The following is a 72,089-nucleotide window of genomic DNA, read 5'->3' as shown; positions in this document are numbered from 1 at the left end:
TATAATAACCAGATATAATATCAACTTGCTAAGATTTAGTAATGGATAGTTTTTGATAAAAAAAATGGTATTTAGACATTTTTGAGTATTTGACTATTTCTTTGAGCATGTGCAATCCTCTTTGTCCCACACACACCGAGTTATTATAGAGAAGAAGCCCTTAGAGATGACTCCAAGATACTAGCAAGAGGTTTCACAATAGCTGTAAATGTTGGTGTAATTTTAATAAAAGAAGGAACATAGCAAGCTAATTAATTAAGTTCACCCATATGGTTGAAGCTCCCACTTATCCCTATTAGGTTTAAGTTGATTTTGAATTTGACCCATTGCATTTCTCATTCGAATTTGATAATGGGTATGTAAGATAATTTTATTGTACAAGTCAGTGTAATACTTGGAGAGGGGGGAGGGGGGCAAAGGGGCCAAATTCGATTTGAGGATTCCCACATTGCCCCTTTTTTAATGATAAATGTCCATGTTAGTCATGCATTTCTTATATTTTTGTGGAGGTTATTAATAAACCTTAACTACGTTTTTAATCACCTAAATACTAATAATATATATTAATTAGGAAATAGAACCCATATGCATTAGCAACGCAAAACTAAACAATAATTTAGTTAGGGCAACTTCCAAACCACTAGAATAATCCATAGCCGTAATATATAGTGGATAGTTTTACATTGAACTTGTAGTATTTATGTTTTACTATATATGATATTGAAAGCTCGGACTTGTATGAATTCACAAGAGTTTGTTTAGATCCAAAAAAAAAAAAAAATTACAACTCGGTTGATTTTACTCTAACTAATATAAATGCGGAACAAGAGTAAATGAAGCGCAATAAACCAATAACTACTTTAGTGCATAAACATGAATACACAAGAGCTTGTTTAGATCCCAAAAAAAAAAAAAAAAATTACGACTCAGTTGATTTTACTTTAACTTATCTAAGTGCGGAACAAGAGTAAATGAAGCGCAATAAACAGATAACTACTCTAATGCATAAACATAAATAACAAACAATAAAAGTAAAGCACAAGAGTAGGAGAAGAGAGATGCAACTACTAGATAACACCAAGACATGTTATCGAAGAGGAAACCGAAGAACTCAGCGAAAAACCTCTTCGCCGTCCTTCAAGCGGTAATTGATCCACTAGACAATAAGTTGGGATACACGAATAGCAAGAGACCCTACAAGCTTAATCTGCCCAATGTACCTAAGCCCTCCAAACTCCTACTCCAACAAGGCTTCTTGGAACTGTGTCTTGTCTAACTTTCTGGATCTCACAATACGCCCGATTGCATCCGCCAAGCCTCGTCGGCTTCTTTTGGAAAATCCCCAAAACTTCCCAAGCTCCAAAACAGTCTCTACACTTTGAAAAGGTGTAGGTTGTATTTGGGTACAAATTTCCTCTCAAGGTATGATAATGGGAGAGGGAAGGAGAAGGGGCTAGAATGACTTCTCACTAAGGATGAGTAGCTCTCTCTCTCTAAAAGATGGGTGTGTGTTATTGAAAACCTATCTAGGGTTTTTCTCTCTGAATAACCTCTCTTACTTTTGTGGGTAATGAGAGTATATATAGTATGGGTGAAAGGTAAGAAAGTCACTCTTAAAAATCCTCCAAGTAGAGAGTTTCATGGGTATCTCGCGAAAATGCCTTACCCATGAGACACTCTCGAAATCCTCCAGGCTGGCATGACTCTTCAGCTTCCAGCATGTGCTTCTCACATGGCTCTTTCGTGGGTTAGCTTCTCACGAGCTTCTCACGAAATCCACTTGTTCTTCAATTCATGCTCGATTCTTCACCAACTTAATACTAAACCCAATACAATAAAATCCCACAAAATACAAGAAACAAATTAAAGTAAATACAACACTTTTTATCATAAAATAAAACCAACATAAAATATAGCTGTAAATTACAACAGTACAAATATGATAGATTCAGATGATAACGCAAACTTAAAATAAGTGGAGTTACAACTTACAAGGAGATAACATCGAAGAAGAAAGTTTTGCTTGGTAAACCTATTAAATATATTGAACTTTACAGTGCAAATTTTGGTGTGCGTGCGTGATATCTATATTTATTGGTGGAACTTTATACATCCACAATAGATCTCCTTTGCAAGCAGCTTTTTATTAAAATGACACGGTCTCTCTCTCTCTCTTAGTCATGTGTGTGGGCGACGTGTTTTCTACTATGCACAAAAATTATATGTGACATGACTAATTTGCTCTCTGAATGTGTTTCCCACACAAAATTAAAAAAATGTTGCATCATATAAAGGCTAATAGGAATAGGAGCTCCTAATAAATTTTGGAATATTTTGCTGATGATAACACAAAAGGAACATATGCAGATGCCCACGAGTTAGTGCAACTTGCAATAACCCCTTAAAATGATGAGTCAACTAATAAAATCTAGTAGAGTCAGCCTCAAGACTCCAAAAAAAAGAGTTTTCCCTTTGAGCTAGCTTTCGTTGCATTTCCTTTTCTTTGAAACTTGAAAGTTAACGTTGATCACAATATTGGCCTAATGGATTGGAAAATATATAAAGTCTTGGAATCTTAGAAACGATTTGATTAGGGAATCAACAAAGTATTTATGCCATTATACCATAATTTCCTTTACACCGTAGCCCACGCCAAGGAATGAGAAATGACCAAGGTTGGATATGTTCGATTCCCCAAGTCAAGTCATCCTAGTTGAGCTTAAAACAATAGTATATTACATAAGGTTGATCATTCTTCGACTTTGTTTCTTGCTAAACTTATGCCTCAAACTGATTTTGCCTCCTAAATTTACCTAATTTTATTTCTCTTCTCACTTTTATTTGATATTAATTGTATTTGTTATTTTTTAATATAGTTTTTTTTTTGTTATATTCTCTATTGAGTAATAGATTTTTGCTGTATAAACACACACACATATATATATATATATATATTGCTTATCAATAAGGGAAGTCAAGGTGAGACAATTGACCAGAGCCGGCTGAATGCTAGAGCAAAAAATGCAGTCGCCTAAGGCCCCAAGCAAAAAAAAAGGCCCCCAAATTTTAACTAATAGGGTTATTTATAATAAATAAATAAAATAATATTTTTTTACCAGATGAAAAACAAATAAAAAAGAGAGAAAAATGCAACGTCCACAATATTTTTCACAACACTTTTACAACTAATATTAAGTAGTAGGTTGTTATTGATGGCAAAAAAATAATTATAGTGATATTTTCAAATAGAAAACAAAAAACAACTTAAAACCTAGAATTTGTTATAAAAAATATTGTGAATATTGCACTTCTAATAATAATAATAATAATAAGAGTTGAGTTAGCAAAATTTTACTAGTTCTCATTTAAGTCTACCACTTATACCTCTTTTTTACTTACCACTATCAATCTGCCACATCAACAAGTATGAAAAATTTTGTCAAACTTTTCTATTTATAAAATTTCTAAAAAAAAGAAAAAATTCTACGTAGTTCATATTAATTAGTAGTAATACAAGATAATTAATTTTCACCTTAGGCCCCCAAATGCATCAAGCCACCCCTGCAATTGACTTAAGAAAAATAAATAAATAATCACAAAAATTAAAGATAGCTACCAAGAGAGGCATCCACATCATCATAAGCGATTACTCTTCAACACCTTTGTCAGTTAGAAAAAAAGTTAACATTAAAATCAAATATTTTTTTAAAAATTTAAATATAATATTTTATATAATCATTTTAAATTTATTTAATAATTTATATTGTCAAATTGTCTTCGTCACTAAAAAATGAAACTCATTGGTTGGGAACACCACCAGTGGGCTTCTACAAGCAATGCAAGGGGTACTAATCAGATGCTTGGGGTGAGTTAATTACCCCAAAATTTGTAGGTATAAAGGTCTTTTTTATTAAATTTTTATTTCCACCAAATGAAAGCAAAAAATAAAATAAAATAAAATGAAACTCAATATTTCTCACTCTTATTGTACTTTGAGGTAGATTTCAAACCCAACGTGTAGGCAATTCCATTAAAGGTTAAGTTGAAACTACCTAATATTTTTCTCATGATTAATTGAAATTAGATATTTTTCCACATTGACTAATGAAGTTTTTGTAGAATGAAAAATAAAAGGTGATACTTTGACCCAAAAAAAAAAAAAAAAAAAATTGAAAAGTAGTTATCATAAATTCATAATATTACAACGTCCCATCAAAATTGGTTGCCAAAGAAGCAATGAATTTAGGAATTTGTTTTATTTTCTTGGCTCAATGAATGAATGAATTTGGGGATTTAGTCAATATAGCTGTTGGCAAATTATAACTGGAGCTATTTGCATAATATTTGTTTATGATTTGCTATAGTAACTAATGATACAGATGCAAACATATAAGCTACCCGTACAACGAAGTTGACCAGCTAGGCTTAGAGAGAGCAAGAGCATAATAGTGCATATGATAAGAAAATAAAATAAAATTAGGGACCCACATGCATTGTAGACTAAAGGTGAGGATCAAACTTTTCTTTTTTTTCTTTATGCTTTATGTGTGGGCCATGCAAAATATCGTTGACCCTAATTTTTTTTTTAATAATAATTGTGCATGTGATCTAAGCTTACGTACTTATACAGTTATATATACCTTCAACATGAGCACGGTCTAATCAGAAATTTTTGTTTGAAAGGCTAACTTTTGATACTAATTTATTTATTTATATAAACTTTCATAAACATGCACAAATACATACATTTATACACATATGTAATTTAATATTCTTTATAATAAATCCTTAAAGTTTTCGTTTTTAATATAAGTTATCAAATTATCTACCAAAGTGAGTAAAAAAATTTCAATTGAACTTATGAAGTATGAATGATCTAAAACTTTAACTGAGATAAAAATGCATTTTACAATAAAAAATAAAGGTGAAAAAAAACATTTTCTATAACTACTAAGTCAATTGATCAATTTTTTTTTTTAAAAGCATCATTGGACTAGCTCAAATATTTGGGGCACTGAATCCATTTTTGTAGACTAATAATTAAAATTTTAAATATTTATATATAGTATTAAAATATTTTTAAAATTTTTGGAGGCCATACCTTCCCACTCATACATGTACGTAGCTCCACCCTGACCATGAGAGTAATCTCTTTGATAATCTCCTTGATAAAATATTTAAAAACATGGAAAGAGATCTAAGTGGAAAGTTCCGATTGGTATTGTTTGTGGGTTTCAGGGTTTCTTAGAAATTTTGACCTCAAATTCGGTCTGCATTCATTTGGGATCAGAGTGTTTAAAGGATAAAATCCGATTAGCTCTCCTCGTATGTGATATATATTAGGGTTTAACGGTTTTTCAATGATTGACATATAACATGAGCTTTCATGTCTATGGATTATATAGAAATACTGACACATGAAATAAAAAAATAAAGTCAAAATATGATACACGTATGAACAAGTAACAAACATGGTTTTCTTAGGTTTTATCAATGGTATGTCGGTGTACGATACATTCTAAATATAAACGGAGACTTTATTTATTTAATAAACATTGTTCATACAACAACAACTAAAGCCGGCCGTCGGATACAGCGTCTATTAGTCCCTAGGCCAAGCATGTCCCTTAATTTAAATCATAAATCTGTTCATAATGATGTTGCTAATTGAAAATGTTTAAATAGAACCGCGTTTTTTTTTTTTTTTTTGTGGAGAAGGAAGTCAACAAAACTGGGTTGTGTGGTTTTTTTTAAGATATGCACATTATATATGAACGTTATTTCACTACATGCCATATCATGTTGTTTAATTAAGCATTCCACTAACAACTTCAAGTATAATGAATTTATCAAGTTCGTTATATAAATTTATTGAAAACAGTTTTTACTTAAGATCTCGTATTTTCAGTGTTTAATAATTATAAATATTATCTTTAATGTTCTTGAATATATAGAGCCAAAATTTGCTTTATTTAAGTTTTTTTTGTTAAGTGATATATCACGGTTTTAATTTTAGTTTGTGCTTTATTTGTTTAGTTAATAAATAAATTTCAGTGAGTATCTTAATGAGCGAAATCAAATTGTTCACAAATAACTCGGTTAATTTTACATCTTTATACCCTGTATCATTTAATAAATTTTAAAGCTTTTGACTTTAATTAAGTCACCTTTTAAATTCAACTTTAAAGCTTTTGATTTTGGTGAATTAACTCTTTAATTTAAAGGGTAGACTTTTGCGAGTCAGCCCTTAATAAATGAGTACATTTTCTGATACGTTTTTTTAATTATTTTTTTAATACATAATACACATGTTTTAAATTATACAAGAAATATAAAAAATAAAAATAAAAATTTGCATACTAAACACCAGAAAACATTCTCAAGCTCATTTTCAAGGTCATTACCAAACACTGGAAAATGATATAGTTTTCCAGAAAATGCTCTTTAAAAAATGAACAACTTTTCAGAAAACATTGATACTAAAACAAACAGAGGGGATGTTTTTTTTAGAGAGTTTCAACCTATAACGTCCACTCCTGAGAGTTTTAACCTATGACGTCCGCTCCTGATGATGCTCTTTATCATTAGACCAAGACACCAATTAGTTTTTGGTGTAGACGATGATTGAACCCCAGATCTTTTATTCAACCATCAGAGACTTTACCAGTTAAGCTAACTGGAACCCACATTTATAACAATGTTAAATATTACATTGTAGTTTAGTCAATTGATTTACTATTTTTTTTTTTTTTTTTTTTTGCCGCTAGAGCAGTGACCAATTCATGTTTTGCAAATGACGCTCCAAAAAATTGATAGCTTTTCACCGAATTTTGAATTGTGCATACGGATGGCAATACGATAGCACAAAATCAGATCAGAGGTGTGTTTTGTCCCTACTTAGGGGTAAAAAAAAAAAAAAAAAAAATTAGCGTGTGACGAGAGCATGGCTGGTCAATGTCAAAGTATGTAGTTGAATATATTTTTTATAATCCTTAATGAGGTGGCTTCAATATTAACGAGGTACGAATGAAATAGAAAGGGTAGGCCAGGGGGACAACCATGCATGATTCATGATAGTTATTAAGAGCTTATTTGGTAATTTTATTTTAATAATGTTGTTTAAGTATTGTGAAAATATATATGAGTGAAAAAGTATTGTGAAAATACGTGTTGTATTGTTTAAACAAAAAAACAGCTATTTAAACAACAAAACTAAATAGGTCCTAAGAGAGGAAAAAAACCGTGTGTTTTCGGTGGTAATAATATAAAAGATTAAACATTCAAGGTGAGGTAGGACGAGCAAAACTCAGCATGCCGCTATTCTGTCAACCAATGAGGGACAAAGCATGATGGGATTAGGTAGGATGAAAAAATTATTACCAAAGTCTTGACAATGTTTGTTTGCGTATCCTTTTTTATCCCCCTAACATAGCAAGTTAGAGAGCAGAGAATTAAATACTACAATATCATAAGATTTTTGACATTTGACTGTATATATATGTCACAAAACATTTGACTGTATGGTCTAAATTAAGGTTCAAAGTTTGAGGAAAGTGATAAGAGTAGTTAACATTCATGATTCATGCCTCTTTAGAGTCACAATATTATCTTCCAATTTTTTTTTTATAAACATAGTATTCCCATCATTTAATGCTGCATGGTCCTCGTTGAAAATCATTCACAAACCTAAGCTTCTACAATATAGGAATGCTCAATACACAAGGAAAGGGATGAAGAGCAAGAAGCAGAGATTGACGGAATGAATTTTCTATATTGATAATTAGCTTGCTCTGTTCCTTATATAACAGATACAAAGGCGGGAAAGAGTAACAGAAAAACTAACTATACAACCTATAATTGCTATACAATTGTCATCTACAGTATTAACAAACTAACCAACTATGTATATTACTAAACTACAGGTCGTTTTGCTCTCAACTACTACATGTAGTTTTATGTACACAGTGTTACAAATTAAACTAAACTAATCACAAACTAAACAATCTTCAACACTCACCCTCAAGATGAACCATATATATTAATTAGGTTCATCTTGGACAAAAGGTAATGAAACTGTTTGTGCCCAAGTGCTTTAGTGAAGAAGTCTGCAACTTGATGTCTTGATGGAACATGGAATGTTTTAATTTTACCATCTTGAATCTTTTCTCGAATAAAATGGCAATCAACTTCAATGTGCTTTGTTCTTTTGTGGTACACTGGGTTGGCTGCAATGTACAAAGCTGCCCTGCTGTCACAGTAGAGGGAAGCTGCTTGGTTGTGGTCTAAACCAAAAGTCTTGAGCAATGCTATGAGCCATACTATCTCACTTATTACTGTGGCCATAGCCCTATACTTAGATTCTGCAGAAGATCTAAACACTACATGCTGTTTTTTACACTTCCAAGAGATCAAGTAATCACCAAGGAAAATACAAAGCCCAGAAACTGATCTTCTGGTGTCTGGACATACTGCCCAATCAATATCACAATATGACTTAAGCCTTAATTCTGATTCTGCATATAAGAATAAGCCTTGTCTTGGATTCCTTTTCAAATACTTAAGAATTCTATAAACAGCTTGCAAATGAGGCACTTTAGGAGCAGCCATGAATTGGCTTAATTTGTGCACTGCATAACAAATGTCAGGCCTTGTGAATGTCAAGTAAAGCAACTTGCCTATTAATATTCTATAAAGAGCAAGATCATGAACATCTTCACCAACAGAACTATTGAATTGGGTAGATTGTTCCATTGGTATCTTTGCAGGTTTGCTTGCCAATAAACCAGTGTCTGATAAAAGCTCTAAGGTATATTTTCTTTGACATAAGGACAGTCCTTTGGTAGTTCTAGCAACTTCAAGGCCTAGAAAATACTTCAAAGTGCCTAGGTCCTTGAGCTTGAACTTATTGTCTAGGAATTGCTTGAAGACATTTACTGCATCTACATCATTACTAGCAATGAGTATATCAACCACATAGATCAAAAGAATGATGATTTAACCTTTATTGACCCTAGTAAAAACATAATAATCTGACTTTGATTGACGAAAACCAAGGTCAACAATGGTGGATGACAATTTGGCAAACCATTGCCTGCTGGCTTGCTTAAGCTCATATAAGGACTTTGTTAACCTACACACCTCCCCCTTGCTGCAAAAACCTGGTGGAGGAAGCATATACACATCTTCATCCAAATCCCCATGGAGAAATGCAGTATTGACATCCAATTGAGTGAGATGCCAACCATAGACAGCAACCAATGCTAACAAAGTTCTAACAGTCACAAACTTCACTACAGGAGGGAAAGTTTCATAAAAATCAACCCCTTCAATCTGTGTGAAGCCTTTGGCAACTAGTCTAGCCTTTTTCCTTTCAATAGAACCATCTGCCTTGAGTTTAACCTTGTATACCCACTTGCATCCAATAGGGACTTTACCAAGAGGTAACTTAGTCATAACCTAGGTATGATTAGCTTAAAGAGCATCAATTTCAGCCTTCATTGCAACTTGCCACAAAGGATCTTTCAAGGCTTGAGCAGAGGAATCTAGTTTTTTAACAACAGATAAGGCAATAGAAAATAGTCTATGTGGAGTGGACAATTTGCTATATGAAAGAGTGGAAGAAAAAGGATAAAGAATACCTGAATTACTAGTAGCATTGGATTCATGTGATTGAGTGAGAGAAGCTGAGGCCAATATATGTGCAGAAAAAATGTTGCAATGGTAGTCATGAAGGTAGGTAGGAGGATTATGAGGTTTAGTAGACCTTCTAAGAGGTGTAGGAGCGGTGGAAGGAAGGGCAAGAGCATCAGTGGCAAGAAGAGGAACATTAGAAATAAAAGTGGGACTTGAATCTACCTGATCAACATTAGAAGCAACCTAATCAGGATGAACCAAATCAAGAAACTCATCAGGTGGAACAACAATGTTATCAGCAAAGAATGAAGGGGAAAACTCTGCAAAAACCAATGGTACATGAACCTGGGAATCATCTGGAACCATTGGCTGAGATGGAAACATAGAATGATTGATGGGAAGAGAGGGAGAAACAGATTTGGTTGTCCAATGTTTAAAAAGAAAAATAGACTCCCTAAAGATAACATCCCTAGAAATGAAACAAGACTTAGTAGATAAATCATACAATTTGTAACCTTTTGAACCAAAGGGATAACCAAGGAAAATGCAAGCTTTGGCTCTAGGATCAAATTTGGATCTATTCCTATGCAATGTGGAAGCAAAGCACAAGCAACCAAATACCCTAAGATGATCATAAGTAGGAGGATGACCCAAAAAATTTTCATGAGTTAAAATGCAATCAAAATGCAATCCCCCCAAAATTTCAATGGTAAGTTTGCTTTAAACCTTAATGCCCTAGCAACATTCAGAAGGTGTTGGTGTTTTCTTTCAACTACTACATTTTGCTGTGGTGTTTCAACACAAGATAGCTGATGTACAACACCTTTAGAAGCATAAAAGGAATTAATAGCAAACTCAGGACCGTTGTCAGTTCTAAGTACCTTGAGAGATGTTTTAAATTGATTGAGGATCATGTTAAAGAAAGATTGTACCAGCAAGGATGAATCAGATCTATGTTTCATTAAATAAACCCAAGTGCACCTGCTATAATCATCCACCAAGGTAAGGAAATAATTAGAACCAGTCAAGGTAGGAGTTGAAAAAGGTCCCCAAATATCAGCATGAACTAAGTCAAAACAAGAAGAAGATGTAGTCATAGAATGAGGAAAAGGCAGTCTTTTTTGTTTAGCTAAAGGACAAACATTGCATTCAAAAGGTTTATTTTCATTACAAGAATTGAAAGCAGGTACAATGTTTTTCATCAAAGCTAGTCTTTGTGAAGAAGACCTAACCTGCAATGCCATAGCCTAAAAACATCTTTTGTAGAAACAGAAGTACAAGAATGGACATTATTGACAAAAAAAATGAGAAGGCAACTTGGACAGGACTTCAGAAACAGACTTAGGCAAAGTAACTTGAGTAGAATTCTGCAAAGTATAGAGACCTCCTTGCTTTTTACCCAACCCAATCATCCTCCAAAGTTGCAAGTCCTGTGTGAAACAATAATGAGAAAGAAAAATGCAGCAACATGAAGGATTGTGAGTCAATTTACTTATGGAAACAAGATTGAAAGAAAAGGATGGATTGCGCAAAGGACATTTTCAAGTATCAAGGAAGGTGACACATGTATAGTTCCTATGTGAGTAACTTTTGCCATGTCCCCATTAGGCAATCTAACTAAAATTTGGACTGAAGCAGTAATGGTCTTAAAGAAAGTGAGTGAATGGACCATGTGATCTGTAGCCCCACTATCAAGAATCCAATCAGTGGGATTGATGTGAGAAGTGTCAACAGTGGAAGAAAACACAGAATACTCTAGAGATGGAAATGACCAAATACTTGAGAGCTCATGACCTTGAAGTCCAATTGAAGGCTGTGTAATGATGTTGGTACCTGAGGAGTGTCCACAACAACTTTTGGTGGAGCTTGAGTATCGAAATGGCACTGAGAATTCAACAACCCTATCAATTGTTGATATTTTGCCTTGGTTAGAGAAACACCTTTGCTTGAACCTTCTTCAACAACAATAGCAGAGTTGGCAAAAGTAGTCTTACCAACCTTATTTTTGAATTTATAGCCAGGTGGGTAGCCATGTAGCTTGTAGCATTTATCTACCACATGCCCCATGGCACCACAGTGAGTACACTAAGGCCTACCAGGCTTGTTCTTGTTGAAATTCTTGGCATTGTTCTTATTCCCCAATGTTGCCAAGATTGCAGCAGTATCAACCTGAATCTTCTTACCGACTCCAACTTTCCTTTGCTTTTCATCTTAAAGCAAAAGGGAGAAAACCTTGCTCAAAGGAGGAATAGGATCCATGAGCAAAATCTGTCCTCTCACTGCAGAATAGGTGTCATTCAGCGCCATTAAAAGGACATTGTGCAGTCTTCCACTTGATGACCACAAGTGCAATTTTTGTAAGTAGTAAACTCATCCCAAATGCTGTTGAATTTGGTATAATAGGCATTAATAATCATATCCTCTTGAGCCAAAGAACTGACTTCTTTTCTTAGCTCAAAGATTCTAGGACCATTACCTTGAAAAATATCTATATTGCAAATCAACCCAAACCTCCCTTGCTATTTTAAAATAGACCACATTAGGCTGTAAATCCTTTAAGATTGAATTGAATAAACATGCTAACACTGTACTATTAGACTTACACCAAGCTACATAGCATGAATGATTAGGTGATTGAGGTTTTGGAATTGAACCATCAATGAACCTAATCTTAGTTTTAGCATCTAATGAGATCAACACTGCCCTACTCCAGGTATTGTAATTCTCTTTAATGAGTCGTTCCACAACAAGGGACACACCAGGATTATCACTACTAGTCAAGAAATAAGGACTAGAAGGATTTTCCCATGGTTGTTGAACAATAGGTACAAAAGTACTAGAAGCAGTATCAGCCATTTGCAACGTAAAAGAAATCCAAACAATGGCCTCAAATCAACCAAGAAATCTTCTTGATCACAAAGAATCAATCTCAGAAAAAGATGAATCCAAGAATCAAAGAAACAGAGTCTACAATTAGTAATTGAAGAACCCTAAATCAAGAATCAAGTAACGAATTTCCAATCAAGTAATTGAAAACCCTAGATCAAGATTCAAAATACAAACAACAGTGCAATTGCAAGAATCAAAAGAACACAGATGAAAATTTGCTTGATTCGCGAGAAAGCACTAAAACTACAAAAGAGAAATTGAACTAAGAAAGTTCAAAGTATACCAGACGAACAAATTGATTCTCTAAGATTAGTTCAAGCTCTGATACCATGTTGAAAATCATTCATAAACCTAACCTTCTACAATGGTGGAATGCTTAGCACACAAGGAAAGGGATGAAGAGCAAGAAGTAGAGATTGAAGGAATGAATTTTCAATATTGATAATTAGCTTGCTCTGTTCCTTATATAACAAATACAGAGGCGGGAAAGAGTAACTGAAAAACTAACTTATGATACAACCTATAGCTACTATACACGCAGGGATGGACCTACCCTATGGCAGGGGGGGGGCATTGTATATAAATGTGATGAAATTTTAAATTTTGGTCCTAATAACCCCCCAATTAAAAAAAAAAAAACTGGTATACATATGTAATTTGAAAAATTAATATTTGCCCTTAAATATATATATTTTTGGATCTTCTCTGAAGTAGCGTCGAGTTCCATTTTGATAAATGTGTTGAAATGTTTAAGAAACACCTATTTTATATGTTATACTTTGTTGACATTTTTATAATACCCCCCCCACGTTCGAATCCTGGTTCCGTTCCTATATACACCTGTCATCTACAGTATTAACAAACTAACCAACTATGTATATTACTAAACTACAGGTCGTTCTGCTCACAACTACTACATTTGGTTTTATGTACACAGTGTTACAAATTAAACTAAACTAATCACAAACTAAACAATCTTCAACAGTCCTTCTAGCTAGGCAGTCTTTGACTAAATTTAAAGGAAAATTAAAGGTGTGTAGCATTGCACTAAACAACACTCTTTCCTTGAGAGCAATGTATTCAACCCCATTGCAAAGTTGCGTTTCCCATTATTTTTTGATCTGTTAGAGATATATTAGCCCATTAGCATAAGCCCATGTCTAATTCTACTTTGTGTGCAAGCCAAGTTTCCTACTTGTACTAGAAGTCTATTAGTTTAGGGTTTAGTCTACTATATATATACATGTTATGGTTCATTGTAACACATGATTTGTACTACACTCTAATATATTATTGATGTAGCCCTTTAGGGTTTCCTCTGTGGATGTAGGCCGTTAGGCTGAACCACGTAATTCTCTTGTGTTATTGTGTTCTATACTTTATGCTTTCGCTTCCGCATCCATAATAGCATATTCAACATGGTGTATCAATGCTAATATTTAACATGGTATCAGAGCTGCCTTCCTATGGCCATGGTTTTCTATCCTTACGGTGTATTAAGAGCAATCTTTGTCTTCCTCGGTGTTTTTTTTTCGCTGCGTTTATCTTCTTTGGTTTTCCACTGCTCCCGTCAAAATTCTCCGGTATAGTCATGTCACCATTAGAAGTCGCATCAACACTGCAAGACCATTGCCTTTCTCAAGCCACCGTCACAGAGCCAAACTTCATTCAAGGGATCTTTTCAACCTAATCAAATCTCAAGATTTCATCAAGTTTCCATCTTGAATTTGAGAGGGTGTGTTAGAGATATATTAGCCCATTAGCATAAGCCCATGTCTAATTCTACTTTGTGTGCAAGCCAAGTTTCCTACTTGTACTAGAAGTCTATTAGTTTAGGGTTTAGTCTACTATATATATACATGTTATGGTTCATTGTAACACAGGATTTGTACTACACTCTAATATATTATTGATGTAGCCCTTTAGGGTTTCCTCCGTGGATGTAGGCCGTTAGGCTGAACCACGTAATTCTCTTGTGTTATTGTGTTCTATACTTTATGCTTTCGCTTCCGCATCCATAATAGCATATTCAACATGGTGTATCAATGCTAATATTTAACATGATCCATTGCACTTATTCAAAGTTGCAAAGTTGTGTTTCTCATTGTCTCTCCTTTTTAAAGAAGAGATGAACTTATACATATAATTTAAGTCGAAGTTTCCATATTCCATAGTATATTTTTCTCAAATCCTGGAAGTCTGGAACAAGTCCATATCCAGCGGAACCTTGTACGCTATAACTATAACAATTATAATTAAAAATTCCACGTTTTGATTAATTTAGACAGTTCGGTGATTAAATAACCTCAAGCCACTGGATTCCAAGCACGTTACAAAGATAAATTGAATGTCGTCCTTGAACAAAGAGTCATCAAAGAAAAAACAATGTGTAATAAACCTCGTAGTCGTAGCTCATGAACCTTTACCTCCATCACTCCATAAGGGGACATTGTAGGGGATATTATTCTTCACATTTTTATTCGTAACATTGAACTAGATTGCATAGCTTTAAGGCCTTTAACTTTGGAGAAAATGGGCTTTTGCTTTTTTTTTTTTTTTTTAAATATCCAGCAAAATGCCCCTGTCTGAAACCATTTATAGAAAGACCCCTGTTTTGAAACTCAATTTTTGGTCAATCAAGCTATAGCGAACTAGAAAAAAAAAAAAAAAAATAGTGGAACTCAAGTTCCATGAACTCGACGAGTTCTTTGAATGGAACTCAAGTTCCATAATTTTTTTTTCTTAAGTCCAATTTCGGTATAACTCGATTATCCAAAAATTGAGATTTATATTTGAAACTTGATTTTCTAAAAATCGAGTTTCAAACAAGGGCATTTTCCTAAATAGTTTTAGACATGAGGCATTTTGCTGGATATTTTAAAACAAAAGGGCAAAAGCCCATTTTCACCCTTTAACTTCTATCCAACTCTATAAGCTAGGGTAGCCATATGAATAGTTACATTGTCACAAAATATTAAAAAGAAAAACCTAAAGATACTATCGATTTTTCTATAAATAGTTTATAAATTGACGTAACAATAAATATCATTAGTACCACATTAACAAAATAAAAATAAATCTAATTCATTAAGTCATCCTCTCATTTAAAGGGTAGTAAAAGAGGAAAGTCTACTTCTAGATTTCTAACACCCTTTCGCAAAAAATGAAATATGCTATAAGCAGAGTTCAAAACTCTAGATTGGAAACAGAATCCACTCTATTTCACTTGAAATGAAAAGAGTCTATTTGAAACATAAGATTTAATTTCCTAAATCTAACAATGTATAGAATGACACACACTATTTAAAATTTTGAATGTCATAGTATTAGATACACATTTAGATTTATAAAATTTAATATGAACCGTGAAATAATTTCATGATTTAAATAGAGGTCATCCTCAAAAGGCGGCGACCTGAAAACCCATACCTAGTTCTATCCTTGCCCTTTCATGCTTGTGTAAGATTTGGCCAACGTATGAGTTCTGTCTTAGGCTCTTAGAGCATTCTCGTCAACTTTCTTATAAAAAATGTCATTTTGACACACCAAAAGCCTACTTTATTATTTTAACACACCACTTTATAATACCTCATTTATCAAATATTCTATTTTTTCCTTCATCACATTAAAATAATATATCCAATACATTAAAATAATCTAAAAAAACTTTTACAAATATATATATATATATATATATATATATATATATATATATATATACACACACACAAAATCCTCCACCACTCACACCCACAGATCAACTGCCACTGCCCACAACCACCGACCACCCCCACAAAATCAACCACTGACCACCAATATCAGCCTTTGCTACCAAAAAAAAAAAAAAACCACAACATCAACCACTACAACCCGATCTGAGACCATCCCAAACCTCACACCCACAACCAGATCAACCCACTACCTTCGACCAAAATCAGCCTACCACTATTAGAAACACTGCCACAACCACCAAAAGAGAAAGAGAGAGAGAGAGAGAGAGAGAGAGAGAGAGAGATTAGCGAGGTGTGGAGAGAGGAGAGATCGGCAGCTCCAGGCAAGATTGGCAGGTGGCGGCTCCAAGCAAGATCAATGGGCAGCGGCTCTAGGCGAGCGTGTACTCATTTTTCCGAATCGGTACCAGTTTCTTTTCCGCAACTTTGACATTCTCCTATCCATGAACATTTCTCGCACTTCGAGTCTGCTGCATACTCATTTGCCTTACTAGTTTCTCTTTCTCTGATTCTTCTTCTTCTTCTTCTTCACTCCTCAAAACCCTAACATTCCGTCCGCGATTCTCTGCAACCGGTTCCTTCTCGGCTGCACGGCAGCGGCTTAAGTTGGCAGAGTAGAGTGAAGACGAGAGAGGAAGAGAGTGAGAGAAAAAAAAAAAATGAAAGTGAGAAAGAAATATGGAGCTTTTGGAGAGATGGAGACCAGAGAGGAGAGAGGGAGAGAGAGCTGTTGCAGACGGAGAGAGAGATGCGTTGGGAGAAAAGAGAAGCACATAAAATAAGCAAAAGAAATTTTGGCATTGCTGTCTGTACCGTCTCATATTTGAGATAGTACAATAGCGATGTGCTAAAATTTTTGGGATTTAAAATACCTGATGAGGATTGATTTTTGGTGTTTGGTGTGCTAAATGCCAAATATTTGGCATTTGACACACCTGATGAGAGTGCTCTTAGTAGCTTAAAAAGTTGCATCTTTCTAATGTCACTAAATGTATTGGTATGCACAATAAATATGATTTCGAAGTCCTATTAAGCCCTTTCTCAATGTTATGTAAAGTATTTTTAGTTACAACTATGTTTATTGCCATGTCATACAATTGTTTTGAAAACACATATACTAACGAAATAAATAAAGGGTCATGCTAACTAGTGTAGGGCAATAAATAACAATCCATTTTAGGAAAGTTTTAACACAATTTTTATGAGAAATAGAAAAAGTTGTCAAAACATTAATTTTTTTTTTTTCTCTATAAAATTTTTCTTTAACAATCTATCTTTATATAGATTGTTAATTATTGTCCTAAAGACATCTATTAACATTTTCTATAAATAAATATAAACCCCACTTGCTAAAAACATTGCAGTAGAGCTCCTATCCTATCCTACATATAGAATTGGCACAATGCATAAGTTTTATAAGTCAAAGAACACTTTTATAAAATACAAACTATAAACATGAGGCCAGACAACTAAACAAGGACCACTTACCACAGTGTTATTCTCCCAATTCCCGCGTCCCTCGTAAATTTATGCCTCTGCATGGTGATGTAGGCTTCAATAGGCGATATCAATTCTCAACAATTGGTAGCGTCGCATGGGGCTCAAATTCCAACCATGTCAGGAATTGCATTTCTTATGCAAAACATGACAAAACTTTACTTACAATTGGACCCAGCATCTTGTCTCAAAATTAATTGCTTCTCATTCATTTAATTTTCTATTAATTTATTCACTATCTTTGGCGTAAAGCTATAAGTTCTCAATCAATTATACATAAGGTTTTTTTTAAAATTTTTTTTTTTAATTTAGGTTTTAGATATTGGTAAATTCCATTTTGTTACAAACCTAGAGGTTTCTTGGGAATGGATAGGAATTGTATGAAAGTGTATGAGAATTGTATGGAAATTGACTTAATTTAAGATAGTCATTTTCTATAAAGAAATAAAGAGATTAAGAGAGAGAAGTGCACTAATGCACTAAGTAATTGGTTTATTCTTCAATAATATTTAATGTTGAATTACAATCATGTATTTATAGGAAATTACATCTAATGTCATTGGCTTACATGGATCAAGATAATTAACTAGTTAATTTAACATGTGCTCTATGAATTAAGTCATATGTTAAATGGCCTACATGTGCTCAAATCCTAATTAACTCATCCTAAACTCAACCAACTAGCTAACTAACTAACTAACTAAAGGAATTACAACAATTATTTCATATTCCTAACACATTCATTCAAAAATAATTGACAAATTCCATAATAATGTAATTTTAATTTTATCTATATTATGTCTGATTACAATTCCAAAATCCAACTCAAAGAAGACAGCTTTGATGATTTCGATTGCCTTTTTATCAATGCTCGATAAATCAAACAAGTGTTTTCGGCAACATTTCAATTATTGCTCGATTGATCAAAAAACTTTTCTCAATAAATCCACAATAACAGCTCAATCAATCAAAAATTATATAACCAATTACTTGACATGTTTTAAGGAGTTGACTATTGCCTTGGTTTTCATGTGCTACATGCAAGCATAAAACATGGTTTATTATAGCATATGGCTTCTTAAGAAGTTTAAAGAACTTTGATGTGCACATCAAACAAAGAAAACCTAAACCGAGTTTTCACCAACTCGTGGGAGAAAATGGGCTTTTGTCCTTTTTTTTTTTTTTATAAAAAAAATCCAGCAAATTGTCTCGTGTGTGAAACTATTTAGAGAAATACCCCTGTTTTAAAACTCGATTTTCTAAAAATCGAGCTCCAATTTAAAACTCGATTTTTGGACAATCAAATTATAGCGAACTGAAAATTTAAAAAAAAAAAAAAAGATTTGTGGAACTCGAGTTCCTTGAAAATATTCAAAAGGAACTCGAGTTCCATGAACTCAAGTTCTTTGAATGGAACTCGAGTTCATGGAACTCAAGTTCTAGAATTTTTTTTTAAAGTTTAATTCCGCTATAACTCGATTGTCCAAAAATCGAGTTTTACATTTGAAATGTGATTTTCTAAAAATCGAGTTTCAAAATAGTGGCATTTCCCTAAATAGTTTGAGAAATTGGGCAAAATGTTGGAAAGTATTTTTGAAAGGGGTAAAACCCCATTTTGGCCCCAACTCGTGAGTTCAGAAGATCAATCTTAATCCAATGTTTCTGTTTAGTGATCAAGATGGCTAAAGCCACAGAGCCTATTCCCAAATTCCCAATACCTTGTTGTGGAGTTGAAACCTTCAAGATGGCCCTTGAAGTTGCTCGGTTGGATTGATTGTGATCACTAACATGGTTTGTGAGAGGTGTTGATAGTACAAGAGTTTAGATTGGTTCTGATAATGCTAATTGTGAGATCATGTCAATAAGTTTATTTACCAAGTAGTGTTTAGAGTTAATGGTTTGTCTCAGATTGTAAAAGTTCAATTCTATTAACAAATATCTTTGCTAAGGTACGGGTACTACTGTAGTGGTTTTTCCTTTGGAGGTTCTCCACCAATTTTTCACTTCATTACCATGTGCTTTATCTGATGACATATGAAATTGTGCTACTTAACCTGTAATCTTGATCACATAATCTACAGCCTAATAAAACAATGGGTCAAAAGCAAGTCTTTTCAGTTTTGGCTCAAATAATAAGGAGATATAAAGTGAAATTATAGTAAGTTTTGGTGCAATTAAAAAATGCTTATTAACAAACAAAAAAAACCAAAATAAAGGGAAAAAAAGTTTATAATTTTAACTCATCTTTATTGTCATTAAGAGTCTTCTAATTCAATAGCATTGCCCGAATCTACGAATAAAGTGAACTATGATTCAAATCCCCTCTCTTGTCGAAATTCTCGGTCACACACACCTGTCACCATTATCTTGGCTGCCAAACTTAGTTTCAATAAATAAAAAAAATGAAGTAGTCAATTCGACGACATAGATGATCAAGAATATTTGGCTGACGCAATGACACTCAATATATAGGTATGGGACTGATTTAACTTTCGTAATTCTTTATTTTATGTAGCAAAGCAACCAAAGATGTGATTCCATCTACAACCAAAGATGAAAAGATACCCTTGATTTTCATCTAGAGTATCCGATAACATTTACATTTATTTATATCTAGGGTTATAAATCCGTAATAGATATTTAGAGGACCCACATTTTGCCTTTGAAGATAATGGATTATCAAGCTTGTCACTTTTCCGTCTTACTTTGAAAAAGGGTTTCAACGTCACACGGCTTTCCTAGTGAAAGTCACTTTCCACCTTTTATTTCACATTGTTACGATTATCAGCCATTCTATTTCTATATATGAAACTGGCTTTTTGTTCTCGTTTTTTCCTTTGATAACATGGCACATGAGTCACGGGTTGATTGATATTAGTCAATTATCGATTGGACTTTAATATATATTTTATCATTAACGTTTAAAATCATCTTCATCTATATATGATTTTTTTATGAAATAAGTTGATTGGACTTTAATATATATATATATATATATATATATATATATATATATATAATATATATCATTAACGTTTAAAATAGTATTGATATTTTGAGGTTAATTAAAATGATTGTCCTTCTCAAAAAAGAAAAATAATTATTGATGGTGCTTAAATGTCACATTGTGATATGTGGGCTAAATTTTTTGTCTCTAGCAAGTACCTATAGTGGTTGTTAGGAATTTTACCTAATTCCTAAAGTCTATGAGATGCGAAAGATAGAGGAAAAAAATGTGCAAAAGAAACAGTCATACACAATCTAAAATTTACGTGATTTGACAATATACTTATGTTTACAAAGTTGTAGTAATTTTACTATTTCAAAAAAAAAAAAAACACAGAGGCAACAATTACAATACATCAATACAACAAATCTTAATCTGAAGTAACAAATAAAAATTCCAAACAAGGAGGTCAAAATAGGCAAAAATATGACCAAATAAATACCCAAAACAACTAAGCTTTTAAAAATTATCTTATTCAAAACACTAAAACTTTTAAGTCGAATTGGATCACAAACCGTATCAAAACACAAAACTATCCCAACGGTGGTGGTTCTGTGTGTAAGTGCTAATAAGTCTGATATTTAATCACGAGTTGAAAATTGAGCATCTTATGAAATTGAATGTGAGCTTTGGTGTGTCGGTATGCAGATTGGAATTTTTATATTCCAAAAATGTCCAAATGCGAGATCAAGGAATATGCTGACAATCTAGTTGGCATCCTTGACGACAAGTTTGACTGTACACACTCTATATATCTATATCCTAACTCCAAAGTGGAAGTAACACAAACCTCATGATCTCCTCTATTAATTGAAGCTATAAGTGAGAATGGGTCAGTGCCAAAGAGTTGGCCACTGACAAGTGGACCGAAGACTAAAGAGGTTAAGATTATTGGTAGCACCCTCTCAAGGAGACAAGACGGCGCACGTAACAAGACCTATTGGGTTGGGAGAGACCAAACCATGGTTGGTTCGGAATTTACGTAGCCTTCACCCCCTTTACGTATACATGAAAGAAGTACGTACGTGGTTTTTTGAAGGATTTCAGTGGCAGCAATAGCCGTGTCAAACTTTGGTCTCTTGGAGAACATCAAAAGCCAAAAGCAAAGCCCCCCACAAGTCTATATATCCATCCCTATCTTGAACTTTCAGCGCTCTAAGTATCAGTTTCTTGATGATGCTTATCATAATCAACGAACCTGGACACGTATATATTATTGCCTACGTAGACTAAATTTTATTTTAGATTCTTTTTTCTTTCCACGACAAGATTCTTTTCCTCCCTGCCAAACATGACAAAGAGATATATTCTTCTACTTTAAAGCCAATCCATGGAACTAATTAGTTGTTGGGAGAAAGTGAAGAAACCCATTATATTTTTAGGTCGGTTAAAGTTTATTTTTTTAAGATATAACTTTTCCCAAAATTCCAAAATTTTCAAAAAAGTTGAAAGATAAACTACATAAAACGGCAAAAAGTTATGCTAGGTGTAATATAAAAGTAATTTACAACTGGTAGTTTTTTTCTGGTGGTATGATGGATTTGATGGTATCAACTCAAACTTTCGGTATATATTTGGTGGTTTATGGTACTTACATTTTTTTTCTATACCTATATGATTGGACAATTTAACTTTACATGCTTTATTTGTGAGGAAAGGAAAAACATGCCACTCTTTTTTAAAATTCCAAAATGAGATACCAAATCAATTGCTAAAAATGCATGCTAGAGCACCTTACTTTCACGACAATGCAGCCTACCCACTGAGTGAGAACCCCCAAATTCTACCTCCCCCAATACTTGCTTATTTTAACCTAATTTGACCATTTAAACTTGGGAGATCTAGCTAGGAATGGTTCCATTCTTATGCGGCAATTAAAGTGGAAGTATTAGGTTTTAAGTTGCTTTGCATGTCTATCTATCTCTTATATCTCCAAAAAAAAAAAAAAAAGTTGTTTTGCATGCAGTTTCCTATTTTAAAATTTTACACAGGACAATTTTGATTCTTTTTTTTCTTTTTTGAGAAATAGGACAATTTTGATTCTGATTATGGTTTGGTACACAAAATTAAGTCCAATAAATTATTTGAATTTTTTTTTTTAAATTTTAACCATTTTTTTAATGTTTCATTCAAACATTGCACATAATTTTTTTTTAGATATTCAATAAATTAATTTAGCTAAATTTGATTTTTACATTAGAAAAAAATTTGAAACAAAAATAGTCTTCTTTTCTAACAATAAAAATATCTTAAGTCTTGTCTGAGATATATTGTGTGTCATTATCATCATTTTTTCTTATTTGTTTAAAAGTCATAATGCAAATGGCACCAACAGAAAGGCTATAATCGAGCCACACAAACTACCTCTATCAGGCAATAGCATGGTCGATAATGGTTGACAATTGGATTTTTTTTTTTTTAAAACAATCAACTCAGCCAATGGAGGGCTTTTGAATCTTATTTTCTAACAATAAAAATATCTTAAATCTTGTATGAGATATATTGTGTGTCATTACTATTTTTGAAGAGAACACATTTTTGCTTATTTGTTTAAAATACACTAACTTCATCACAAGCGCTCCGCACGCAATGATGCTCTTTTTTTATTTTGAGTTTAAGGTAATTTTTCAAATTGAATTTATCTATTGTTAGTAAGGTTACACAAAAAAGAAAATTTAGGATTTGATATGGAGTAAACTGTTGGTTTAGTGCGTGCTAGTTTTTAGGAAAAAAAAATGTATTAAACATGCATGGGATATATTTAAATGAGAGGTATTACATCCACAACATTTTCACAAAAAATCATAGGTGGTTAGTTGTTATTGGTTCACATTTGAACCTAATACTAAGATTACTTTTTTGCCGCAATAATAACAACCAATAACAACCTGCCACTTAAGATTTTTTGTAAAAATGTTGTAAAAATATTGTGGACATATCATTTCTTTATTTAAATAGAGTGTGCTAATTTTTTAAAAAAAAGTTTCTCTAGTAGTTTTTTTTTTATTTTTAAATTTGTTGAATTACAATTTTAATCTTATTTTTATTTTTTAAAAATAAGAATTTTCTAATTAGAATAGGGGTATCTTTGAAATTTTTGAAACCACAACTAACTTTCTGAATCCTCTTAATATATAGAGAAGATAATGCAAATGGCACCAACACAATAGGCCATAATTGAGCCACACAAGCTACCTCTATCAGCCAATGGCATGGTTAATGATGGTTGACAATTGGATTTAAAAACCAAAAAAAATAAAAAATAAAAAATTCTGAATCTTCTTAATATATAGAGAAGATAATGCAAATGACACTAACAGAATAGGCCATAATCGAGCCACACAAGCTACCTCTATCAACCAATGGCATGATCGATGATGGTTGACAATTGGATTTAAAAACCGAAAGAAAAGAAAAAAAAAAAAAAAAAAAAAAACTGATCAGCCAATGGAAGGCTTTTGAAAAACTAAATATATAACATACTATATATAAAAATAAAATCTTATGAAACGAAATCGTTGAAGGAAAAGTTTAAAAATAAAAATGCTACCATTTTGATTCTTTTTTCACACTTAAATCATTTATTGAAACGATGTAATTTTTTTTTTTTAGAATCAAGACAATGCATTTCATTAAGGAAGACTATTGAGGTCAGCCTGAAAAACCGATAAAAGATTTGATGGTACATCTTCTATCTAAACAGTCATATAAAGTAAAAATTCTGCTTTTCTAGCTAAATAATGGGCCAACTTATTACATTATTGGCGTACAAGGGATAAATTAAAAGCTGAAAAATGTGAGCTAAGGAATAGAATGTCCTATGTAAGATGTCCATGCTGTGCCAAGCTTCTATCTCCACTCTTCAAAGCTTTGAAAAGAATATCATTGTCACTTTCAAGTACGATGTTGTCAAGACCAATTCCAGTGCAAACTCCATCACTCTTTGTGTTACCAGTGCCTTAATCTCGATCACAATGGTTGGCAGAAGGGGTTGTTGTGTTAGCGAAGCCATTACAAGATCTTCACTGTTTCGGATTACAACCCCCAGGCCAGCTTTGTAGTCTTCAGCAAAAGTTGCTGCATCATAGTTGATCTTGTATCGCAAGGCTTCTGAAGGAGACCAGGTCACCTGATGTTGGTTCGGTGCAGTGAGGAGGTTGCTGGAGGGGCAAAAGCTTCAAGCTGTCGTTTCCGAGAATGCTCTGTTATTTTGTCGAGGGGCAGAGTCGCTTTGCCTAATCAGAGATTGTTTCGGCGATTCCACGAGTTCCAAATGACAAGAGAGAACAGCTCTGGTTCCTTATTACCTGCAAAAACAAATTCAATAAGGTCAGTGAACGTCCTGCTGCCCTTGAGTGCATCGTGGTTCCACATTGGAATTTGTCTCCACATGGAATCCAATGCAAGGCAAGAGTAAAGGGCATGATTTATGTCTTCCTGGTGCATTCTGCAGATATCACACAAGCTGTCAGTAATGATTTTGCAACGGACCAGGTTTACTTTGGTAAGTAAGGCATTCGTGCAAGCTCGCCAAACCAAGTTCTTAACCTTGTTAGGCACTTCCAAGCCCCATATATTTTTCCACAAAGGTTTCATGGATTCTATGTTCGATGGTCCTGGTTGTTGGTGTGTGTTTACTTCCTGTAAGAATTGGTAACCAGACTTGACCGAGTACTTTCCGTCAGGATTAAAAGGCCAAATCGATGTCATCTAAAGAGGAAAAAACAAACACAATTAAAACATTACTGTTTTCATTAAACTTAAATACCTAATTATTCACTTTTCTCATCACTTCTCACTTTTCACCCCTCAACCTCTCCTCTCAGGCACTAAGCATAGCCCAATGATTTTAGATCTCTTCGCTCTCTAGTATTGGCCATAGCCACCACACATTTCACCCCATATCAACAACCGCCCATTGCACCAATGAAAACCACTGTTAGAAGCTTGGCATTTCGGCTTACAAGGTGCAACGGACTTTAAAATTTGGGGATTTCGATATTGTTGGCTTGGAGCAAAAATCCCCCAAACTCATCCTAACTGACTAATGAACCCCCCTAAACATGGTTTAAACTAAATTTGCCTCCGGTTCTCAGTTTGTAATCGGTTTTTTCCGGTTTTGACCGATTTTAGACATTTTTCAAGACCAGATTAACCTCCAGTTCCCGATTTTACAAGCCGGTCCAGTCCGGTTTTGAAAACCTTGCCCCTAAACACAATACATTTTTAATGTGCATATATAAAATTATAAATTTTTGTCAATAAAAAGTAACAAAGAAAAAGTTTGAAACTACAGAAAACTAAACGCTTATCAAGTATAAAATAAAAAAGAAAAAGAAAGATAAAACTCTAAAAAAAGCAAACACCGAGTCACTGGGCATTATTCGCCTTCCATATATACATCAAACGTGGACCTTTTCCCTTTTTAGTCAGACAAAATTCCAATTCTCCAAAAAATAAAAAAAATAAAAGAATGAAAAGGTAAATAAACATGGAAAATATGTGGAGAAAGTAGAAGTTATTCTTCCTTTAATGCATAATATAATAATTTATATGATAATAATGCCTCCTGTCCTTATCATTTAAAAAGAAAGTATAGCGTTTATCCCTTACAAAAATGAATTATTGGTCACTAACAACTGCCACTTCATTTCAGATGCTACTGAAATTAAATATTGCTTTGTTTAATATTTATTATCTATTTTAAAAGGGTATGGAAAAATAAAAATCCATAAAATAGTACAATAAGAAAGATTAAGGCCATAAGGGTTTTAAAATAAAAAGTCGGTCTGAATTAAAGTTCTTGATTCTCAACTCTGTAGCTGTACCATGTTCTTAGTAGGTAGACATTAATGCCATCAATTTTGACATGCAGAATTCATGAAATAAGAGAAAACAATATTAATAATTTAAAGTTCATAGCAACTGGTCCTCTTAGAGTAATGATTAACAATTTATTTTAAAAATATTTTGACTCTATTTTTATAGGAAATGAAAAAAACTGTTAAAATATTAATTATTTTTTTCCATAAAAATTTTCTTTAAATAAATTATTAACCATTTCCCTCCCTAAGAGCATCCGTCAGCATTTTTCATAATTTAATACAAAATTTTTTAATTATTTAAATTGAATTTTACAAAAGTGTGTCCTAAGAGCATACAATAATATACTATTTTTAGAAAAAAATTTATCAAAAATTAAAAAAATTTTCTTATAAAATATTTTTAAAAATAAATAAATTAATATACGTTGTTAAAGCACATATTAACTTAACTCATTTAAATTTGCTAGCTAAAGTCAGATCCTAGCCTAGCTGCTAGCTAGCTCATCACCTCATTTAAAGTCACATTAATAATGAACCTATTAGAATTTTATTTCGTTTTTCTTTTTGTTTTTAAGGGAGGAAAAAGTGATTTGGAATTCCTGTGGATTAATTAGAATCCATGTGCGATTTGACATGACGAGAGAAAAGGGGAAAAAAAATAAATGAATAAAAGTTTTTCCCTGAATAAAAAAAAGACACGTAGTGCAGGCAGGAAAAAATGCTCTATGGGTAAAAATTTATGAATTTTCTTTAGGGCATGATTTGGAGGTTAGTGCAATATCAGGACAAAAACAATTTGAGTAATATCAAGGATATAGCAAAATGACACAATAATTTTATAATAAATTATAAATTTATATGTCAAATATAAATGTTTATGGAGTGTAGGAGTAAGGGTCGAGATTCAATTTTCTAGGAGAGAGTTTCATACACATATATATTTAGATTAGGTTAAAATAGAAATTCTATCTTGTATAAAAAAATAATAATAATAAATTTATATGCCAACTCACTCATGAGTTCACCACAATATTTAATTTAAATTTTTTTGACATGCATGCTAGTAAGGATTGCATTAGTTATGCTTCAGGGGACTTGATAAAAAAAACTTATGTGTAAAATATTATGTTATTAGTTTAATTTACCTTTAAAAATATTTTTGCACTCTTTGACTTAAATTTGCACTTTGATATAGATAAATCCATTCCAAAACCAACCAACAATATAAATCACAAATCTCTCTCTTATTCATATCTTTTTTTTATCCTGACTATCGCTGTCTTGAGTATTGGGATCTATGACTTTAAGAGTAAAGAGTGTGTTTGAAGTGTATCTTTTTTTATTATAAATTTATATATTATTTGTGTAAGTGGTACTAATATTGATTGTGTACGTTAATAATTTATTTTTGTTATAATGTTATTTGTATGAACGTGTGCTTGTAAGTATAGTATAAATATTATATAATTTTATATAATTTAACAATTATGAAATGTTGAGGGTTTTTTACATGTGTGTGTATTATTATCATGTTATAATAACATTTTAATCTAAATTTAGTGATTAAAAAATAGTAAAATTAATAATTCTTCAAGGATTTGATTGGTTAAGTAGATACATAGTGTATTATTTATATATGTATGAGTATCGCTCTTTGGGGCAATAATTAATAATTTAATACAATGCATGTAGGTTGAGTTTTGTCATTCAGTTTTAAATATTTTTCAAAAAAATAATAAAAATAGATAATGACAATTGCATAAAAATAAAAAATGTTATACAAACTTAACAAAATAAAATGGTTACACTTATCTACATTGACAATAGATAATAAAAACTCATAATGAATTATCATGCAAGGGTTTCAAAATATAAAAACTTGTAGAAGAAAATAGTTAAACATTATATATTTGTGTGTGAAGTTTTTGTGTCAATAACTCGATATATTCAAATTTTCCTTTTATTAAATTTTGTTTAACTTAAGTTTCTTAATGACTCCTTTGAAAAGAAATCCTAAAGTCACCAATGCATGCTAGGAATGTTGTGAATTTGTTGTGTTCATAACATTACTTAAAAAATAAAATAAAATAAACTGTATTTTTTAAAAAACTGAAAAAATAGGTTAAATGTGACACAAGAACAGAAGGATAAGAACTGAAATGACACATTTGAAAGATTATGGACCATTTTAAAACATAAGGCAAAGGTTGAGTACTAAAGTGGAAATTTTTTTTTATGAGAAACAAAGTGGTAATTAAACCTTGAGTATTTATCATACAAAAGTATCTTTTATCAAACTTTGTGGTATGTTGAGTTTATTAGTGAATGGTTTTTTTTTTTTAGATATGATAAAATTTCAATCTATAGCATCTATTTCATGATGATTGCTCTCATTCATCATGTGAATACACCAATTAATTTTTTGTATAGACGATGTTTGAATCATAGTTATTAAACTCAAACTAGCCAGACCTGTTGGACTAAAAACCCAGTGACCTGGCACCAAGACCAATCCAGGTGTTTAAATGGATCGTTTGTGCACAAGACCCGGGCAAACCCAGCAGGTTTGTGAAATTACATCTTTATTGATTTTTTTTTAGTATGTTATAATATGGTAATTTAAAGAGGAGAAAATCTAAAAAGATTAAAAGAAAAATGCACTTCTCTATCTATCTACCTACCTCCAAAACTCTCATCCTATCAAAATACTACTCTATTATTGTGAAACACTAATTTTGAATTATAATGACCTGTTTAAGTTAGGCATATGTTTTTTTTTTTTTTTTAATTTTAATATTTATGTTATGATTTCTCACACTTATTTTTATATTTATTTAATTTTAAAAATTTTATTTGACATTGTGGTTTGATCGATGATCAATTGGTTAAATCGTAACCCAATTTAATAACTGAAGAGGAGAAAAATTACTCTCGTCCAAAAGAAAAGAAAGCCAACTTCGTCTAGCAAGCCAACATCATCCATGTGATGAATGACTACAACATACATTAAGTGAATTCCTCATAAATGACACGAGTAACATTTAATGCATGGGATAGGTAGAAGCGTAACCGATAGACTAACGGGCAGAAGATCATTACTAATGAATTATTTAGATTTTCCATCTCTTGACGGATAAATTAAATGCTATTCAATGCAAGGCGTAATATACGGACATCAACGACAGATGAAGCTATCAAAGACATTCAATGCCTAAGACAGCTAAGGAGTAACGTACGGGGCACCAATGGATGAATAGTTGTTGACAAAATATAAAAGACAACACATTAATACTAACTACTCCATATCTCATGAATGCAAATATTCATTCAGACAATGAAGACAAGGGCTATAAAAACCCAAACAAACCAAAGGCAAAGGGACACACAAATCTTATCCCAAAAACTATTCCCAAGTTGAATTCTTTTGCAATATACTTCAATTGAATCTCATTCTAACTTAATCATCGGAGGGTGTTTGGCAAACATCACACTGGTGTATCCATATTTCTCTATTTCAAATCTTATTGCAGGTTCATCTCTGGACAAATCCAACGCCTTTGTCCATCCATAATGACAATGAGAGAAGAACAGCACCAAAAGCTATAAAGCAAGAGAAGAACAGTACTAACAGGTTCGTCTTTAGACGAAGCCAACGCCTTCGTCCATCTGCATCGACAAGGAGTTCATACTAACGATTTTTTGCATCATCAGTTAGGCGCCATCTGTTGGGACCGTTTACAAAGCCATACAATTTTCCTTTTCTTGACAAAAGAATTCCTATCAATACTAGGTGGATTCCACGGCCTAACAAATTTATAGGATCTCACAGCTGCTGTGTTGACATTGTCCATCTACATAGATGAAGAACTCAACCGAGGGTTTTCAGCATCATCAATAAGGATCTGGTGATTAGTCATCACTTTACTCCTGAGATAAAAGGTCATATGGTCCAAACTTGATCGATAGCATTAGTTAATCTAGAAATTGGAAATCCCCCCACCACAGTAGAGATGCAACTACAAATGCTCTTGGCTGCCATCGAACACCTTACCTAGCAAAATAAAGCCCTAATGCAACATAATCAAGTGCTGGAAGTACGAATCAAACAACTGCGTGAGCAACGACTCGAAGCCAACAACCACCAAGAGCACAACAACCATCACTATTCAAGGAGTGATCGTTGTGAAGAAGATGAGGCTGAGTGCAATGCACCTAGTAGGCGAACCAAAAGAGGAAAGGTACCACCTTGTGAACCAGGAGCCGGCAACATGCGATGAGAGGCTGAAATGAAGGATAGGATGAATCTTATGATGAATGCCATGAAAGGATGAACAACAACGCTTGATGACCTAGTACACTGCATTGACTCTCCCTTCACAGCACAAGTCATATCTTGCCCTCTACTGCCTAAGTTTCGAATGCTGTCCTTGGAGACTTATGATAGGACGAAAGACCCACTTGACCATCTTGAATATTTCAAGACTCTCATGCACCTCCAGGGCATCCCTGACGATATAATGTGTCGAGCCTTTCCTACCACCTTGAAAGGGCCGACATGAGTTTGGTTTAGCAAGATCAAGCCAAACTCTATGTCAACCTTCAAGGAGTTGAGCAATAGCTTTGTCACCCACTTCATCGGGGGTCAAAGGCACAACGCTCAACACATGCACTAATGCAAATCAAGCAATAGGAAGATGAGAGCTTGAGATTGTACGTGGTCCGATTTAACAAGGAAGCTCTATTGATAGACGAAGTAGATGAGATGGTCCTTGTGACAGCTTTCTCCAATAGGCTCAAAGAATGAGAATTCCTCTTCTCTGTGCTGAAGAATGAGCGGAAAATCATGGCTAATATGCTTTTTAAAGCCACCAAGTGCATGAATGCAGAAGATGCACTAATTGCTCATAAGGATGAAAAGGGTAAGAGGAAGAGAAAAAGCACAAAAGACACCCGACCTAACACTAGAGAAAAGACCTCTTAGTACAATGGGAAGAGAGATGACAGGAGGGCAAGGCATCCATTTGGGCAAATCATCAACTTCACTCCTACTAAATACTCCACTGAATCAAGTATTGATGCAGATCAAGGACGACCCCGCACTCAATTGGCTAGAAAAGCTGAAAAGAGACCCAGACAAGCAATCCAATGAGAAATATTGCTACTTCCATCGTGACCATGGACACGATACCTCCAAATGCTATGGGCTTAAAAGTTAAATAGAAGACCTTATTAGAAAATGGAAGTTGCAGCGATTTGTCAGAAATGGACTTGAGATACAACCTTTACAAGGACCAAAGCAATTAGGCAGAGCAGAATACCGGCCTAGAGCACCCTTTGGAAGGATAAGAATGATCACAGGAGGCACTGCAAGATCGATGACAGAGCAGAAAAGCGACTTAAAGCACCTCTTAAAGACCGAAGATTGATGGTAGAACATATGGAGGAACTGGAATATGTTGCATTGGACGATAACGACCCCACAAGAGACACTTAACTACCTGTAGTTCACTTCTTCAACCATGTTTAGATTTACTTTGCTTGCATTTCCTTTGCACTCATTGCTTATAATTGTCATGTTTTGATGCAACTTATAGTTTGATGTTATATACTTATTTGAGACTTAACTTATTTTCTTATGAGCTTACCATTTGAATAAATAAAAAATTTCTCTACTTGTGATGTACTGAGTAGAAGTAACCAAATGACCAAAGTCGCCTACGGGTAGACGGTCTAAACAAAAGTCACCTATGGATGGACGAACGACTAAAGTCGCCTATAGGTGGACGGTTCAAACACAAAGTCGCCTACGAGTGGACAAACGACCAAAGTCGGCTATAGGTAGACGGTCCAAACAAAAGTCACCTACGGGTGGACGAACAACCAAAGTCACCTACGGGTGGACGGTCTAAACACAAAGTCACCTACGGGTGGACAAACGACCAAAGTCACCTACGGGTGGACATTCTAAACACAAAATCGTCTACAGGTGGACGTACGACCAAAGTTGCCTATGGGTGAACGGTCTAAACTCAAAGTTGTCTACGGGTGGAGTACGGGTGGACAGTCTAAACACCATCATTATTCTCTTGCAGATCTTAAACTAATTCATGTCGGACTCTGCCTAGATGAACTTATCGACTAATGAAAGTGACTTCATCACCTTTCGTATTCCAACCATGCCTGTACAAACTGTGGTAGGAATAGGGGGTAATTGAAGAGGAGAAAAATTACCCTCGTCCAAAAGAAGAAAAAGCTAGCTTCGTCCATCAGGCCAGCATCATCCATGAGATAAATGACTACAACATACATTAAGTGAATTCCCTATAAATGACATGAGTAATGGTTAATGGGCCGGACAGGCAGAAGCATAACCAAAGGACCAACTGGCAGAAGAACATTGAAGTCTATTACACCTCTGCATTCATTACTAATGAATTATTAAGATTGTCCATCTCTCGATGAATGAATTAAATGCAATTCAGTGCAAGGCGTAGAGTACGAACATCAACGACAGATGAAGCCATAAAAGACACTCAATACCTAAGACAGCTAAGGAGTAATGTGCAAGCAATAGCAGACGAATAACAATTAACAAATAATAAAAGTCAGCCATTAATACCAACGGCTCCATATCTCATGAATACAGATATTCATTCAGTCAATGAAGACAATGGTTATAAAAACCCACACAAACCAAAGACAAAGGGACACACAATTCTCATCCCAAAAACTATTTCCAAGTTGAATTTTTTTGCAATATACTTCAATTGAATCTCATTCTAACTTAATCATCGAAGGGTGTTTGGCAAACACCAGACTGGTGTATCCATATTTCTCTATTTCATATCTCATTGAAGTTTCTTCTTTGGACGAATCCAACACCTTCGTCTGTCCTTATTGACAAAGAGAGAAGAATAGCACCAAAAGCTATAGAGCCAAAGAAGAACAACACTAACAGGTTTGTCTCTGGACGAAGTCTTCGTCCATCTGTATCGACGAGGAGTTTGTGCTGACGATTTTTTGCCTCATCAATAACTATGGTTTGAACCTCATATCCCTTATTTGGCAACAAGAGACTTTACATTATCATTATTATTATTATTTTTTTTTTTTTTGGGGGAACTCTATTGATTGACCTTACCATTGTTCTTTTTTTATGAAAAAATTTATTAATTGAGCTATCCGATTCTTTTATTTTAATTAGTTAAAGAGCTTCATTAATTATAGAATAAGTCAAAACTTATAATTAAAAAAATGGGAAGAAAAAAAATTATATAAGATATTTGAATGCATAATTGGCACCATGTGCTCTGAACAAATTTTCCTTAAACTAAACCCTTCAAAAAGGAAAAAGAAATGCTTCAAAATCAAAAGTCAATACGTATAAAACTTTTTTTTTTAAAAAGTCAATACGTCCTTCAAAAAGGAAAAAGAAATATGCTTCAAAATCAGAACTCAATACGTATAAAACTTTTTTTTTTAAAAGTCAATACGTTATATATATATTAGTGTTTTTTTTTGGAAGTCAATACGTCTATGTAATTTGTGTAAAGTCAATTGTTTTCTTTTCACGAAGGAATGTAAAAAGTCAATTGTCGGACTTAGCGTAGCCAACCCCCAAAAATAAAAATTCCCAGTGCTAATTAACAATTAAATAAGTGTTGGGCTGATGTATCCTTTCAGGGTAATAGTGAATAAATTATAATAAAATTGTTAGCATTTTTCTTGTTAATAAAATATAATAGAAAAATTTTAACATTATTTTCATAAAAAATATAAAAAGTTGTCAACAATATTAATTTTTTTATCATCCTTCCAATAAAATGTTTTTAAATATAGCTCCTAAACTAATGCACTAAGTGCATTAGTTAACATTTCCCATTAAACAATATAATTACCCATTGTCATTAGTATTTTTTTTACGCTAAAGTATCTCGATTCTTATTCCCTGTCAATTGATTAAAAAGATTATGCGGAATACGGGTTTCTTCATAAAAATAGGAAAGAAAAAGAATATTCTAAAATTTTAAAAGTCAACTCTTGCAATAGGAAAGGAAGACAATAAATGTATGAAAAATTTTCAAACACTTAATTATATATATAAAGGTAAAAACATTAAACATGGGGAAAAGTCTACACACAGCACATAATTTATACGATTGTGCCTTCTTTATGCAAAATAATCACAATAAAATATAAACATATTATAAATTTATAGATACTTTTCACCACCGAATCAACATATTATCACTAAACAAATTTTAAAAACAATGTAATTAAGCGACAATTAGGATCAAGATTTATATAAATATGTCACTCGAATCAATCATAAAGATTGCAAAAGTTTAAAACCTATTGTCGATTGACACATGTGTGATCAAAATCCTCTAAAATCCTAAATCCGTTGCAAAACCAACCAACCAATCAGTTGAAATCGCCACAACCAATTTGGTCGAGCTAAGTGGCTTCTTGCACACCTGTAGTACTAACAAAAATGCCTGGCTTCGACCCAAATAGAATTATTATTTTATTTTATATATATATATAATATATATATATATAGTTTAAGAAAGGCAAATAGAAAAATAATAAATGTCAACTATTAAAAAAATTAGCAAAGAAACAAAAAGTCAGTTGGTGTACTCTGTCAACAAAAAAATTGTGAAAGATACATGTTTGAGTGTTATAAAAATATATGTTAGAAGTGTTACTATTGTTTAAATAATAAAAACTGTTGTGTATTTGTTTCTCAAAAAAATAATGAAAACTATTATAAACTATTATATTTACTATTGGGAGGACTATTATTAATCTACAACTATTGGGATCATTAAAAGTATGTAAATATTATTGTTCAGTTTTTAACATTTTAATTATACATATTTAAGTGTTATAAAAATATGTGTAAGAAGTATTATTATTGTTTAAATAATAAAAAATATTATTTGAACAACAGTGTAAAACAACCCATAAATTTTCAAACCTCAGAAAATTCAAAATTGTATTAGTAAAAAAAAAAATTCATAATTGTACACAGCCCACAAATACGACCGGAATGTGACACATGTGGCCTCACCCACCCAATTTCGATGAAAAAGAAAATGTTCAAAAATCACGCGTGATGCGCCGACGTTGTGCGCAAACATAGATAAATAAAAAATAAAGTCATTGCACGATGACACAACCTACAAGGACCGAAAGAGTTTTGTAATAGAAGCACACACATTTTAACACTCAAAAATTCAACGCTAAATTATTAGTATAATACTAAAAAAAAAAAAAAAAAAAAGGTTACAAGCACACGATAAAGCTAAATCATTAGTCAAATGAATGAAGTAAAAAAAAAAAAAAAAAATTTAAACCATGTTGTTTTGTTGGGGTTTCAAGGAGCAAAACATGGATAAAAAATGAAAGTGACAATGCATGACAACATTTCTCACCTGCTAATCTGCTAATATATATATATATATATATATATGTGGGTTCCTATAACCCTATTTTTCAGGGAGGCTACAGCAAGCCCAACTCATATGGGCCTTTGGTAGGGATAAAGCCCAAACTAAGACATTGGCCAACAAGATCCAAATATCAAAGCAGATGGTTATGGATGGTGGCCCAAGTTTCAAAATTTAAGAGAAATGTTAACGGATGGCCTAAGCCGGCCATAAGAGCATTTGTTAAGAAATCATTTTAGAAAAAATTTTATAGGAAAAGAAAAAAATAATTAATATTTTGATAGCTTTTCTATTTCACATAAAAGTTGTGTCAAATTTTCTCTAAAATCGTTTAGTAACAATTGCCTGAAAGGTGCCCATTAACAAGGCCCAAAATCTAAAGTCACTATTAAAACTTAGAGAAGCTAAGCTAAGTCATGCTATCATATAACCAAATCAAATCCGAAATTACGAGTTTGTAAAAACTTGATAGGCAAAAAATGTATTGATCCCTTTGTCAAATTAATTAATTAATTATCCAAATTAATTAATTAAGTCAATTTAACATGCAATAGGCGTGGTAGCACAAACAAAACACCAACTAAGTTAAATGCAACGGAAAATAAATTTGACACAGATAATTTGTTTACGAATGGGGAAAACCACAGAGGCAAAACTCCATCAAGTGAATTTAAGGTCACCACTCCCAATAATCCATTATTATCAAAACAAGCGGTTACAAGTAAAATAAATCTTAGTACCTAATACCAACCTACAATTGAACCCTTACCCCAATACCCAATTGGACTTGCAATATAGTTGTGATCTCTACTTTCAATGCACAAATCCTAGTACGTGACTAACTAATGATGCACAGATCCCAGTACGTGACTAATACACCAATCTTGAAGAAGATGTTGGCTGCAAAGTTTTTCAGTTCATCAACATGAAGATCAAGAAGCTCCTTGGTTACAAAACCCTTGGCGCAAAGACACAGTAGCTTCTACAGAGAGAAAAATGAATTAGGACAATTTCTGTCTTTGGTCACACTATGCATGTATTAATACAACAAAACCTTTTTGCAATGCTTTGTGATGGCCCTTAAAATAATTCATATATATGTTTAGGGTTATGAGAAAAAAAAACCCTATACAAATACACTTGGATATGCATGTAATCAGATCTGAAAAGTCTGATTTTGTAATTCTCAACAGATACAGCTTCTGTTGAGCTGCTGTCAAGCTTCAACATTAAATCTCGATAGATAGACTTCTGTCAAGACATCTGTCGAGTTTTAATGAATAACACTTCTTCTCTAGTTTCTTGAACAGACTTGCATGACTTTAACACTTGACTTGAACAATATGTTTCTTGAAGTCTTAAACCATCCTAGATCTACCCAATTACAAGTAAAGTGCGTTTTGTCAAAGGATTAGCCAATTACATCAATAATGTCCCTAACAATCTCCTTCTTTGGCAATCTGTGACAAAACCACAACAAACAAATGAATCATGAAAGAAGTCTTAAATCACTAAACTTATAATCACTTGTTGAATTACAAAATAAGTCTAATCCTAACATAAATTCTTGAAAAAATTTGCAAGACGAGAATTCATTGCAAGATAGACTTTCACAACCTGTCTTTTTGAAACACTTAAACAAAACTCATCAAGGCATCATATGTGAAACAAAAATAAAGGATTGCATATATAAAGAAATATGTGTATAAAGAAATAAAAGAAACAACACATAGAGAGATAGGTGAAGAACAACATACATCATCATATATATGGAAAATAAGTACAATGTATGTCAATAAATGAATGGTCACAAGACCAGTATACATGAGGTAAATATAACTAAAAGAAAGAAAAGATACATAAAATCCTCACTACATTCCTAAAAAAATTTTAGACACTACCCCTAACAAAAATTCCCTATACTAACTCTCTCCTTAAGTACAAGACTACTTTCATCCAAAACTACTCTCTCTTTTTGTCACGAATGACAAAGGGCAAGTCACTAAGAAGGCATCATCTTGACATCACTTAAAGAGTTAGCATCCTCATCACCACCAGCACCATCATCACTATCCTCATCAGTTGAAGCCCCTAAAGAAGGAGATGGAGAGGAAATGAAATCACCAAGCTGAGCCTGTCGTTGCGCTATACGACCGACATGGATGTTCACTTGACACAACTCATCAGAAAAAGTGTCAAGGCGAGCATCTATGCGTTGAAGCTGCACCATGGCGGACTCTAGGGTAACACCACTGGTCGAAGAAGAAGGAGCAGAGGTGGAAGGACCAGCAGAAGCTGCAGGATTGGGAGACACCACATATGGCCGCTTCGGTTGAAGCTGAGCCTCACTCCGTCAAATAGTACTAGCGTCAATGGCACCCATAATGGGGAAGAGAGGAGGGGAATCAAGAATCTCGACAGAAAAGTGTCAAAGGATACACGTGTAGCCATATCCTGATAAACATTGATGACCGAAGTGATGAAGTGAGAGAGGAAGTCTATAAAGAGATCCTCTAAGAGGGATAAGAGAAAACAAGCACGAGACTCGGTGATAGAGTTATAGTGAGACAGTGGAATAAGAGTTAATGTCATCACCATGTTAAGGAACCTCGGACCTTTTGCAAAGCCTGAGCTTGGGGTGTTTAGCTTACCACCCCATGTGGAAGGTGTCTCACACAAAAGTGAGACAGAAGCTCGTCTTTGGACACAGTCCTAAGATGCTCACAACCAGGGTAGTCAGGATGCGCTACCCTAGGTATATGTAGTACTTCGGATATAAGATCCGGAGTAACTATGATATGCGTACTTTGAATGAACGTAGCAAACTGAGGCACATAGGTATCGATGTCATGTATATTGGAGTAAAATTCTTGTATAATCACGAAGGGACACCTCAGTGGACTCTCACAGATAGAAGCCCAACCCCAGGTCTGAATGACGGTAGGGAGAGGAGTGTCGAAAAAATTCGACTGAATGACCTGGCATTTCGAATGGACGCCACGTCTCTAAAAGTTCTCCGAGAAGTGCTTTTGGTCCTTCTTATCATGGAACCGAACGTGAAGAGGGGGAAGATCCGACGAAGAAGACCTAGAACCACGAAGGAGGTTCTGAGCTGGAGTGGATTTGCGTTTGGGTGCCATCATACAGTCTATTTCAGAGAAAGAGAGAGAGAAAGGACAAGAAACACATCACAAACAGAACTATAGAAAGGAAAAAAAGAGGTACATATGAATGAAATATGCATGATCATGTGACGTGAAAAAATAAATATATCATGGGCATAGCCCAATCCAAACCCATCAGCACACATTTTACATTTTACATTTTAATCAAACACACATCTATAATGCACGAAACAAAGTTAAAATGCAATGAGAATGCAATGCATGAGCAGATAGCATCAAATTCATAACACCCGACCCAAAAAATTCAAGAAAAGCTCAAAAACCCCCAAAATTTTTGAAAAGCCCCAAAAACCTAGGTCTAAATGCATGAATGCATGAAAAAGAAGAGACTGAGGAAACTTACCAAGTGATCTAAACTTGATATAGGCCGAAAAGATGAAGGGTTGAAGGATTTGAGTGAGGGAGAAATGTTTGGGGCAAAAGAAAAGATTTTCTGTCGAGAGAGAGAAGTGAAAAATGAATTTGATTTACGCCTCAAATATAAAAAGAAAACGCATCTCGATGGATCGAAGTATCTGTCGAGCGCTAAATCTCGCGAGATGTAATCTATCGAGGTGCTGTCGAGAATCCGTCGACAAAAAAAATACCTCGATGGATCGAGAAGCTGTCGAGAATCTATCAAACAAAAATACCTCGATGTAATTTGTAGGTATATGGTTGTTTATTTGGGGTTTGAAGTGTCTCCTCCCATTTGTGGATGTTTGGTAATCTTCGGGTTTTGATTCATCATTCCATATGTTATATCTTGTAGGTGGTAGATGTCCTATCCATTAATTCTTCCCATGTCATCATGAAGTATTCGAGTAGGTCATAGATCAGGTTGGATGGGTCTTCCTTATTCTCTTCTTCGGTCATTAAGCAATTAATCCTTGGTCATTTCCCAAAATTGTGATTGAGCAACGGATTGTTAGTGACGCTAGGCATTGTAGGCAGCGCAATCACTTTGTTGCCTATTAAGTCTTGAATTGCATGACAAAGGGTGAAACAACGGTCAGTGTCATAACCAGGGACTTGGTGGTACGCACATCTTTTATTTACATCAAACCTTGAGGGCAAGGTGTTTGGAATTAGTCTTGCGTCTAAGGGTTTCAGTAACTCTTTTGCTTTTTGCTTATCAAACACTTGGCTCATGGGTATGTACAACTCATGAAATTCTCTTTTAGGCCTAGGCCCTTGTGGTACTTGCACAAGTGCAACGGGTGCAATCAATTGATATGGATCATTTTTATGAATATTAGAAATTTCTGCAGCCTTGGAATTAGATCCTATATTCTTTCTTAACCTTGGTGGGTCATCATTTTTTATGGTTCCATTGTTTAAAGCATCCTTAATTTGGGTTCCAGCGCAATTAGAGCTTTAAAATTGAGAAATTATTGTGCAAACAAATATTTATGATACACAGGTAACAAATTCTTTACAACCATGGCTAATTGTTCTTCTTCACTCAGCCTATTCATCATCTGTGCGGCCTTTGCTCTCCATTTGGTAATGAAAGTAGAGAAGGATTCTTTCGGCTCTTGTTTGGTGATCTCAAGATCTCTTCTTGTGATGTCAACTTTCGTATTGCACTTGTATTGCTTGTGGAACTCTCGATAGATGTCTTCCTAACTTCTTGCTCTTGCATCATCCATGTTGAGGAACCACCTAAAAGCGACTTCGGTCAGTGTACTTTGGAACATTTGAGCAAGTACTTCCTCAGTTGCGCCTAAGGGCTGCATAGCCCTCATGTAGATCTTCATATGGGACTTTGGGCAACCAGTCCCATCAAACTTGTCAAGGGTTGGCATCTTGAACTTGGGTGGCAATCTTGCATTAGGGAACAGTGAGAGAGAATCGTAGTCCATAATCATCTTTCAAGAATCGTCCTCCATCTTTCAAGTTCTTCTAATCATCTCCTCCATTTTATTCATCCTCTCGTTGAAATTTTTCTTGCTTTCTACGGTTGGTGGATCATGATCAATCTTATCTTCCTTTTGACTACTCTTCAAATTCTGGAACTGTTGCATCATACGGTTCACATCTTCCCTCAGTTGAATCTAACTAGCTACCATAGTGTTAAGTAGCTCTTGGGTGTTCATGGATTCCTCCGTATTTGGGTGTTCTCCTTATTCTACCATATTGTGTGGAGCTTCAAACTTTTGGTGGCTTGAACTATCTTGGAGGTCAAAGATGGGGTTGTGATGTTGCAGCAGTGGAGTTTCTTCTATGCTTGACAGCTTCAGTATGGTGATGGGAGTGGTAGGCTTGGAACTGGAGCTAATGGATTGAGTGTAGGATTTAGGTTCTCTTTGCTACCTTTCTTCTGATCTTGACCAAATTCTCTCCTAATGACAGGCTTGGTAGGGTTAATCAAAACTAAGAACCATCCACATCCATCAATCAACCAAAACAAACACACACAGCATGCAATGCAAGTTTAACGGGACCGACCTAAGGATAGGTTCTAAGTCATTACGTTGTAGGGTGGGTTTGTTATTTCATTGTTTCCCATAGCTAGGACGATGCACCTCCTAACTTGTAATGTAATGAACATTGCGTTGGTCCAAACGGCATGGTTTGTCCTTTATAGTCAATAGGAAATGATCCAGTGACTTTGGGCTATGAGTTGATGAGTTTGCCACTAGGTACCCGAATCTAATGAAGACCGATGGTCCATGGTTACTACTACCACAAAATTGTTGAAAAGGGGTGCATACATATTGTTTGGATGACACACATAATGACAGTTAGGGAAATATTTTAACAAACAATACATACAACAAAATATCATACAACATCCCATCAAACATAAATAAACAAACAACAACTATGTCATGCAAGACCATGTAAAATAATGGTACATATTTGGTCACTTAAGTCTAATATGAAACTTATACCTCGACATCCCTAGTGAAGTTTCCACTGTGACAGACCTCAAAAAAAAAAAAAAAGAATTCGGGTACCTTTTAGGGCACCTCTCTTTTTGGGTAAGTGGTGTGGAGTTGCCACTTATTTTTTTATACAAAAAAATAAGAAAAAATAATTAAAAATACAATACATGACTGAATTGCTTCGTTTTATTGATTGAATAATAAAATACATAATTGAAAAAAAAAATTTACATGGCTTTGGGTCCTAGTTACAAACTACCAAATATACATGGCTTTTTGTCCTAGTTACATCCTACCCAAAATAAAAAGTAAAGACAAGGCTGAATCTACTTAGCCAAAGATCTAAATCCAAAGGCTAGGTTACAGAATGGGAAGGTGTTAGGCCCCTATTTCGCCCAGACAAAGTCTGTTCTTCTAGACTTTTGTGACCAATGTACCAATTTATTTATGTCATGAATGATATGTTGAACATGTGAAATAAACTAAACATAAAATCAGAAATTTATTTATGAGTGAAGTCTCTTCTTTTGAAAAGAATTAGATCTGTTTTTATGGGTGAAAAAAATGGATTTTTATTTGAACAATATCAGATCTGTTTTGTAGTATATAAAAAAGGTGGTTCTTGGAGATAAAAATTCAGATTAGTTTTGTGATAATAAAAGAAAATGGTTTTTAATGACAGAAAAATCAAATCTGTTTTTTATATTTAAAAAAAAAAAAAGAATGGAAAAGGTTTTTTAAGAAGAGAGTTTCACTTATAACATAAATTTATGCAATCATGAATTAAAACAAACACAAAGATAGTAGTACATGATCTCTTTCTTTATTTCAACAATTTGCATGTATTAAAAAAATCAAATTTGTATCTTAAGAAAGATACAAATCAGTTTTGATTTGAGAAAAACTTAGATTTGCATCTCATAAAGATGCAGACCTCTTTTTGTTTGAGAAAAATTCAAATTTACATCTAAGAAAGATGCAGATCTGTTTTTATATTAAGAAAAATTCAGATCTACATCTAGAAAAGATGCAGATCTGTTTTTATATTAAGAAAAATTCAGATCTACATCTAGAAAAGATGCGGATCTGTTTTAATTTAATAAAAAGAATTACTTACATGCAAATTATTGACATTCAAGAAAGAGATTATAACAATCACATAAAAAAACAACAACAATCTACAATCCATATTATGACTATTTGAGAAAGAAATGGATATAACATGCATCATCACATCATAAGAAAAAGGGTTAAGAAACAACCTCTTCCATGAGCACTCTTTGTTCTTGAGAGGATGTTTTAGAGTTGAAAGAAATTTTTTCAGTTCTCTTTGAAACCTAAAAACCCCTAATTTAAACAGCAACACTCAGATAATGGATCAGAAAATATGGGTGATTTGAGAGCCTAAAATGTATACCTCTCAGAGCGTAGCAAAAAAGTGCTGAATTATGAGTTTTAGCCACTATTTATAGAGGCCAGAATCTCTAAAAAATAGGTTTGGACGATTAGGATGTGAATCCGGACTCATCCTTTTGTGAAAAGGTCGAAAAGGATGTGCATTATCGTCACTTGAAGGCCGTTGGGCCAAAGCCCAACAAGGTGCAATTTAGCACTTTCAAAGTGACATTCGGCACTCCAAAGTGCCAAATTGGCTCTTGGAGGCCGAACGCGCTTTCGTGTTCAGGTGCCATTTAGACTCCTCTTCTAAGATTTTGGCCGGTCCTTGTACCTAGACGCGTTTTCATCCTCCAAAGAGTAATTATCTTGAACAATTATCTTGTGGATAAATCCCTTAAAATAAATTTTGATAAAGTTCAAACTATCCACAATTTTATTGTTATCCAATCATCCCTTTTATTCCTATGCATGCATCCCTATCTTAAACACTAATTATCAACCAATCACAAAATTATTTAATTAATTTTAATTGTTTGACCAATCAGAATTTATTGAAATTAACCGTGTGTGGTTAACTCTTCCTAGACACAATGCATATGGATCATTCAAACTTGATCATGCGATATCTTCGATCCAATGGTTTGATTTAGAAACCGAACACACTGTTGTGATTGTTAGAATCTCAAGATCATTGTTATAATATGTAATGAATGACATGATGCATGTAATGCAAAGACAAAATGATGTATAATGCAAGAACAAATTGATGCATGTGATGCAATTATGATTTTAGGGTACATGGATGGTCGTTCGAGTCATTCTCCTTGATTAAATCATGGGTGCAAAATTAAGTGTCTATAGAATGCCCCTCATTGATGGAGCTTGAAAAGAAAAAGTCAATGTAAAAAAAAGACACTAATTTCAGCGACCATGATTTAATTGAGGTTGAATTTTCAAAGATTGCCTAGCCCTCAAACCTAAAACCTTGGAACACAAAACTAGCCTTATCTTTTGACAAAAAAATGAAAATACCAGACTTAGCTGGTAATTAATGACTTTAGACATGATTCTTGGCAATTGGGGTGACCAAAGGACTTTTCCATCCTAATCTTGAAAATGGAATTGTCTGGGATAAGGATCAAAGGTCTTCTTCTATTTTAATCTGGAGTGGGATGGCGATCAAAGGTCCTCTTCTACTTTGATCTGGAATGGGATGGAATGTCGATCAAAGGTCCTCCTCTGCTTCGATCTGGAATTAAATGATGATCAAAGGTCTTCTTCTACTTTGATCTGGAATTATTGAAAGTCTTCCTCTACTTCGATCTGGAATGGTAATGTCAATCAAAGGTCCTTGTTTACTTTGATCTGGAATTGTTGAAATTTCGATCAAAGGTCCTCTTCTACTTTGATCTGGAATTATTGAAATGTCGATCAAAGGTCCTCCTCTACTTCGGTCTAAAAATATAATCTCGATCAAAGGTCCTCTTCTACTTTGATATGGAATGGTTGAAATGTCGATCAAAGGTCCTCCTTTACTTCGATCTGGAATGGTAATGTCGATCAAAGGTCATTCTCTACTTCGATCTGGAATTGTATGACGATTAGAGGTCCTCTTCTACTTTGATCTGGATTTTTTGAAATGTCGATCAAAGGTCCTCCTTTACTTCGATCTGGAATTGTTGAAATGCCGATCAAAGGTCCTCATCTGCTTCGATTTGGAAATGTAATGTTAATCAAAGGTCCTCCTCTACTTCAATCTGGAATTGTAATGTTGATCAAAGGTCCTCCTCTACTTCGGTCTAGAATTGAATGACAAACAAAGGTCCTTCTCTACTTCAATCTGGAATGGTAATGTCGATCAAAGGTCCTCATCTACTTCGATCTGAAATTATAATGTTGATCAAAGGTCTTCTTCTGCTTCAATCTGGAATTGTTGAAATGTCGATATCTGGAATTGTTGAAATGTCGATCAAAGGTCCTCCTTTACTTTGATCTGGAATGGTAATGTCGATCAAAGGTCTTCATCTACTTTGATCTTGGATTTGCTTTCTACAAAAAAAGTCAAAATTTAGAGTTAGACTTTAACTGATAGGTGCTTCGTGGTCCCACTGCTTATGAAATGTGTCATTTGCTCATTCTTGATTTGAACTTTATCAAGAAAAGTTTAATTGACAACAGATTTTTATTTTGAGAAACATTTGATTTTTTTGAAACTTGGAAGTTTTGAAATTTTTATTTCAAATTTTGAGACCTTTGGAACCTAGAAATTTTTTTCTTGAAATCCAGAACTTAAAATCTGAAATTTTGAGCCTTAGAATTTTGAAAATTGAGGCTTGGGATTTTGATCATGAAATCTGAGGTTTGAAGATTTTTTTTTTTTGAAAACTAAATATTTGAGTTTAAAATTTGAGCATTGAGAATGGAAAGTTGAAAATTTGGGAATGAAATTTTTGAATTGAAAACTTGGACTTTTAAAGACACTTGAAAACTTCGAAAAAAGATTTTTCTTTTTGGTTGACTCAACTTTGGCTGAGTTTAAGTGTGTGGGGGCCGAAATTTTGGCCCCCCACTTCTCTTTGTCTCCTTTTTGCTTTTTTCTTTTTTTTTCCTCTTTCTCTGCCTCTCTTCCTCCATTGTTGATATTCACTCTCTTCTTCCCCTTGGATTTTCTTCTTCATCTCATCATTTCTTCTCACAAAAAACACTTTTCTAAGCTTCTCAAGATTCCTTCATCCATCTCCATCAATATTTCTCTAGATCCTTGTATTTTGAGCATTTTCATTACACACCCATTTTGGTAAAAACTCATCTTCCAAATCCATTTTTCTTTGCATCAAGATGGCTTCTTCTTCCAAATGACCTTCTTTTCTTACTTTTCATGGTAAGAAATATGATCCAACATTTGATTGGCATGAGAAGGATGGACTTCTTCAAGACCCTAGGACCCATGCTCCATATTCTCATGTAGACACTAAAGTGAGTTTTTCTTTGGTTTCTTTGCTTGAAAAAATGCCATTGCATGTTTTATTAAAAGTTTCATGGTGAGAAATTGTCATTTGGTTGTTTGAAATTTGGGGCATTGCTGGATTGGTTATGTTGGAAAATGTTGGCATTGAAGCATTCTTGAAGTATTATTTTTGTGATAATGGTGCGATTTGGATAGTGTGGGTGGCTTATGGAATTTTGACAATGTAGGTAGAAATTGATGTTGTTGGATGAATTTTGGTTTGGATTTTGGGAGTATTGGCATTGTAAAAAATTGGTGGTACGTTTATGTGAATGTGTTCATGATAGATATGGAAAAAGTTTATTGGCATATGTAAACTTTGTTTTATGAACATGGCAAAATTTTGTGGGTATGGAATTTTTTTTTTTGTGGACATGGAAAAATTTTATGGGCATGTGATGTTGGTTCTTGGAAAATTTGTGTGGTTATGATTTTGGCTATTTGAGAATTTATTTGTGTATGAGCTTGTGGGATTTTTTTTTTTTTTTTTTTTGCATGGCTATGGAAAAATTTGGTAGTTGTGTATGGAAGAATTTTGATTGTGGTGAAATTTTGGTGGGGCATGGGGTTTTTTTGTTGTGGGACATTGACTTTTTTGGGCGCATGAGAATCTTTTGGACATGTAGATTGGTCATGGAAATTAATGAGCTGAATTTGTGTGTTGCAGAGTCGAGGCAGTCTCCAAATGTTGAAAAGTACATAGGCAGCACTGTCTCCTAGCATCAAAATTCATCATCAATGAAGCGGGCTTTGGCACTTTCTTCGAAACCTTGTTGAATCATGAGACTCATGAGTACAAAGATCTTCAGTTACTTCTTGCCTTGGCAAAATGCTTCTGGGATACTACATGTACTTTCCACTTTTCTCGTATTGGGGAGGTAATGTTGACACCTTATGACTTCTCTATTATCACTGGTCTGAGGTTGGGTGGCGAAAGAATTCTTGTCAATGATTCCTTTACTTCAGCCGGACTCAGAAAACTTCTAGGCTTAGTGCCTTCTAGATTGAGGAGTAACAATATCCCCTTGTCTTGGCTATGTGAAAATATTCCTCATTGTGAGACTACGGCAAAAAGGGCTCGTATGTTCATGCTTCTTTTTGTTGGAACTTGCTTGTGTCCAGATTTAGGCAGTACTGTGAATTTGCAATACCTAGAAAGTTTGAGAAGAGTTGGACAAATCTGGAATTATGACTGGGGTGGCATGGCCTATGTTACTTTGATGCACTTCATGACTCAAATCTCTAGGCGGAGTTTTTCAAGCTTAAGTGGGGATCCATTTGTATGGCAGGTGAGGTTTGGAAAAAAAAAAAATTTGGCTATGTGTAAGTTTTGGGAAATTATTTTGGTTTTGTAGTAATGGTGTTGTGGAGTTTTCAGGTCTAGATGTATGAGTATTTTGGGGTTGGTTAGAAATTTGGGAGGTTACTGGTATTTTTTCTAGATTTCTCTGTTGATTGCCCAAACATCGTTTGTCTATACTCTTCAGGCATTCTTTAGAGATTTGGCGCTTGGTGATTGACAATCTAACCATTAATGATGTAAGTTCTTTCTTCCTTCTCCTTTTAGATCTTTGGCACTTGGTTATGATTTAGTCTCTTCTCTTTCTGAGCTCTTTTTTGTGATTTTTCAAATGAACTCAAATCCTTAGGCTAGATGTGAGGGGTATACTGAGTGTGAGCGGGCTCTAGAATTGAATGGCCGCTAAGTATTTTTTAAATGTAGGTATGGAAAGTATTGGTATCTTGGTGATCGGGTGTTGCCCCCATTTGAACATGTCTATCCTCCTACAACAATTCTAGTTCCTCCTTGTCCCTCCATCTAGTTAGCTGACTTTTTGACTAATGAAGAGATTGCACAGGCCCGTGTGGGCTTTGTTGTTCCACGAACAGCAGGATCTTATTCTGAATTTATTAAAACTCGTCTGCAAGGTTGCTTGGCTGACCAAGCGGTACTTCTTTTCCTTTCTAAAATCAAATCTTCATTTTGCAAATTCTTTCCATAATTCTACTTGGTGACAAAATTTGCATGTTGGATTTTCAATCTCCACCTTCTGATGGAGAGGAAGATGAAGAGGAACAACTTCCTTCTCCTTATCATGCTGGTAGTTCTTTTACTTATTTTGCGGAGACTTATCCTCATTTTCTGGCATGGCAATACAATGTGATGAATCTTGATAGAACATATAGTTCCATGCCTTTGAATAGGCTAGAGTACGTGCCGAATGTTCCTTGGCCCGATCCAGCGTGTTCTTGAATTTTAATTTCTTTGTCCTTATTTTCTTCTTAACTTATCGAATGGTTCATGATCTAGCGGATTTATGCTTCAAGTTGATGTGGATCTTGTGGAAGAAAGCATGCAGATGATTGGAGGCTTGCAGTCACTAGCTCACACTCACTTCCCAATATGTGCTCAATGATTCGAGCTGGGTATGCCTTGTTACCCTTTGAATATCTCTTGCTTGAACTGTGTTGGATGGTGAAATTAACACTTGATTCTACTGACTTTTCAAGCACATAGAATGGAAGCCGCTGATGCTACCAGAAGAACTTTGGAGGAAAGCATTAGGAGCCTTGAACTTGAAAATCGTCAATACGATCCTCACTTTTTCTCAAGTAAAGAAGGAAATATTGAAGGCGGCTCCTCTAGAGGTGGATCAAGGAGATCCTCACGCAAGCAGACTCAAACTCCTAATGATGTATGAATTGTATATTTGTTTTTCCTGCAAAACGAAAGGAAGTGTTCCTTAGACAATCTTATATTAATTTCCAGGTTTAGTGCTTTGTCCTTTGAATCATGTGGAGACTTTAACTAAGACAGGTTTAGAATTCACCTGATGAGATCTTGTAGTACCAATTAAAACTTATCTTGCTTAGGTCTACTAGAATCTGCACTTACTTAAATGTGGTGGAGCCGAATGCCCCTGTTTTAAAAGGAATGCATGATTTTTTGGAAATTTTGATGATGATGATGGTCTCTCTTTTCTTTTTCTTTTTTGAAAATACATGAGGCATGGGCGAATGGCCCTAGTTTGAAACATAAATTCATGAGTCTTAAAAAAAACTTGATTTGATCAATTTTGAAAACAATGATGTAGGTGATGATTTTTTGAAAACAAATGTGTTAGATATGTTAGAATGTCCCAGTTTGATTAAAAAAATCTTTTTGAGTGTCACATGGTCTTTAAAACTTACCTGAGAATGTAAAACTGCATGGAATTGCATGAGTGTAGGCCCGAGGGGCTACGCGCCACTTGGCAAATGAGGAGTGTTGTTCGGCACTTTTAGAGTGCTAAATTGCATTGAGCTACATCATGATGCTCACACCATGGTGGGCCAATTCCTCACGCTTTTCCAATGCGCATTTCGCGTTTTCGCGTTTTTTGAAAAACATTTACTTCGTTTGTGATCATGAAACACTCTCCTAGTCAGCTACGAAATCTATTTCAAACCTGATTGGGAATTGATGTGGGTCATATAAATAAATCCTCCAACGACAATTCTCTGCATAAAGGTTAGCAAAACACAATAATCACAAGCAAAAGTCATCTATGGCTAGCAATCAAAAAATTTCTCATCCAATAATTCATGATATCAACAGTTGGGTTCGTAGCTTTGATTTCAGCACCAAAACCAATTTTACAGCCTTCAAACTAGAGGGAATTAAGGCTTTAATGAATGTCAAGATCAAGTGGGAGTTTCTTCGTGCTACTATGAAATTTTGGGATCCTGAAGATCAGGTGTTTTGGTTTAACACTGCTAAACTCTGTTCGACAATTGAAGAATTTTTCGCTATTCTGGGCTATGACCTAAGCGGAAAATATGTTGCAGTTTCTTGTGATCCCAGGCATAAGGAATCTTTGTTTGATGCTATCGGTCTTCCTACTTCCATTACTAATAGTATGATCGAAGGCCATATGGTGAATCTTTGTGCAATTATCTCTCGACTGATTGACAAACGCACTTATGGAGTGGCGACAATGTGCAGAAAACTTCGGTTTGGCCCTATGCTTCGTGGGAGAATTTTTACTTTGCTTAAGGAGACATAGTTTTGTGGATGCTTGAGCCATAAGTGTTGTAGGCCAGATTAAGGTTGGTGACAATCCTACTTCTTTGATCTTAGCAGAAACCCTTCTAGGACTGGATGTTGTATTTCATGGTGGAGAAACTCAAAACTTCTTATGAAGTCCTTTGACTTTGCAGATATGGCTGATGAAGCGACTGGACATGATTGCTAAGCCTACAACTGGTAATTATGGGCCTAGCAGTTTTCTTAGCAGGGCTGTAATCAACACCGAGTGCCAAACTGAGAGTGATTGGGAGAAGTTTCTGGACAAGAAATCTAGTACTTCAATCCAATGGGACTGTTATTGGTGGAAGTGCCCACCCCCTCTACTGTGGTCTCTAGGGTCAAATCACATCTTCCTTATTGGGTTGCGAAGGGCAACTTTCTACAAGGGAGATAGACTCTTGAGGCAATTCAAATATGAGCAAATAATGCCTGGTGGCAAAAGAAGAAGACCTTTCCCTCTTGTGGACACAAATCCTACTACTGTAAAGAACATGCTATTAGGTTTAGAAATGGTTGACTGGGTGGACCAATCTTTTGTTAATGTTCACTTTCACAGGATGACTGCAGAATATTCTAACTGGCTGATAGACAAGATTGTTGACAAGGAAGCTGAGAAGGTTGCTATGAGAGAACAATTTCTCAGAGACAACCAAGAAAGGCTCGATGAAGATAACTATGAATTCAAAAGAAGAGACACGACTGATGAAGCACCTAACATAAAAGAAATTAATGATCGGAAAAAGAAAAGACTGAAGACAAAATGACCTTCTTATTTTTTGGCTTTGAGCATGTTTATTTAGAAGTTGATGTAAAAACTCTTATTTTTTAGGAATTATTTAGGGTTTGCAGGTTAGGGATTCTGTTTTATGGTGTAGTCTTTTAGGGTTTGGTTTTTTATGGTTTGGCTTAGGATTTAGGTTTTTGTGTAATGACATGGTTTAATGGAATGGTCAAACTTTTGGAAAATTTCAGTTAATGGAAAAACGATGGGTTTTGGGAAATTGTGACCGAACCAATGCATGGTTTCCTACGTACCCTCTTGGATAGAAGGATCAGGTCATCACGTAGTTCATTGATTTTTTTTTTATTTGCCTTAATTTTTGCCTAGGCCGCCCTTTCGGATTTTCAACCTAGCAGGCTCTCTCACACCCTTTTTTTTTTTACTCTCCTTTTGTGTATGTCACCCTTTCGGGTTTTCAACCTACCTTTTCTTTTCTTTTTTTTTTTTTGCTATAATTTTTGCCTAGACTGCCTTTTCGGGTTTTCAACCTAACAATCTTTTTTTTTTTTTTTCTTTTTTATGGCTTGGTTTGCAACTACCACTTCAGACATGGTACTTCTTCAATTAATCCGTGTTGGTTGGCTCAGTGAAAGGGTTTGCATCTAAGTCCATCAACCTTACTGCTCCTCTAGAGTATATTTGCTTGATAATGTATGGACCTACCTAGTTCTGGTTGAACTTCCCATTTGCAACTTGAACCGGGGCTCGGATTTCTCTCAACACCAGGTCTCCTAACTTCAAATCTCTGGTTCTTACTTTCTTATCAAAAACTTTCCTAAGTCTCCTTTGGTATCCTTGAATGTGATACAGGGCTTTTAGTCTTTTCTCATCCAGTATGCATAATTGGTCGTATCTGCTTTGCAACCAATCTGCTTCAGGGATTTCACTTTTCAGTACTGTCCTTAGTGACCAGACACCTATTTCAATGGGAAGGACCGCTTCCATCCCATACACCAATGAATAAGGAGTGGCTCCTGTGGAAGATCGAATTGATATTCTATACCCCTAGAGTGCATAGGGTAGTTGTAAGTGCCAGTTCTTGTAATTCTTTGTGCTTTCCTTCAAGATTCGGCCTATATATTTGTTAGTAGCCTTAACTGCTCCATTAGTCTGAGGACAATAAGGTGAAGACTTGTGGTGTTGAATATTGAACTGTCGTAGTAGCTTTTCTGTTTCTCCCTTAAAATGCTGCCCATTGTTAGTTGTAATTTCATGTGGTACACCATATCTACAGATGATGTTGGTCTGAATGAACTAAGCAACTTTCTTTGAATTCAGGACCTTGTATGAGGTAGCTTCTACCCATTTAGTAAAGTAGTCAATGGCTACAAGTATGAATTCATGGCCATTTAATGTTGTTGGGTGGATCTTCCCAATAATGTCTATCCCCTATGTAGAGAAGGGCCATGGTGATGTCATAGTATGTAGTGGTATGGGTGGCATATGTTTTAGATCTCTATGGACTTGGCATTGATAAAATTTTTGGACATGAGCCGTGTAGTCGGCTTCCATGGTGGTCCAGTAGTAGCCTTGTCTCATTATTTTCCTTGACAACATGTGCGCATTCATATGTGGCCCATAACTTGATTCGTGAACCTCTTCAATTATCTGTTGTGCCTCCTTAACGGTTACACAAAGGAGATGAATTCCATCATATAATCTTCTATAGAGTCTTTCACCACAAATAATGTAATTAGTGGATAACCTTCAGATGGTCAGTTAGTCGTTCTTGTCTGCAAATAGTGGATATGTCCCATCCTTGAGGTACTGTAGGATGTCTGAATACCATTCACCTTCTCCATTCTTTTTCTCATCTTCTTCTATTGTCATGCAGTAGGCCGGTTCTTCTTTCTGTTCCAACACTATCGGCCTGGCTTTATCTTCTTTCCCATTCATCATGGATGCCATGGTTGCTAAAGCATCTGCAATTTGGTTCTACATCCTGGGCACGTACTGGTATTGGATCTTGCTGAATTTTGATGCCCATATTTGAAGACATTCATGATAAGGCATAAGCCTTTCTTCTTTTATCTTCAATTTATTTTGAATCTAAGAGATTATTAGAGCTGAATCTTCGTATACCTCCAACTCCTTCACTCCTAGGCCCAAGGCTACTTGTAGTCCCATAATGCAAGCTTCATATTCTATGGTTTTATTGGTGGCAGGGAAGTTAAGTCTGCCAGAAAATGGAACGTGTGTCCCTTTTGATGAAATTAGAACTCCAATTCCACTTCCGTTCTGATTTGTTACTCCATCAAAATACATCTTCCATGATTCTACCTCAATCCCCATGATATCTTTATCTAAAAAGTCTCCTTGGATCTCTTCAATTTCTTCTGGTGAACAATGGGCTAACTGATTGGCAATTGCTCTCTCTTTCACAAATTTCAAAGTCACATACTTAATATCAAATTCTGACAAAAGTAAGACCCATTTGGCAGTCTTTGCATCTTACATGGGTTTTTCGATTAAGTACTTCAAAGGATCATTCTTGCAATCAACAGAATCTTGTAAGCAAGCATATAATGTTTGAGTTTGCGGGTTGCCTAAACAAACTGTATAAATGTCTTCTCTAAGGGTGAGTACTTTTATTCATAAGGCAACATCTTCTTGCTAATGTAGTAGATTGCATTCTCCTTCCTAGTCTCTTTGAGGTATTGAGCAAGTAGAGCTCCAATTGCTGTATCTGTAGAGATGAGATACAACAACAATGGTTTTTCAGGTGCTAGTGGGACAAGTATTGGGGTTTTCATTAGATAACTGTTGATCTTCTCAAAGGCTTCTTGACGTTGTTCATTCCACACTATAGGAACTTTCTTCTTAAGTAGTCGGAAGATTGGTTCACGTGTTATGGTGAGCTAGGCTATTAACCTGTTGATGTACTGTATCCTCCCTAGAAATCCTCGGATCTCCTTTTTCAGTTCTTGGAGGCTTCATCATTACTATTGCCTTAATCTTGTCAGGATCAACTTCTATTCCCCTCTGGCTTACCATAAACCCTAACAAATTTCCAGATGTAATTCCGAAAGTGCATTTCTTGGGATTCAATAGTAACTTGTAGAACCGGATCCTTTCAAAGAATTTCCTCAAAGCTGGTCTGTGCCCTTCACAATCTTTGGACTTCACTATCATGTCATCAACATAAACTTTTACTTCCTTGTGGATCAAATCATGCAACAAAGTGGTGGTTGTACGTTGGTAAGTAGCACCAGCATTTTTAAGGCCAAATGGCATAACCTTTTAGAAGTATGTCCCCCATGGTGTAATGAAGGAGGTTTTCTCCATGTCTTCTGGAGCCATCTTGATCTAGTTGTATCTTGAAAATCCGTCCATAAACGATAGCAGGGCATGGCCCGCGATGTCGTCAACTAGGACGTCAATGTGAGGCAAAGGGAAGTCATCTTTTGGGCTGGCCTTGTTTAGATCTCAAAAATCTACACACATTCTGACCTTCCTATCTTTCTTTGGTACTAGAACTACATTAGCTAACCATTTGGGATAGTTGACTACTCTTAGGAATCCAGCAATATACTGTTTCTCCACTTCTTCCTTGATCTTGAAAGTCCACTCTAGCTTCATTCTTCTCAACTTCTGCTTGACCGATTTCATGGTTGGATCTGTTGGAATGCAGTGTTGTACTATATCTGTATCAATCCCAGGCATGTCTTCATATGACCAAGCAAAGACCTCCTTGAACTCTGTCAGTAGTGCCACTAATGTATCTTTATCTGAAGTGGTTAGGGTATTACCCACTTGGATTATTTTGGGCTCGTCTTCAATTCCTAGGTTAATGGGTTGGGTTTCTTCTTTTATAGGTTCTAGGTATTCATGTTTTAATTCCTTATTATTAAGAGTTTCTTTACCAATTTCAGAAATAAAAACATTCAAAGCTAGCAAATAAGCAGAATCAGAAATCATATTAAAAGGAAGAAAGTTCTCAACAGACTCAAGAGACTTGATAGACTCAACTAAAGCAGACTCAACTAGAAAACTATCACAAACAGCCTTAACAGGAAGAGAAATACTATTAGAAATAGACTCAATAGGGATAGAAACAATGTTCTTGGCAGGGTTGACGAGCTTAGTGATCTTGATCCTCTTGGCAAAGGTGACTGACTTGACTATCTTGATCTTCCTCACGAAGTCCTTCATGGGGTGGGCGGCTCCCTCCCATGCCCAATTTTTCAACTCGGCCATGGCTTCCACAATGGCAGGTGGCTCCCAGTAAGCTGGTTTTTCCCTCAGCATCAGTACTACGGGATCTATATCCATATAATCTATAGCTTCTTATTCAATCTCCATGTCTATAGGCTTGTCGGTCACCAAAGCATCCAGGTGCCCTATGCTATCCATCCATTCATCAAACAGGTCGTGCTTGCCTCTATTGCCTAAGTTAGTGGGTTAAGGGAAATGTTCTGGCTCGCCTTCTTCTTCCCTCTCATCAGTACATATAGCACCCTCAAGTGTCATGATTCTAAGACTATGGACCATCAGCTTATGGTCTAGTGCGGCCAATTTGGCATCTATGTCATCCTCCTCTTCAGTAATGGGTGAACTTGGTTCTGAATCATAATACAACCCCAATTCTGGAACTTCTCTTCATGCTTGTCATATCTAGGGCCAGACCTTGAGCTAACATCAATGATATCACTCTAATCTGAAAGGTGCTTGTAGAGATATTCTTCGTGGTACATTCGATTGCTTTGTGCATTCTCTTCTCTTGCATTCTCTAACACATTCACCAATCTATATTGATCACTATTGGCATCGCTCCACTTGTTAGCCTTGGCGTCATCTTCAATGTCTTGATCATAATTGTTGGTGAGCTGAGAATTGATTCAACTTCAAACTCGTCCAAAAGAGTTGTCCAGGTCTAGTAGATAAAAATGAATGTTCTTAATAGGACAGTCATCTAGGGCATAAGGGTCGTCCATGAGTCAGGTGCCTAGACAACCCGTCCTTAATAAGATGATCGCCTAGGGGCATAAGGGTCGTCCATGAGTCAGGTGCCTGGACGACCCCCGACACTTGGAAAATTTCATGGAGGTTTATCCACAAGATCCAGTAAATTGAACCACATGTCATTATTTCAAGGCATAAATTAACTTCCAATGATAGTTATAGAAAAAAATAAAATATTCTAACTCCTATAGTGGTTGTGGAAGTTAACCTTGAACCCTCTAACCTCCTCAAACATAGGGGAAGTTACAATACAGGTAACCGCTTCAAGAACACACTATATAAACACTTATTCACATCAAACGAAGGTAAGTTTTTTGCAACTCCTGAAAAGTTAGAACTCTAGAATTTGAGAGAAAAACTAACTTTGGCATCAGAGGGTTCTTGGCCGGTCCCCGGTCATCCTTTGATCATGTGTTCTTCTTTTCAGGCATTCCAAACAATCACTAGCCCTTTGAAGCCCGAAACATCTAGCCTACTGATTTTCTTTGCATCATCAATAATAGTCCACATCACTATCATATTCCTCATAGAATAGGTCTGCATCTTCATCTTCTCTATCACTAGAGGGTTCACCCCAATCATCACCACTATATGGGCTATCACAACTTCTATTTCTGTTGTCATCAATATCGATGTTAATGTCATTATCATCACTAGTATTTAACCCGCGCATTGCACAAGATCATTTTACATATTAATGAACTTTGCATCTAATAATTTAATAATTTAGTATATTTAAGTACATAGAGTGCAATACCTAAAACTATATACATTAAATTATTATGAATATGGGGACATACAGGTTCAGGTATATGGGTAAATGGTGACAGAGGAGCATTACCATGCTATGTTAATATTATCAAAGAATAGTTGCAAGGCTGCCATAGCAATAGAAATTTCACAAACTATAAACAAAAAATTAATTAAAATATATTAAGATGATACCATTAAAAAGCTGTAATGCATCTCAAATCCACAATTCAAAAAAAGTTGCAATGATACACAATCATAATCCTTCATTAAAATTCATTGCAATATGTACAAAGTAAATGACACACAATAACTTAACAATATATTTAGTTTAATCTTCTTAGAAAAAAAAAGAGTAATCTAGTACGTCGGTTTGTTTATCTTGCTTGTAAGAGTATGTTATTTATGAAATACACTGAGATCATTAGACTTCAATTTTTTTTCTTCTTTTATGCAATTTTTTTAGTACCCTTTGACGTTCTTGCAGCATTTGGAGTGGCACACTTTTATCGTTAGTTTCTTCAACTTTTGTAGTTACAGCAGCAATTAATTGAGGCCTTTCAACAAATGTTTGTCCTATTTCTATTTTTTTTGATTGGCGATTGACTTGCCCTTCCTTGATTTCCTTACAATTTCCTCTATTGTGTCCTGCAATAATTTGTACTTCTATTAAATGTTGTTTGAAATAATGAAAGAATATATGCATGTTACTTAAAATTTAAAGTGCTTTGATTGTACTATATTGACTTTGATGGTGTCATACAAAATTTAAAATCATATAGCAAGCAAGGTGGAGTGTATGCTTCAATTTAAATGAACAAATATACTGGAAATAGATTTCAACTTTATTACTACCTGATCTCTTTCAACTTTATGTGAGATTTTCGTTTCCAAATTCTTTGAAATGGTATAATTTTCTCTTCCATATTTCAAATTATATTCATCAAGATGCAGCTAGAAGAAATATTCATTGCCAATCATCCTTTGAATCTCTCTTGGTAGGACATTGTCATCCAATTTCAATTTCTGTATAAACAAAGAGTCATACAATTAGCAATTAACACATAAATTAGAGAATGATGCAGTATTCAAAGGATTATATCAATCTGTAGTTACTTTCCAGTTTTCTTAATATCCACTCTGCTCTATATGCATTTTTTATGGGGGGCAGAAGTGCCAAGGCATCTAAGTTTTTGTGAGGGACAGAAGTGCCATGTCCTCCTTCTTCTTTTTTTCTTTTTTTATATGTGGGTTAAAAACAACAATATAGCCTAAGTAAAAAAAAAAAAGTCTAACAATAATATTAGGACTAATGCTCTACGGTTGTCTCTCAATTCATGCTTTTTTATAAAATTTAAAACTATTAGCAAAATATATTAGAAAACAAACATAGACCAAGTATCATATAAAGAGGTGACATTTCAGAAAATTTCCACAAATGAGTCATTCTATCCAGTACAATGACAGTTTCAAATTCTAAAGTATCATCTAAGATGACATCATTGGTAAGAAAGTATTAAAACTTCAATTTTCAGATAATAAAGACATAGAGTTGACATTTATATATGAAATTACCTCTTCTTGCGTCTCTGCAAGTTCTTTTGCAGTCTTAGATATAATTTTCTCAGCTCCTTTATCAAACAAAACGAATGTTGTTGATCCAGTCTCATCTTGTACTTGGACTTGTATTCCATAGCTATTTCAGATACAAAGTTGTTAGTAGAATATTACATATATTTTGTGTGTTTTTGTGAAGTTACAAATCATTTTTTTTATTTACCTTGGGACTGCAAATTTTGGCTCATTTTTACAATGATCGCACCATAGAACTCCTTTGATTTGTTTCACCTTCGTCTTGAATATAAGACATGCAATATAATACCATCCATATTTGTTGTTGACATTAATGATTTTGGCATTGCATGTTACCAGCAAGTCCTATAATAAAAGTTTAGTTAGTTTTTAATATTATATCTTATTATTAAACACATATAATTACAATAAATTTATATTGTAAAAGTACAGTTGATACCTTTGTTTCTGAGTTCCATTCCAAATCCTTTATTTCAGCAACTGTTTTTCTATTATGTAAGGCAGGTTCTCCATCTTGCACTTTAGGTAGTCCTTTTGGCATAATTTCTTTTACGTTTATACCCATGGTGGTGTTCAATCTATACATCAACATTAACATTAATTTATATTTGTATGCTGAATATTCAATTTTTTATCATAATCATACAAATTAAGAAGTATTGCAAAGTAGCCATCCAAAAAGAAAAAAGAGTGTAGCAGTAGTTACTTGTCTTTAATTTCTGCAACTTCTGGAATGTCTAGATTGACATACAACTTTGTTGCAAAAGTGGATGATAATTGATAGTCACCTACAAAAGAGTTGTAAAAATTTATAAGGATTATTGATACATAAATGTTATGTACTTGATAAATGGTTTCGTCAATTGTTACCTCTATAAGTTTTCACAATAGTTGAAGTGACTATTATAAGAAATGGCCCTCTATTTGTATTATAGAAATCATCATCTATTTGTTGTGCAGTATTTCCCCCACAAAGTTATTTGAACTAATGTCTTTCTGAAATTGTTTATATGTAAGTTTGAGGTAATATAAATTTATAATATATGAGTTTTTAAAAATATATATATATCTTACTCTTCTAACAACAGTCGAATGTTTCTAATCTTTGTCGGACGCCCTCTTGTTTTGATCTCCTCAATGGCTCCGACATAGTCCAATATGCCTATCACATCTGGTAAGAACATATTATTATATTAGATAAGAGTTACATAATTACGAAACAGTGAGTTATTAACAGATAATATATAAATGGTATGTGTAAACTAACTTGTAAAACAAATAAAATTACCAGTCAAATAAGTAGTCTCATAACAACGGGAAGCTATTGTTTCATAATCAGCAATTTCAAATTGGAGTTGAGGTATTGAATGATCAAGCCCGCTGATTTTTGAAACTGAAGTTGTTGAGTTGAAAAGAATTTTGAAATTGTTATGTATTGGACGGTAGTTCCCTTTATTTTCCTCAACTAAGAAATTTGTAATTGCATATACACTCCCTTCATTTAGTTGCGGACGGTAACTTTGAGCCAAATTCTTTCTGATGCTTGCATGTATTAATGTTCCCTAGAAACATTTCAAATGAATTAGCCTTTGATGTATAATTAACTAAAGAGGAAAATAACATTAGGCATCAAAGGAATAGTCCAAAAGCCCTCTAATAACATCAACCATGATCAATAAAATGCAACAAAATCAATTAGCATTTAGTGAGTATTTAGCAGTTGCAATTTGGTATTGCTGTTGGAAATGGACTCCTTAGCTCATTGAGTGGATTTAAAATCAGCACCTCCTACATTCTATCCATACATGGTTACTCAAATTCACACTATTGTCACCTACTCTACTAATTGAGTCTGCAAAAAACTTATGAACACTATTGTCACCTACAGTAGGAACAATTTCAATGGCATTTATGAACTCTAATGATCCTTTTATATTGAGACCAATTTTAGACCATTTGCCACAATATCAAAAGTAGACTCATTTACATTGTAATTCCTAGAGGAGAATGGATAGAAATGGAGCCTAACAAAATAATTCCCTTGAATTCCTTTAAATGTGTAATTCAAACAATCAACCCTTAATGGACACATATAATAAATATAACCTCAGTTAGCAGAAAAAGTAAAACCTAATATGTGACCCCTTCTTTTGATTCAAAATGTTGTATTGCTAAAGCACATCCCTAACATTCCATTACTCATCAATAGAAAATCAACCCACTACCTTCTTTTTATCTCTTCATTGGGTTGCGAAGCAAAATTTTCAATAAAAACTCAAGAACTAACACCAAAGGGTGGATGCACGCAAATATGAAAATTTATGTGAATTATAAAAATCAACAGTTACAGTACATGAAACACTTTATGAATCATACGCTTATTCAGAGCAGCCCAAAACACCAAAACCCACAAACATTGAAAAAAATAAAATGCTAGAGACCACAAATTAAATATACAAAATTGGCTTAAAATTGAAATTAGCAATTATAGAACCCTCAATATTACAAACTAAAATCTCTCAAAAACCAACACAATGTCATCACTGAGCTAGTCTGAATTGTAGTGAAAAAAATTAATGGAGAATTCCAACCTTCTATTAGGCTGTTGCAAAAATGGTAAAAAAAACTAAAACAAATCCAAATTTCCAACAATTTTACAGAACAACAATGAAATAATAAGATTTTCTTTGATAAAAGAAAAAAGAGCACAACTGTACATGCTACCAACATCAGCACAAACAGAAGTCAGAAAGATGGTAGTGAAAGCAGTGACAACATAAAAACATAGTCCTCAAAATTTTTAGGCCAACTTATGTTCTGATATTGGGTAGCCAAGTATTTAGCATGTAGTCATCAACAAAACATAATCAATTCAAGAAAAAAGAACAAAACAGAACTCAAGAAATTGGAAAAAAAAAAAAAAGGAAATTAGGGAAAAAGGTAGCCAAACTTTAAACCTTTCTAGAGTAATGCAGCAAAACCAAGTTCTCACTCCCAAATTAGAACAAATAAATACCTTTTGCTTTAGGTTTTCATTTGTTCTGCTATTAAATTTCTATTGCCAACAATGCTTAGCTTTATTTAAAGTCACACATGACCAAGTATATATGTTGAAGAGCATTCCAAAGCAAAAAAACAAAACAAAAACTATAATCAATCTATTGTAAAAGCTTGTTACGATTGTACATAATTGTAAAAATGGTTTCATTAGAAGCAATAAAGTTAATAAGATTTTGATATCATTATGTTTCTTTAAAAAAAAAAGGGAAGAGAAGAGAAGCAATGGAAAGAAAAAGTTGGATTGCTAGATCTATATATCTTAACATAATATGAACCAAATTTTGATGAACACTATGATGAGAAATCACTCGCACTTATCATTACCCTTTTCATTATTATCTAACAATTATAATATGGTCTGTCCCTATGGGTAAAACACCATAGTGTTCCACTAAGCAATTGATCATGCACTTAACTACTCAAAAGATGATGAGAAGAAACAATAGCCTATGTAATATTACATGCAATACCAAAATAACTTGTATAAGATTATCAAACTTATGTATCAAGATTGTGCTTTACTGCTTTAACAATTTACCTTGAAAATATGAAAAAATGGTGAACCATATTTAACATCACTACATTATAGTCATGATACAAAATATTATGCAAAATTCAATAGACATTATAAGGAAAATTTTGATGCATACAAGCAAATATATAACTGATCTAGACAGTCACAATACAATTAAACAGTAGTGAATGCAACAATAGTTTCTCCAACTTTAACAAAAGTAGAAATTATGACTGACCTCATTTATAATAGACACCCAAAGTACTTCACTGTTAGTCTACTACCCAAAAAGCATATACCCAAATCCTATTTTCCCTAAAATGTTGATCAATTATTTGATTAGTTGAGATCATGCAGCATTGATCTCAGTTAAAAATTCTGTTGTGACCAGCAGATCCAATTGTGTATGAATGTAATTTTGAGGAAGGTGCATGTTACATATATAAAACATTGAAATTACATAAGTGTATAATCAAAGCCATTCTCCATAAAACAGGACAAAAGATACTAATTTACACAGTGTATGCAACAGATACCCACAAATTAAACATGAAAAGTACAACACTTTATTGATTTTCATAAAATATAGCATCAATTTAAACATATAATTAAAGCAAAAACATCCTAAATCTTGTAAGATATTAAGATGTTAGGTTGGGTATATAGACTGTAGTGAAAAAAGAAAAATGACATAAACACGATGTGGCATTGCATAGATATGACATGGTTATAGCAAGTATATATTTGGGAGTAATAAATTGAATTCTTACCTAAAAAAAGGAGCTTAATTATATGTTAATTAGGACACATTGCACACACCCATGCACTTATTATCTTTTTCATAAAATTCTTAATGTTGTGAAAAGATTTCTAAAAACTGTTCTTACAGCGACCTCCTCTCCAGACCAACAACCTCCTAGTAGAGAGCATATATTGAAATTTTCACCAAGTGAAAGTTCTGAACATTCTAAACTTTGATACTTAAAAAAAATGTACATCATGACATTCTTGAACATTATGAAATGCTAAACCAGCACATTCAGATACAAATCCTATTTGACAGCTGTGCATTGTTAACATCAGGAAATGGAATATAAATTTTTTTATTATTATTGTGAAAGCTATTTCAGATGGTCAACTTAGATTAATTTATATAATATATTAGGTTTTATTGATGAATGTTGTTTGGAAAAGAAACTCTAAAGACAGCATATTAGTAAAAATTTATTCTAAAAGAAAAATCAATTATCATATCAAGACTGATCAGGTCACGGTCATTTGCTATATTAACTGCATCCCACATTCGTAAAACTCTAACTTTCACTTTCAAGTTCTCTTTATCCCTCGATATCTGCTTCAAAGTTGAGTACTCCATATTCATATGAAACTATAATAGCATATTTAAAAACACTGACAATAAACTGAACCTAATAGGCTGAGTAGTACAAAAATTAATAGATACCAAGTCCAAAAAAAACAAAGGCAAGAATAGGAGTGAGTGTGCTAAATACGTTAAAAATCATGAAATTTGGTGTAAAGATAGAATTAATTCAGGTATATTCTCTAAAGCTTGAAATCTGAATTAAAATTTAAAAATCAAATTTTAATGCTAAGATTAAAATCTAATATGGGGTAATTTCTCTACATTACATCATAAACAACCATCCAAACTCACAAAATGTTCATCCAACAGGTACAAAGTATCAATCATGATAGAACATGATAGAATTGCAATGACAATACCAACTTCAATTCCATATATGATTTTGAAATTATGTAGACACAAATAAAGCTGAAGCACCACTTCAAAAACCAAAAAAAAAAGTTTTTTGATTTCTCAAAGCTTTTCTAATCAATCTAACGAATTACAAAGTCAAGCAAAAAACAAAAGTTAGCATTTTGTTATATTTTAATTATTTTCCTCACAATTTTAATAGCAATTGAAAGACTATAAATGCGTAACACTAATTACAAATAGAGGTATCAATTATACAAAAAGGTTTCAAGAAATAAAATTTATAACAATTTTTTTTTTCATTCACATGCTCATCTTTGGATTTCTCTTATAGGAAACGTAAATGCATTATTTTTTTTAATATTCTGTTCTTTAAAGAAAGTGCAGTTAAATATTAAAAAAAATTGTGAAAGATTATTTAAAAAAATGATGTTTTCAGTTCTTATTCTGTTCGGAAATTCGTTTCAGGGAATTATTTTTCAAAAAATAGAATCATAATGAGAATTTAAACATCCTAGAAAATAATTTTGAATTTACTCCACATATATTCACTCTACAATTTGAAATCATTTCAGAAACAACATACAAAATGGCATAAAACTAACCTAAAATACATAAAAATTGAATAGAACATTGTTAACAATTAGTCATATACAATAGAAAATATTAGGAACACGGGTAACACAATTATTTTTTCATGTAATTTTAACCCAATGTGAGATCAAAACATACATAAAAGGAAATAACAATAAGACAAAGAAACAATAATTGTAGCAGTGACAAATTGACAATCAAAATCAAATTAAAAATATCAAACTTCTTCAATCTCCCTCTTGCTCTCTAATGGAAGGAGAACTCTGTTTTTCTTTTCTCTAAATGGTATTCTAAAGAGTAGTTTATGGGAAAAATAACCTGTAGCTAAGCAAACTGCTTATTTGGCTAATTTCACCTCATGTATTTACAGCCACAAATATCCTACACTAATTCAACCAAGTCTAAAATAAAAACCATACAAATTTCAAAAGGAAGAAATCTAATATTAAGTAAATCAATTTCAAGTAATATCAATTACTCAATAAATTTCTTCATATGAGATTCAGGAAGCATGAAGTAATTCTACTAAAAAAAAAGAAAAGAAACCCATGAAAGCATATTGCAGGAACAAAGTTTAAATTGGTAAGTATTATGTTGTAGTGCAACTCATATCCTAACAGTCCACTCATCCAAACTTTAAATCAAATAAATATTAAATCAAGCCCCAAAGAAAGTAATGGAGAAACAGAGACATAAAAAAAACTATAGATTCAAAAAAGCAAACAGACACTAGAAGCTGCCTTCTTTTTAGTACAAAAGACCATTTAGACTCAGAAGAGGATAAAAGTAAATAATTGATTATAGAATTTAGGAACAAAAAGTTGAGGAAAATAAATGTAAAGAAGTTGAACAGGGGGTACATTGCATATTTTAATTTTTAAAAAGAAAATAGAAATGAGACCAAATAACTTAGGAACCAAAAAATAGAATGAAGTTAGTTATACGCATACTAAAGTTTATAACAATGAAAAAACTGTCAAACGTATACTACGGTTAGAGTCCCTAATTATAATAATAATATAAAAAAAATAGTTGAAGAAGTAGGTTAAAAAATCAAATAGATATGAAGAATGCCATTGCAGGGAAATGCTCCCTTCACATAAATCATGCATGTCACTCAAAGAATTTGTCTGATAAATAGAAAAATGTAAGGTTTGTCAAGCAATATGAGGTTTGCCAAAACAAAAGAAGTTTATCTTCATTTTGTGATAATGACGAAGACAAATAGGTATTGATGAGGGTAATCTCTATCTTCACCTTGTGATCATGATGAAGATGCAACAACCAACAACCTATTATGATATAGCACATCAAGGGAAAGAATCAATAAATCAACCAAAGAATTAAACATACTAAGGCCACACACAAAAGAACTCTCACCAAAGTGTGGACTTCCTTAAAATATGCTGCTCAAGTCATAGCAAACCTTGAAATGTAATTTGATGGGAATAAAAACCCAAACAATATGATACTTCACAACAAAGATTGCGTAATTTAAAAAATGGAAAATAAATTGAATCTAAATTAAGTCAAATCAATGTCAAAGTAAGAAAACATTTTTTTCACATTAAATTCAGTAAAGAAAATTGAGTATAGCACATACACAACAAACTGAATTAGTGAAAAAACCTTCAGCTGATCCAAGTTCAGTCAAACATAAACTCTATCAATTTATATAAAATAAAAATCAGATCTAGTAACTTCACTTTTTTGCTTAGCATCAAGACAACAATTTACTATTAAATTCTCACGTTACCATCATAGTATCGGGGACTCTAGCCTTTTACCCCTATTTTTAAAAATATTTGGCAATATGCCCCTGTTTCCAAACTATTTAGGTTCGTGCCCCTGTTTTGAAACTTGATTTTCTCAAAATCGAGTTATGAAAAACTCAATTGGTTTAAAATCGAGTTATGCACGATCAAAAAAAAAATTGCATGGAACTCGAGTTCATGGAGCTCGAGTTCCATATAAAAGACCGCTATAGGTCTTATAAAATGCAGCTATAGGTTATGCACGATCAAACTTATAAAAAAAATTGCATGGAGCTCGAGTTCCATATAAAATGCCGCTATAGGTCTTATAAAACCCAGCTATAGGTTATGCGCGATCAAACTTTAAAAAAAAAATTGCATAGAACTCGAGTTGAGGGAACTCGAGTTTCTGATAAAACGCCGCTATAGGTCTTATAAAACGCAGATATAGGTTTGGGGTGATCAAACTTTTTAAAAAAAAAAAGTTGCATGGAACTCAAGTTCAAGGAGCTCGAGTTACATATAAAACGCCGCTATAGGTCTTATAAAACGCAGCTATAGGTATGGAACTCGAGTTCCATGCAATTTTTTTTTTTTTTTAAGTTTGATCACACCGTACTTGAATTTCTACCAATCGAGTTTCGAAACAGGAGCACAAACCTATATAGTTTCAAAACAAGGGCATATTGTAAAATATTTTTGAAAATAGGGGTAAAAGGCTAGAATCCCCTCATAGTATCATCATAAGCCAATTAGACCAAATGTTATAAAAGGATAACATGAGTAAGACCTGGTATGCCGAAGGAATTGAGTTTTATAAAAATAAACAAACAATCAACATTCTAATTGTCGTGCCATTAAAAAAATTGTGAAAAGAATTTGGTTAGAAAACTATGAAGATTTGCCTGTACCCATTATTGATCAACAAATCTGGCCTTAGTATCATATAAATTAAGTACCAACACATATTTCAATGGATAACTCATTTTCATTGAGTCTTATGTAATTTAGACGGTACATAGGTAATCTACATTTAAAGCTGATGACCATCATTAAGCACAGTTTGTTCATTATTTATTGGGGAAGGCCTTATTAGTCTATATAATATAACATGGATAGGTTTATGTTATGAATAATAGCTCATAGGATAATTAGATGTGATCATCCATGGTATCTAGATGGGTGGCCATTAGATGAATAATGAGTAATTATTTTCCAATTAGTCACTGTTGATGGGACTGACGAAGTTAGACATAGACGAGGTGATCTTACAGACGAACATGACCAGTTATCGGCGTCATCGGAGGAAGAGTTAATGTCATTAAATGCTGCCAATAAAGCCTCAACCGTTACAGGACCAGCTGGACGAACCAACGGGAAGGCATTAACGCCCATTACTCTCCTAAAGACGTTACAAGAAGAATCATTAATACCCCAACGGGTATAATCCCCAAGGGTATATAAAGCCCTCACAACACCGAAACAAGGTACAGAGACAACATCACAACTTGAACTAATTTTATTCTTGACACTTCGACTATTGCCTTCTTTCATACTGACTTTGCCATCGGAGGCGTTGTGGCAGGCACCACACCAGTGACCACTCGAATAAGTTCTTGCTCCTTCAAGGTCATCAGAGTACTGCCAGAAACCACCTGGACGAATCCCAAAGGAACTGACGAGATATTGCTTCATCAGTTTGGCGCCGTCTGTGGGAAACGTTTTTCTCATACAACCAGAACGTGGTCCCTACCAGCTCCAGATGGAATCCAACAAGGACTCGGCGGCCTTAGCACAGCAAGTCCGAAATCTCGCAGCCACCGTCGAAGAACTTACTAGACATAACCAAGAGATGAGACAGAGGTTACAGCAAGAAGAGAACCGGTCAAGAGCTGTCCAGGAGGACGAAGGAGATAACTATGGAAGGAGTGACCGACGGAGAACGGTAACCCCAGAAGAGCAGCATTCCGACATCCTCCAAGAGATGAGAAAGGAGATGGACGAATTAAGAAATACCATCAAAGAAAAAACCGATCGAAGCCTGGATAAAATGGTCAGAGCAACGGACTCCCTTTTTACCATGGCAGTCCTAGAACGACCGGTGCCGGAAAAATTTCTGTTGCCTCAGCTCGAGCCTTTTGACGGGCTTAAGGATCCCCAAGATCACCTCAACACCTTCAAGACGACCTTAGGCCTCCAGCAGCCCCCTGATGAGATCATGTGTCGTTCCTTCCCCACTACGCTGAAGGGAGCTGGACGAGAGTGGTTCACAAGGTTGCCCACTTCGTCCATCGACAACTTTGAGCAGTTAAGTAATGCTTTCCTGCGCCATTTTGTCGGGGGGCAACGCCCCAAGAGACCAGCGGATCACTTACTCACTATTAAGCAAGGAGAGAGGGAGACCTTGCGATCGTACATAAAACGCTTCACTTGGGAGACCCTAGAGGTGGACGATGCAGACGATAAGGTCTAGCTGACGACATTTAAAGCAGGGCTTAAGTCCAGAGAATTCGTCGTCTCGTTAGCAAAGAATCCGCCCCAGACAATGGCAGAGATGCTATTGAAAGCCCAAAAGTACATGAATGCTGAGGACGCACTGGCGGCCATCGTAGACGAGGGGAAGCTAAAGAAGGAAGGAAGGAAGGAAGACGAACGCAGGGGACAAAAGAGGGAGCGTCCGAGCCGCCGGGGAGGTGACATTGACAGACGAAAAGACGAGAAAGCTCCACGACTGGTAAAATTCACGCCTCTAATTATGCCTGTTGACAAAATTTTGACACAAATCCAGGATCAACACCACCTAAAGTGGCCGAGGCCCTTGCACTCGTCACCAAGTGTGCAGGACAAAAGCAAATACTGCCGATTTCACAAGGACCACGGCCATTACACAGAAGATTGCCGAGACCTGAAGGGACAGATAGAAGAATTGATACAGAAAGGAAAACTTCAGAAGTACGTAAAGAAGGGGGACTCCAGTAGGTTCAGGAAGGGCGACACGAGCCAACGAGAACCCTCGTCCAAAAACGAGAGTCGCCACTCTCAACCACAAGAGGTGATCGGGGAGATAAGCACGATAGCAGGAGGACCTTTCATGGGGGGGATCATACAAGTCCCTCAAGAAAGCATACCAGAGATAAGTAAACAGTGTCCATATGGAACCCCCATTGAAACAAAGACGGACAAACCAGGATATATTCTTCAACGAAGAGGACGCCAGGGGAGTCAGGCAGCCCCATAACGACCCTCTGGTGATAGCACTCACGATTGAAGGGTTCAACACTAAGAGGATCCTCGTCGACAACGATAGCTCTGCAGACATCATGTACATATCGGCCTTCCAACAGTTGTAACTAGGTCCTGGTAGATTGCGCCCGTTTGAATCCCCCCTCGTTAACTTTAGCGGTGACAGGGTATATCCCAAGGGCATTGTGACACTAAAAGTCACAATAGGCGCCTTCCCGAAGTAGAAGACCCGTCATCTGGACTTTTTAGTGGTAGATTGCCCCTCTTCATACAATGTGATCATTGGGAGACCCACGCTCAACCGATGGAAAGCAGCAACGTCCACCTACTGCCTGAAGATAAAATTCCCAACCGAAGACGGAGTCAGTGAGGTAAAAGGAGACCAAGTTTTAGCCAGAGAATGCTACTAGGCCGTGTTGGCTGTAGGAGAAAACCATACATGGACGATTGAAGTAGAAAAAGAAGACAACATGGAAGCCCTAGAAACGGTGGAACTTGTGGAAGGGGAAAACTCAAAAGTGACGAGGATAGGTACAACCATAAGCGCCGAGATGAGGAATGAACTCGTCTGTTTCCTTAAAGAAAATTTGGACATATTTGCATGGAGTCACGAAGATATGCCGGGTATACCATGCCAGGTAATCCAGCACGAGTTGAAGATAGATCCTGAGAAAAAACCCGTTCAGTAGAAACGACGGATCTTTGCCCCTGAACGAAACCAAGCAATCACGGAAGAAGTCAACAGATTGTTGCAGTCAGACTTCATCCAAGAGGTTTACTATCCCGAATGGCTAGCCAACGTCGTGCTAGTGAAGAAAGCAAATGGAAAGTGGCGAATGTGTGTGGACTTCACGGACCTAAACAAGGCCTGCCCGAAGGATAGCTTTCCCCTGCCGAGGATAGATCAGTTGGTAGACTCTACGGCTGGACATAGATTACTAACATTTATGGATGCATTTTCAGGTTATAACCAGATAAAGATGGCTGAGGAAGATCAGGAAAAAACTGCTTTCATCACAAGCCAAGGACTTTACGGCTATAAGGTAATGCCCTTCGGACTGAAGAACGCAAGAGCAATGTACCAAAGACTGGTAAACAAGATGTTCAGCAAGCAAATTGGGAGAAATATGGAGGTATATGTGGACGATATGCTCGTCAAGAGCAAAGAAGAGTTGACTCACCTGGACGACCTGGGAGAGACATTTAACACCCTCCGAAAATACCAGATTAAGCTCAATCCTAGTAAGTGTGTGTTTGGGGTAGCTTTAGGAAAGTTCTTAGGGTTTATGGTATCCCAAAGAGGGATAGAAGCAAATCCAGAGAAGGTGCGAGCAATACTCGACATGGCATCACCCAAGACCGTCAAGGAAGTCCAAAAGCTCACAGGAAGGATAGCTGCACTCAATAGGTTCGTCTCTAAAGCGACGGACAAATGTCTCCCATTTTTCAAAACATTGAAGCAAGCTTTCTCCTGGACCGATGAATGTGAGGCAGCCTTTCAAGAGCTCAAGCGTTACCTCAGTAGCCCGCCCATCTTGAGTCCCTCAAAAGCAGGGGAAAGCCTTTATTTATACCTAGCAGCATCAGCCACGGCCGTCAGTGCAGCCTTGATTAGAGAGGAAGATAAGAAGCAGTTCCCAGTTTACTATGTCAGTCAAGCCTTCCAAGGGGCAAAGGCCAGATATCCCAAGATCGAGAAAATCGTTTTCGCACTAATAGTGGCTTCACAAAAGTTACGACCGTACTTCGAAGCACATCCTATCCTTGTAATGATGGACCAACCTATCCGAAAATCCATGAACAAGCCTGAAGCAGCGGGGAGAATGGTTCAATGGGCAATTGAACTCAGCCAGTTCGACATCGAGTACCATCCCAGAACAGCAATTAAGGCGCAAGCTCTGGCAGACTTCATAGCCGAATTCACCCTACCAGAAAATGACGACGACAAAAAAGAGGTGGAACGGTGGACGATCTAGACTGACGGATCGTCAACCCAAAAGAGGGGAGGTGTAGGGGTCATTATAAATACCCCCGATGGAGAAAAACTCCAATACGGAGTCCAATTAAAATTCCCGGCAACCAACAACGAGGCTGAGTACGAAGGCATACTGACGAGACTAAGACTTGGCAAAGCCCTTGGGATTAAGAACCTGCTTATTCAGAGTGACTCGAAGCTGGCGATAGGGCAGATCCGAGAAGAATATGAGGCGAAGGAAGAGAGGATGCAGAAGTACCTCAAGCTGATTAAATATTTAGCCTGTGGGTTCGATAAGTTGGATTTTGTTCGGATCCTGAGAAGCCAGAATGCAGCAGCAGACGAGGTCGCCAAAATGGCCTCGTCCGATGAAGAACTAGCGAACAGTGAAATTCTAATGGAGATTCAGAAACACCCCAGCATCGAGGAAGTCCCAGTATTCTCCGTCCAGAGCATAGGTGGTTGGATGGAACCGATCGTCTCATATCTCCAAGACGGGCATCTCCCTCGTGACCTAGCGGAAGCCAGGATGATTAAGGTAAGAGCGGCTAGGTTTACAATT

The 72,089-nt window shown here is 34.8% G+C and overlaps 2 protein-coding genes across 2 annotated transcripts; one reads left to right on the top strand and one right to left on the bottom strand.

The window, feature by feature from the left end:
• The first annotated feature begins 47,378 nt into the window (after nucleotides 1–47,378).
• On the top strand, nucleotides 47,379–48,203 carry LOC142620216 (uncharacterized). Its single transcript, XM_075793617.1, has 3 exons — nucleotides 47,379–47,791; nucleotides 47,985–48,036; nucleotides 48,147–48,203. The coding sequence occupies exons 1-3, from the start codon at nucleotides 47,379–47,381 to the stop codon at nucleotides 48,201–48,203; spliced, it is 522 nt and encodes a 173-aa protein (XP_075649732.1).
• Nucleotides 48,204–58,013: 9,810 nt separating this feature from the next.
• Nucleotides 58,014–68,004, bottom strand: LOC142620215 (uncharacterized). Its single transcript, XM_075793616.1, has 7 exons — nucleotides 67,663–68,004; nucleotides 59,941–60,214; nucleotides 59,359–59,440; nucleotides 59,092–59,230; nucleotides 58,840–58,997; nucleotides 58,635–58,755; nucleotides 58,014–58,085 (listed from the first exon to the last, which is right to left on the bottom strand). Exons 1-7 carry the CDS (start codon nucleotides 68,002–68,004, stop codon nucleotides 58,014–58,016), a joined length of 1,188 nt encoding a protein of 395 aa, XP_075649731.1.
• Between the last annotated feature and the right edge of the window lie 4,085 nt (nucleotides 68,005–72,089).

This window comes from Castanea sativa, chromosome 12 (assembly GCF_040712315.1).
Source record: "Castanea sativa cultivar Marrone di Chiusa Pesio chromosome 12, ASM4071231v1".
Lineage (NCBI taxonomy): Eukaryota > Viridiplantae > Streptophyta > Magnoliopsida > Fagales > Fagaceae > Castanea > Castanea sativa.
Note: the sequence above shows the minus strand (reverse complement) of the source record. Positions and strands in the feature narration are given on the sequence as shown.

Bases quoted from the DNA above. Each gene is read 5' to 3' on its own strand.
- LOC142620216 (XM_075793617.1), top strand. From the start codon at position 47,379: ATGTTGACACCTTATGACTTCTCTATTATCACTGGTCTGAGGTTGGGT. The intron at 47,792-47,984 runs GTTTGGAAAAAA...TATACTCTTCAG, and splicing joins CCATTTGTATGGCAGGTGAG to GCATTCTTTAGAGATTTGGC. The intron at 48,037-48,146 runs GTAAGTTCTTTC...TCAAATCCTTAG, and splicing joins ACAATCTAACCATTAATGAT to GCTAGATGTGAGGGGTATAC.
- LOC142620215 (XM_075793616.1), bottom strand. From the start codon at position 68,004: ATGAAGCAATATCTCGTCAGTTCCTTTGGGATTCGTCCAGGTGGTTTC. The intron at 59,441-59,940 runs GTAATTTTATTT...ACTCTTTTGTAG, and splicing joins TGAGACTACTTATTTGACTG to GTGACTATCAATTATCATCC. The intron at 58,086-58,634 runs GTAATTTCATAT...TTGTTTATACAG, and splicing joins TTGCAGAGACGCAAGAAGAG to AAATTGAAATTGGATGACAA.